Source organism: Euleptes europaea, chromosome 5 (assembly GCF_029931775.1).
Source record: "Euleptes europaea isolate rEulEur1 chromosome 5, rEulEur1.hap1, whole genome shotgun sequence".
NCBI classification, from domain to species: domain Eukaryota; kingdom Metazoa; phylum Chordata; class Lepidosauria; order Squamata; family Sphaerodactylidae; genus Euleptes; species Euleptes europaea.
The window spans coordinates 36,354,666-36,426,754 of record NC_079316.1 but is presented as its reverse complement, the minus strand read 5'-3'; the positions used below and the strand labels follow the sequence as shown (position 1 = coordinate 36,426,754).

Sequence of the window (72,089 nt, the reverse complement as noted above, 5' to 3'; positions counted from 1 at the left end):
GGAGGGGAGGGATTTCAATGCCATAGAGTCCTATTGCACAAGCAGCCATTTTCTCCAGGTGAACTGATCTCTATGTGGTTAAGAGCAGTGGACTCTAATCTGGAGAACCGGGTTTGATTCCCCACTCCTCCACATGAAGCCTGCTGGGTGACCTTGGGCTAGTCACAGTTCTCTCAGAACTCTCTCAGCCCCACTTTCCTTACAAGGTGCTTGTTGTGGGGAAAAGAAGGGATTGTGATTATAAACCACTTTGAGACTCCATAAGGTAGAGAAAAGCAGGGTATAAAAGCCAACTTTAAAAAAGGTACAGGTGAAGTGTAGAAGATGTGACCTTATGAAACTGTACTATCATCACATTTAAGTCTTCAAGAACAGAAAGCAGAATTTAATTTTAAGCCAGGAGACAAAAAACAAATGCCACAACAGGACATGAATCTTCGATTACTATTTGATCCAATATTTAAGATTAAATACATATCACTATTACTAAAAGTTTACACTTCTTTCCTCTAGCGGTAATTCAAATGTGACTTGAATCAATATGAAACAACTAACATCACAAGAGAAGCGGAATAAAACTTGGTAAGATACCATAGCAAGCCAAAAAGTAAACAATTTATATCAAAACAAAGCTTAAATCCTGTCAGTCTTTAGGAACTCTTAGAAAATATGGAACATCTCTGAGTACAGGTACAAGCCAGACAACCAGTCAGAGAACACTCTTCAGTACAGTATTACATTTTTAATATGTCAAATTAAAATTTAACCAGGGCTCATTCCTTGGCTCCAGAAAAAAAGAGAACTCAAAAGATTAGTAGTAGAGGTAGTAAGCAAGGGGAAAGGGAAGCTGAAAAGTAGACAGCAAGTCTCCTTTCTCTGCCTAGCCCCCTCTTCCCACAACAAATTGTCACAGATCCCCACACGCTACATACATTTTAGCAGACTGTAGTGGTGACACTCATATCAAACCTACTGCAAACACATTGCTCAGACCTTTCATGCCTTAGTGTTTGATAATGCTCCATTTTGCTTCCTGAAAATTTTCCTGAGTACTGCTTCCGCTGCCGTTCTCAGCTACTGCAGGATGCTAAACGGGGTGGGTGGCACAGGGTACAAGACAGATTAATATGACATGCAGCAGCCATCACCTACAAGCTACTCATAGGAGAGACCGCCACAGGTTGCTACCGCTGCCACCTGTGGCAGACTGCCTCATGTGACCATGATTGTACAACCTCCACTCTGAAAGTCTTTCCCCACACATGCAGAGGTAGACGGAAGCTGGATCGCCCCACCATAGCACAATTGGCGCATCTTTCTCATTCTTTCCTATATTATCACCAACCAACGAAACTCCTTTGAGGAGCTCATCCTTTCTTCCCCCTCCTGCAGTTTTGTGCTTGATGATAGCAAAGATTCCATCCAAGCTTTTCTTCAATAAAGATTTATATGAAACAGGCTTTGAATATACGATAACATTCCTCTTGTGAGTTTCAAGCCTCGAGGCGAAGAGTACCATCCAACCATTCATTCCTCCATCTTGAGAAACATTCCTTACCTAGTTCAAAGGCCTGAGATACCACAAGTCCCAGCTGCGTGCCGGCACACCTTTCCCCTTGTAGAAACGTGCAAGGTACAAACATTGGATGAAGAAAATATTTCTTGAAGTTTAACAACTGTTAATTATACCAAATGATACTCAGAAAATTTTATATAGGTAGGCAACTATGCTAATTTATTAAAGTATAACACTTAAACGTTCATGTATTTATCAACCTTATTACAGTATGTGTTGATCCAAGTCCAAAGCTGTGCAGGAGCTCCAGGGAGAATGTAGCCTTCCTTATTCACTGTACTGGAGGCATACATGCTGAGCTGTCCCTGAAAGTACACTGAATGGGAATTCCTAATACATAAGACTCCAGATTAGGCTGACTAAAATTTACATACCTGAAGTATCAACTTTCATCATTTTATCTGGCAAAAAAGAGGGCTTGCAATTGCAAGAGTAGAAGAGCAATACCTTATTAAATATCCATAATAGTAAGATCTTGACCTGGATAGCCCAGGCTAGCCTGACCTCATCAGATTTAAAAAGCTAAGCAGGGTCGACCCTGGGAAGAACTTGGATGGGAGACCTCCAAGAAATATTAGGATCTTGACGCGAAGGCAAGCTATGGCAAACCACCTCTGAACATTGAAAACTCCACCAGGGGTCGCCATAAGTCAGACATGACTCGATGGCAAAAAAAAATAGTACAGGTTGAGTATCCCTTATCAAGATATCCGATATCTGGACTGACCCGAAAACCAGACTGTTTGAGCCAGCATGCGCTCATTATTCACAGGCCATCAGCAGCACGTCGATTTGTTTTCTAAGGGTTCGATTTACACAAAATTATTAAAAATATTGTTTAAAATTACATTTAGGTGATATATATAAAGTGTATATAAAACATATAGAAAACATAAATGAATTTTGTGTTTAATCTTGGGTTCCATCCCCAAGGTATCTCATTATGTATAGGCAAATATTCCAAAATACGGAAAGATCCGAAATATGGACCACTTCTGGTCCCAAGCAGTCCAGATAAGGGACACTCAACCTGTAGTAAGAGTAGAAAGACTGAACCAGGAGGGAAATATGTTGACACTTTCCCCCATGTTCTAGCATTAACAAAAACGTCCATACTTTCAATGGTATCCCTATCTTCTTCTACTCTTCTAGCGCAGAACAATACTTGGATAAATCCTTTGTCATTTCGAGTGACGAAGCTTTTGCATCTACTGCCCCCCCCCCATTAAAGATGCAGGGGTGGCAGGGGAAGCCCTGCATTTCTTTCATGTCCTTTTCATAGTGATCAAACACACATGAACCTCAATGAGATAGGGTAAGTTCTCAAGCATTAGCCTATAGTTAACTGCCAGAACAGTAGGGTCATCTAACTCAACTGCTATGGTGTTAACAATTTATGTTCATGCTGACAGGAAATTAAGTTGTTAACATAATGCCTTGAATCCAAAATCCCATTGTCTGAGACGAAGCTCCCCCTCACCACGCTTGTGGCTCCATCCTGAAAAGGATCCTCTGACCTTCTGGAAAGAGTTTTTAGGAGGCGTAGGGGGGTACAAAGAAATGTCCCTTCCTGCATGAACAGGAGTGCCTTCTGCTAATACTGTGGCATATTTTGAAACTTTGCTTTATCCTTTGCCACTGGCAAGGGCTGCTTACCAAACAACACTAACCAATACTTTGTATCTGATGTCTACATACTCAATTCCTTTAATACCTGGCTATTAATAAACATGTCAAATACATTTAGTTGTGGCATTTAAAACACAAGATATTAAAATATTTGGTCATCTCCATTTTCCTGCACACACAAGTTGGATGAGAGTGAAATAAAATTGTGTGCGAGAGAAAAAAAGAGACAGAGAGGTGGAAATAAAGACATTATATTACCGTAATTGTTTTCCAATTTCTAAGCAAATAGGCATGGAAGTGTACATTACATGAGAACATGATTGAGTTCTCCATCATGAGATTTCATTTGTAAGCCTGCATTTAAGATTTCTTTTTTTTAATCCAAAATTGGTCTTTGCAAGCTCAGATGCAAATAGTCTTATACAGAAAGGGTAAGTAAAATAAATTGTTGCAAATTACACATAATTTTGCCAGCAATAAGTGAATGCAAGACCCTTAACAATCTGTGGTTTTATTCTTTGCTAAACTGAAAATCAAGGAAAGATAAATTCTGAAATTGCTTTCAGTTGGGGCAGGGGATGAGGATCTAGAAGAAAAATAAATTCAAATAAATAAATAGGAAAGTAAGGAACCTATCTGAGGGAGAGAGAAAAGGGCTGGGGAAATGAACATCTTAGGAAATTATGGGAGGTAAGATGGGAAAAGGGGCCCTTCATAAAGGGCCAAGGTGGGACCTTTACCAGGCCTCTGGATCTAAGAACTTGTGCCACGTGGCCAGTTGCGATACAGAAGGTAGGAAAGCTCTGGTGCTCGTGCAGCCCAACAACATCATTTGGGCTATAATCTTCACTCCAGCTGTAGGCATGGGACAATCAGGATACCTCAGGATCTCTCTTCTTCAGTCAAGACAACTTGACAGCCATGAGCACAGCCATGAGCACAGCCATGATCAGATCCAGACCAGACTGAGTTTAAGCTTGCCCTTCCTACTAGTACCTCCCAGTGACTTCATCTGCTGCCTCTGGTCCTCAAACTCTCATGTGGTTCTTCAGGAAACGAGACCACTACCTGTTTTTCACATCATCTCCATATATACATATATGTATATATATATGTGTGTGTGTGTGTGTGTGTGTATATATATATATATATATATATATATATACACACACACACACACACACACACACACACACACACACAACCACATACACAAGATTGATCCAAGGTACCATGTCATCCTTTTAATATCAAAATAAGGCCCTCCACCTACCCCACTATACAAGTAAATGGGGCTGATATGTCAACAACCAATTCAGCCACCCCAGTAATGTCTACCTTAGCCCCAAGGGAAACTCCAACTGTGAAGTCAGGGATAAAGAATAAAAGGGCTAATGCACCATTTTTCAACAGCAATTCACCAGTTTTTTTTTATTGAGGCCACAATTGTACATTTTATAGTACATAAGTGGCTGTAGACCAGAGAATAAAAGAATTTTCTAAAATGTAATAGATTTAACCAATATACTGAAAAAGTGTAATGAGAAATAACATGTCTATCTTTTCACTGTCTTTTCATTAGCGCTGTTAAGTTTTATAAACAAATCTGCAAACCTTTCAATTAAACAAGGTTAAATGTGACCTAGATATGTCAAATGTGATCAGAGAGAGAGATACTTCAAGCTATTTTAGTTTATTTTTAACAGTGCAAACTTATTTAAATGCCTTTTAACTTTTTATACTCAGCGCTGGTTAAAATCCGTCACATAGATGTGTGAATTGTTAATGATGTTTAATCAACTAAGGTTTCCCCAACAGAACTTGTACTACACATTCTTTGCACAACTGAATTTCACAGCATTGCTTATAATTCATATTTTATTCAAAATTATTGATTCCATATTGATTTAAGCAAAGGTATACACGATAAATAGTATATAGTCAAGAGACCAAGATTTCAACTTCAGCATTCTGGCAAACTGGGAATACAGCCATATTTGTAAACTACTGTGTTTCACTGTGTTCCATAAAACACACTACAAAAATGATTGAAACTGGTAATTGTTTAACAAGATGCTCCTTAACAAGATTTCCCATTTAAACAAACTTTTCAGCAGACTCTTTCATTTTTAGGTTTGTTTTCTACTAACATTTTCTTTTTAAAATCACAGACAAATTGAACACTCAAAATGCCAGATAAATCCAATAATTAATTTTTTACATTTTTCAACAAATGTCTCTTGCTGTCATTTGTTCCAGGGGAACAGAATTAGATTTAGAAATAATTTGAATGAATGAGAATGTAGTATGCCTTAGACCAGGAGAGAGGTCCATGTTCAAACAGATCCACACTTCGATACAAGGCCATCACTGTGGACTATATTTGCAAGAAGTATACAAGATGGCCAATAAAATCAGTTCCAAACAATAGAAACATATAAAATCACACACCTCAAATGAAATATCAGATCCAAATGCAGAATGTAATGAGAAATATGAGGTCGGGGGGGGGGGGGCGGAACTGAAGCATTTAGAGGACCCCTACACACACATACTTTTCTTCCCATCCCCCTGGCTTTCACGCCTCTTAATAAAATGTAGTAAATAATCTCTTAATGCCATCATATCCCTCTTCCTTCAAAGGCACAACTAAACAAAACTGTTTTCACTTCCTAGGTAATCGTACAATCCTAGGCAGAGTTACACCCTTCTAAACCCATTGATTTCAATGGTCTTAAAAGGGTTGTAACTGTTTAGGATTGCACTGCTACTGAACTTCTCATGACAGGAGGCACTTGGAACACAGTGTCAGCTGAAGAGCTCAGCACATGGACAGGCTCCTGTGAGACTAGACAAATCTTGAGTGGCTCTTGTGAGTCTTTTTTATTTTTACTCAAAGGTAGTATGAAAATGCCTTGACCTCTATAGCCCCAGGCTACCCTGATCTCATCAGATCTAAGAAGCTAAGTAGGGTCAACTCTGGCAAGTATTTGGATGGGAGACCTCCAAGGAATACCAGGGTTGTGATGTGGAGGCCAGCAATGGCAAACCACCTCTGAACATCTCTTGCCTTGAAAACCCTACAGGGTCGCCATAAATCAGATGTGACTTGATGGCAAAAACGTATTAAAATATTATTAATTTTAGGGGAGGGGCTGTGGCTCAATGATAGAGCATCTGCTTGGCATGCAGAAGGTCCCAGGTTCAATCCCCGGTATCTCCAGTTAAAGGTACAAGGCAAGTAGGTGATGTGAAAGACCTCTGCCTGAGACCCTGGAGAACTGCTGCCAGTCTGAGTAGACAAAACTGACTTTGATGGATCAAGGGTCTGATTCAGTATATGGCAGCTTCATGTGTTCATTAATACATAATAAATTAAGTTACCTAGGGCCCAGACAGTTTACAGCATTAAAAGTCAGTATCAGCACTTTGAATTGTATCCCAAAAGTAACTGTTTGAGCTAAAACATTCCTTCCCCGGGGAAAACGTACAGCAACTGCCCCAACCAAATCTGACAAAAAGGAGTCACAGACACCACCTGTCTCAGGATGTAAGTAATTATCTCAAAAGAGGGACAATATTTTCAGACCCTATGCACGTCAACTGCTTCTGTGTTTTTATAAAATTGGTCAGGAAGAATTGCAATAGTAGTCCAACCTAGATCAAAGTCTTTCATCAAAAACAAGGAAATGATCAGATTTAAGTTGCTTTTAAGGACATGCAAACACTAAGGTTGCCTGGCAACTGGCAGGAGGGTTTGGGGCGTGGGAGCATCCCGGGAGAAAAATTAAAGAGTAAGGCCTCGTCAACTTACAGGAAGTTCTTACCATAAACTTTCTGGTGATTGCTAGAGCTACCCAGAATTGACAAAGGGTTGCTCTATGGATCACCAGAAACTCTATGGTAGAAACCAGAAGTTCTTATCAGAGAGTTTCCAGCTATTCCTAGAGCTACCCTTTGCCACTTCCAGGCAGCTCTAAAAATCAGCAGAAAGTCTATGGTAAGAACTTCCTGTAAGTACAAAAGGCCTTATTTTCTTCTTAATTTTTCAGGCAACAGTACCTGGAGGCAGGGATCCCCTGCCCCCACCGGAGGCTTGCAGCCCTAGCAAACACAAGTGTAAGAAAACCGGTATGGGCATAATAAAAGCCACATGAGGAGCTATTCATTTTTGATTAATTTTACCTCATCCATTTTGGGACAGTTCCTGCAAATTATCCCATGTTGAATATTCCAAATGAAAATCTTTTAAATTCTAGCAACCTGGTATCTTACATCTTTGAAGTATCTCAATACTCAAAAAACCAGTCCGAGATCTTGTTCATCTAATCCGCCAAATCACACACTGCTGGAAGCAATACATGCATCTGTTTTAAAAAAGGTGTTCTTTCATAATTACAAGGTAATGTAATGATTGATAGTAAAAGGTATGGTAGAGAATTCTGCTGGTTTGAGAATATAAGTATTCAAGTTGACATGCAGCTGTTCATCAAGCACAACAGAACAGAAGTTACTTAGCTCCTAGTTTAGTAGCTAACTAGAGAGAGAGAGAGCGAACATGATTGTTGTTTACTAATGCAATTATTTTAGTCTTTTTAGGTGAACATTTTTAGCATATCAAAAACATAGCCTACAGCCAAGTAAGCAGTAGACTGGGCCTTCTCTATGAGCTTTAAAGTATTCATGCATGAGCAGTTGCACTAAAAAGTCAATGGGGACACAGATTTGAATGCTCATCCCAATGAAAGTATTCGGAGCAGACAAACCAACATTCAGATGTATCAGATTTATCCCAGATGCTTCCTGATCCAGCAAGTGTACCTGGAAAACTTTGATGGCTCAGGGTGTTAATGATGAAGAAAAATGCTGTTGCATTAAGTTTAATATAAAAACTACAAACAAATGCAGTGGAATCTTACATGTGTTTACTCAGAAGTGGCACTGCTTTAAATAGGGCTTGTTCCCAAGTAATTGTGAAAAGGACTTCAGCCTTAAACACACCGACTTAGAGTGTGAGGCTCTGCCTGCTCCAACATTAATGCCTTGCGCTCTGCCATCTTGAGTACTCTTTGGAGGAAGGTCTCCCTAGGCCTCACAATGGGAGGGGGTTGCACCACCTTGTTGTTCCTCCTCCCAGTTGGACTCTGCCCCACCGCAATATGAGGTGGCCAACAACATTTTCCTCCCTGGCCTGTTCCTGGAACCTTCTTTAGCCTCCCACTTGCTCCACCCGGGCCCTGATCCTACCAATCCCCAGCCCTTTTCCTCCCCTGTTGGGAAGCAAAGGCCAATCAAACATCACACAACTCACCCAGACTGCCCACCAATGAGTTTTTGGCTCTTGTGATAATAGAATCAAAGGATCATAGAGGTGGGAGGGTCCATACAAGCCATCTAGTCCAACCCCCTGCTTAATGCAGGATCAACCCTAGAGCATCCCTGACAAGTGTTTGTCCAGCCTCTGCCTAAAGTCTGCCAGTGAGGGGGAGCTCACCACCTCCCTAGGTAGCTGATTCCACTGTCAAACAACTCTTACTGTAACAATTTTTTTCCTAATATCCAGCTGGTATTTTTCCGCCTGTAATTTAAACCCATTATTGTGAGTCCTATCCTCTGCTGCCAACAGGAACAGCTCCCTGCCCTCCTCTGACAGCCCTTCAAATATTTAAAGAGAGCAACCTCCTCTTCTCCAGACTAAACATTCCCAACTCCCTCAGCCTTTCCTCATAGGGCTTGGTCTCCAGTGATCATGCCTTCTGCCCTTCCCTCCTGTCTCTCTAACCCATCCACAGCCGGGTCATGGTTGGGGGGGGGGCGGGGAGTTGCTGCCTGCTTCCATACTGGGGTCAGGCAGTCGATGGGCCAGCCATGTCTCTGGGGGTTTCTCCTGGCCAGTGCTGCTGCCGTGGAGCTGGCTGATGACGCCATTGTGACGATCAGCTGCAGCTGCTGAGCCCACTCCTGGGCCTGCCATTCCCACGCTGTTGACATTCTCACCTCGCACTTGCTCTTGCAGGTGAGTTACCACCAGCCTTTGAGCTGTCAGGGGCGGGGGGGGGGGGGGAAGGAAGCCGCCAGACTTGTTGCTGGGCTGTCCGGACTCGGCATGAAGGCCCCTAAAGGGCAGAGGCTCGGTACCTACTCTGGACACAGTGCAATCATTAACAGTTACGCCCTTCTAAGTCCACTGAATTCAATAAACTTAATTCATTCAGGATTGTACTGTAAATTAGGCACCTGATTAGCTAAGGAAGACCCAAACAAGTGCACACTGTTTGGACTTTCATCTTGTTGCAATGCATCGAAGTTGGGTATCTTACGGATCTTCAAGTTGCTGATGCCTACAGCTACAAATACTTTGGTAGCTTTCATCCTCAACAGTACATCAGTCTCTTGATGATATGTAAATCACAGTCTTAGTTGTTATTTTCTTTAATATACTACTCCACCTTAACCACAAAAGATTTTAACTGAGAGTTAGTTAACCTGGATTCAGAAGGAAAACTCTGGGCCATTTTACAGACAAGTTACGGTTATCACATGTCTCAATCGTCTGCAATAGGTTCCCTAAAACTGCACATAGATATATATAGGAAAACCTATAAGTTCATCTTCACATATGCATGCACACTCAGAGACAGATAGAGTAGCTAGCAGCTCCTCTAGATTCTGTGACATACTAACTCATACAAATATACAGGCCAGCAATAATCCCATGTCATGAAATGGGAGAAGACCTTGTTGCTGGAAGTGTGTACAGCTATGTGAAACCCAGATATATGTAGGACCAGTCCTGGAAGCAAGCTCTGCCCTTTCTGCCCAGAGATTTCATGTAAAAATGCATACTCAGCACCCAAGCCAATCAAAGCTGATTCAACAATGTTTAAAAGGAAGTGTAGGCAGGGAGGAATACAGCAGCCACGGTACGTGAACTCCCCCAGTTTGTGCCCCCATCAGAATCTTCCAACAGGCCTGGGCTTGTACAAATAAAGAGTGTAAAACGCACAACAAATATAAAAGGAATACTGTGTCTGTTTGCTAATGCTTCAGGTATAGATAGAAAATCCAACTCACAAATACTACAGTAAATAAATTATTACCCACCAAAACATAACAGCCTTACAGCAGTCATTCTCAGATGGAGAACTGGAGTTTCTCCAGCATAGCCATGGTTCACTAGTTTCCCAGAAACTGATGTTGTGGCTAAACTGTTTATTCCCAGGTCAATGGCTGGATCAACAAATATTGAATGACCCAGCAAAATTCCTCAGTCAAAACTGTGGCTAAGGTTTATTTTGTTAGTTCTCTGACTTCAAAAAAGTTCATGCATTCATGAGTGTAGAAATGAATATGCTGGAGTCAATGTATAAGGATGTCGGCTACCCCTGAATCCTGATCTCCATGTGTTCACTCAAACCTCTGAATAGAGCCAGCACCTAATAAGAGAAACTGCATCAGTCAAGAGAAAGGATCATTTGAAGCAATTTTCTCCACCATTCATATACTGGGTTGGATCCAAAAGGTTCTTCCACAAGGAGAAGGTCACTTCCAGTCACACAAGGGGTGGAATAATTTTATCTATTCCCCATCCCACTTCGGATCCCTATATTTACTTCATGCTATTCCTCAAAAACCCCTATCTCACAGGAGCAGTATTTCAGAGAGCTTAATGGACAGCACCAGATAGAGAGAGAGATCTGTTCTGCAAGCAGAGCCCTCCTCAGAGTGTTCTGGAGTCAACCCTTTCATTCTTTTAGGTCAACACCGAAATTGTTTTAAATTCTTTAAAAAAAAGAAATAAATTGTTTTAAATTCTTTTTATTTGGTAACATAATGAGCAGATATCACAAAAACTAGGTTCTCATTCTTTTGTCTCTACAAACAATGAATAAGAACCTCACTTTCACATGTACTTGTGTAGCACAAGGTAGTGTCATGCTTGCAAAAGTTAAGACACCTAGTTGGCCACTGTGTGAACAGACGGCTCGTCTTGATGTGCCTTGGTCTGATCCAGCATGGCTTTTCTTATGTTCTTAACCAGCTCTGTGAAAATCAGTTAATGAATGTGTGTACTTTCTGGATTATGCAGAAACGTTTTTTTGTGATGTGCAAGTACTTTAAAATGTCTCTCATGACATGTTCACAAATGTACTCTATGTTCTTAACACTCATTTCTGTCTTACACTGTTCATGCTGAGAGGCAAACTACGCAATACGTTTCTTCACTTGTTTACACTAGTTTGCCCGTGTTCCCCGCAGCCACACAGTAGCTGCAGGGAACTACTTCTGAGAAAAAAGGAGAATTCAAATGGGCTTGCAACAGCACAGCGGGCTGAGGAAGGCCTCCTGCCTCCCCCCCCCAAACATTTTTCTCATGTGAAAACTACGTGAAGTAGCAAAATAACTCCCCCTTCAGCACGGTTTTCGCACAAGAAAACTGCTTGGGGGGGGGGGAGTTAAAGCTGTGAAAGGAAAAAAGATACTCATCTTGTGCATATCTTTATTTCCCTTCCAAAACTAATAGTGTTGAGGAGGTAGGGGTGATTTCAATTAGAAAAACTGAAGGATAGGGTAACTGTTTCTCTGTCTACTGCAAAGAATCTGAAAGCAAAACCATAAGACCACTCTGGTACATTCACTGACCAAGATCTTCTATGGGGGAAAGCAAGAGACTTATGTAGCCTGTTTGTTAAAATGTGTGTGAACAACAATACAAGTAACGAACAGTCTCCTGACTAATCTCAGCAGAAGTACCTAATGCTGTTTGTTTCTGTTCCTATGAACATAGCTTTAACATCATCTTCTAAGTTCTACCTAAATAAAGGTGCAGGGTTCCAAAGCTTCTACACAGTTAACAATCTAAACTGGCCCACTGTTGCTTGTGACAGTGGACTTACGTTGGTAAGAGAATTACACTCCCAACCCAAACAGTACCGTCAATTCAAACACTGTAACTTGTCTGTGCCTATAACAAATTAAACAAAAACGGCAGCAGGTCTAAAATCTCCAGGAGCTCTCCTACAGACGTAACTGGACTCATGTCCCGAACAGAACTTACATAATGTTTAGTGCCAGTATCTACTGGTTTCCATGCAAACACACAAAGCATGGCAGCAAAATAACTTTCTCATAAAGCAGCAAAAGAGCAACATAAGAGGATTAGGTAATAAAAATACTCTTGACTTTAAGACGTCTTAAGAATTACATTTTTCAGTTTATGGAAGCTGAGCAGGATCGCAAAACGTGAAACCACTACTGAAAAACTCAGATATTACAACGTCTATATGGGAAAGGGCAGAACTAAAACCAACAATATTTTGCTTTTCTATCACCTCATACTGACAAACTTATTATATTGATAAGGACACATACTATGCAAGTGTGTACAGGATGTAAAATAATGGCTTATTGCTTGGGAAGAAGTTTAATAAATTGCAAATAATGAGATTAGTGTAAAATAATAATGGGTGCTGCATAAAATACAATGGGATTATGGATGCTGCTTATTGACAGTCCACTTTAGATGGTCAGAGTTTCTGACTTATCAGATTGGTTCTGTTTTGTGGATGAATGTCCTTCAGGGGTATAGATATAGACTAAACCTCTTCTGTACACTTTTAAAAAATTCCACTTACTTAACGTTACTACGTTTTTGAGTAAACAAACTGTCCTGAATGCAGACATGCCAGCACCAAAACAGGTTAAGGAAGGGCATGAACGGGGTTTCTTCTGCACATGAACAGAGATCCTATAAATGAAAACCTTACTTTGTTTTTTTTTAAAGACCCCTGGCTCGCTAGGACCAAATTCACAAAACTTGGGAAGAAGAAGAAGGGTTGGTTTTTATATGCCGACTTTCTCTACCACTTAAAGGAGACTCAAACCTGCTTACAATCACATTCCCCTCCCCACAAGACACCCTGTGAGGTAGGTGAGGCTGAAAGAGTGTGACTAGCCCACGGTCACCCAGGTGGCTTCATGTGTAGGAGTGGGGAAACAAATCCAGTTCACCAGATTAGCCTCCACTGCTCATGTGGAGGAGCGGGGAATCAAACCCGTTTCTCCAGATCAGACTCCACAGCTCCAAACCACTGTTCTTAACCACTACACCATGCTGGCTGTAGGTCTGTCATGTTGCCTTCAAAATTTGACAGAACAGAACAGTGGGGCTAAGAGGCTCAAGGGAGGCAAGTGACTTCATCCCATATGAGAAGAAACTGGACACTAAGATTTAACTTCCCATCTCCCCAAAATGCAGAAAAGTGTTTTCAAAAATCTTGGTTCTGTTAGCTAGGTACTAGAAAGGAAAAAAAATAGCAATGCTGTGCAGTAAAGTTGTACCATCTGCTTTAACTGGTCTTTTGCCTAGTCTTCTTATAATGCAAGAACCATAATCACTAGTTCACTGGACACCTCTTAGAAATGCATAACCATCCAATGCAACAACAATTTCAGACAGGACATCAAGGACTAGGGCAACATTTCAGCCTTAATATCTCCATACGCAGCCACTTTCACAATCACTGGTTCTGCAGTAATTATCGCTCTCCAGCTCTGATGATGGCACAATAAACAAGAGAGGCGAAAGGGCAGCAAAAGACTGTAAAAGCATTTGCTGTTTATGCAAACCGCCATGACAAAAAAAAAAAACTACAGCATTCTTACAACTGGCCACTAGGACAGGGGACAGTATATCTGATTAGGAAATGAAACAAAATGGGAGAAGCAATCCTCAGCAAGTTGGAATCTAGAGAACAGTGTCTTGAAGATTGTTTAGACTATATTTTGAACAGACAGCAAAAGAATGCAGCTGCATGGAACTATTCGTAGCTACACACAAGATAGTGTGACTGCAACAAACGTGACTCTAAAGACTGCCTTTGTGAAAACCATTATTTTCATTCAGGTAGCCACCTTTAAACAAGACCACACTCTCCATTATTTGCCCTTGCTTTCCTGAAATACTACAACTGAGGAGATGTTTACACATGACAATTTGTAGCTAGCTATCCAGTTGAAAATAGTAAAATTAAGGTGCTTTATATGTATGTTTTTTAAAAAAACAACAACACTAAAATCTACTTTTGGTTGGATTCTGGATACTCAAAAGTTTTCAATTTCACAGAAAAACCATCTCTACGCTTTCTAAGAACCTTTACTGTTCCAATCAGCGTTAATACTCGCACCCAGCAAACAAGCGATCAAAACACATCACAGACCAGAAGAAATGTGTGTTATGACATTTAAGATTTAAAAAAGTCCTGCAGAATTTGCCTCCATCTGTGCCAATATAAACATTTCCTACTTCTCTTCAATGATTACCATGGATCAAAGATAAAGGGTGATGGGAAGAGGTCAGCTTAGATCATGAGGTCCGTGATAATACAAAGCTTAGAGCAGAGTCATGGCTGGGCAGAACGTCAACATTTTGACAAGCATAATTGGTGGAAGAAACACTTTAGAAAAGCAGCAACCATATTCACACCAGTAGTATACACACTTTGGAAAATCCAGTGATGAGAAAACGCCTCATGATTACGTCAGGCTTTCTTGTACAGAGTCACCAGACCATACGCACAGGGCTGTCTTCTCTACCCCGCATCATCAAGACCCCAGGGCAACAAGCCCTGGGGTCTTGATGATATGGAAATTTGGCTTAAATCCATCAACTTTCTTTTGCTTGATACTATACAAAGGGGGGGGGCAAAGCAATGCACTGGGGCCCCTACCTACACAACCACTTACAGGAATAAAAATGTAAATGGTTGATAAAATTAAAGTTATACTTATTGATGCTTCCATAATGAACAAATCCAAACCCAAATTAACATTAATATTGTTCATTATCGTTAGTAAAACACATGCTAAATATTCATTTTCCAATAAAAAATATTTATAGTTTAGTATAGTATTTATTCATTGACAGCAAGTCATAGCATACATAGGTTAAGCATGGGGCCCCTATGCTCGTGGGGGCCCTGGGCAACTGCCCAGCATGCCCATGAATTAAGACGGCCAGCGGGGGGGGGGGAGAGCTTTCTTGATAACTATATTTGGCATTAAGCAGATCTGCATACATACTACCAGTCAGTATGTACTTTGTTTCCTGTTCACTATGCTTTGCAAACATTATCCAATTAATCCCCATAGCAACCCTTTGAGGGAAGTATTACTACACTTATTTTACACACAGGAAAACTCGCCCAGGGCCACAGAACTTGTCACTGGCTCATTCAGGATTAAACTGCAGAGGTTTCCAGTTCCTGCTCCTATGCGCTGTGTAAGACCACACCTCTTTCTCATATACACACAAGCTTGTGCGAGCACAGAATAAGAGACAGCAAGAAAGAGAGAGGAGGATTTCCCTCTTTAAGCTACAATTTTCTGAAGGTGAAGCAAGTAGGGCAGTGGAGCATCCAAAAGGACACTCCTCTAGGGGTTCAGCCAAAAGCAGATGAGGGGAAAAACCACCATCAATAATGATTAATAACAATAATGCTGCACAGTATTGATGTTCTTACATTTAAGAAATGACTTTGCTTTACAGGAGCTGTATTATTTCATTTTTGTTTCTGAAAGTAGTTACATTACAAAAACAAAGGAAAACAGAAAAGTTCTGCATCCCAGATGCATCATTTTACAAATCCCCCCCCGCTTTTGTACACAAATGTTGTACACAAATTTTCTTACGCAAAATTCAAATCAAATGCTACTCAAAGAAACAGTACATAGCAAAAACATGAAGCAAAACTCAGAGATCTGGTTTTGTTATGTATACATTTTCTTCACAATTGGCTTAAAGCTATTACTGTTTAATTATTTCTTATCACTTTTATTATCTGTTAATTATGATTTCCTTCCTCCCCTACTAACAACCCTTTAGTAAGACTGTCTTTTCTTACACAATGCTATCAAGTATTGGATCTGCCCACCCCTTGTAAAATGCAGTATTGCTCTAAACATAACCTATCAATATGCTAATACTCTATCAATAAATAGATAACGATGGGCAGAGGTGTGAGTGTAAAGGGGGATAAACAGAATGCAGTATTAGAAGTGGGTTATAGCAAGAATTAGTTACATAACATTTTGCCAGCTGGGATAAGTTATCTAATCATACCCAAACTGAGTGGCTGTCTTCTAAATGCTTACAGGGAAATCAATTTAAGGCACCTTTTGTGATTACCCAAAAAGCACTGCTTTATCTCCCCTTCCCCATGTGCATCGGAGTCCTGTCCCTCACACACAAACCAATCCGCCCCCAGGAAGCAACCATCAGCTGGCAGAATACTCACCTTGTCTCTGGCTCCCGATCAGCTACTGGATGTCCTCCCGCTTGTGGAAGCTGATGCTGGCATATGCACTTAATTCATCACTCAAGTGGCTACTCCCACAAGGCTGATTAGGAGATTTAGGTGGCTGATGCTGCTGCGTCGTCTGCTTGCCCCCTAGCAGAGAAGTGCTCTCTTGAGGGTGGGGGTGGTGATGTGGGCGCTGATTAAAATCCTTTACTAAGTCCAGGTCAATGTAATTGAGCCCATTCTCGACGCCGCCTCCAGCCCCGCCCGCAGCCAGCTCCCTCCTGAGGCTTGCGGTGAGGCCCGAGGAGGCCCCCAGCTCCCCAGGCACAGGCTTGAGCCAAACGTTTTCGAAGGAGGCAGAGCTGTGGCGTTTTGCCTCGTCAGGACCTCCTCCTGGTCCGTGAGGCAGGGCCGAGGCACCGAGGCCACCGCTAGGGGTGGTGGAGGAAGCAAACGTCTCAGAACTGTGACGCCGCCGGCCTCCCTGTGGGTCAGCGCGAATCACTTTGGCACTCTGGCGGCTGGGGCTGACGTGTGTGAAGGCGCTGCTCATCCCTGGGCCCCCCACCATGGACGAGGAGCAGGAGTGGGGCAAGGCTGCAGCCAGCTCGCCTGGCTGAGTCTGGGGATGTGGGGAAGGTAGCCCCGCAACAGGTAGGCTTTTCTCGGGCCTGCCCCGGCCCATCCTCATGTCGGCATAGCTGTGCAGAAGGGCCGGAGGGGAAGGTGAGGGGGTATGGGCACACACGACATATTGCCCCCCGCTGCCCAGCTGCATGCTCATATAGTCTCGGCCACCACTGGGGACTGCCCCGCCCCGACTTGACTGTATGGATGCCAAGCTGGATGGGCAGGCCGCTCCCCAATCCATATTCATGTACTCCTCTGAACTGGATCCAGCATCTCCATGGGATGAAGGCGACGGAAAGGCTGGCTGCTTGAATTCAATGTTCACATACTCACCAGGACTTTTGGGCTCTGGGAGCTGCTCCCGAGCACGTGGCAACGTGCTGGCCTTAGGGCCATCCAAAGACAGACGGGTAGGTCTGGCCAGGCGGCTCTTGGTCCGCACAGCCATGTCCACAGTACAAGACGGAGCAGGCTGCAAAGGCTGTGTCTGGGGAGGAACAGAAAACCCTCCACCCTCCGGACCCACAGGGCCACCGAGGCTATCACTACTAGTGGAGGAGGAAGAGTCCTCAGCGGCAGCATACAGTAAGCGGCCGGAGCTGAGAGACATGCGCATCTGGGTACCGCCCTCTTCACCAGTCCTGCGCTGCACATGTTTGAAGGAACGTGGCAGGGAGAAATAAGAGTAGGTGGGTTTATGGTGGGACTGAGCAGGGCCTTGCATGGATGGTTCTTCTGGGCCTGGATGTCCTGAGCTGGTGAAGTAGCAGTCTGGAGGGGTGCTGGTAGCAGAGCCACTGGCTGGAGACATATTGATATAATCACTGCCCCCACTTGGCAACTTCCCCTCATTACTCTCCACAGATAATTTGGGATGGTGTCTTGTCCCATTCATCCATAGCTTGCTGTAGCCAGTGGGACCACTGTCCGGAGAGCAACTCCCACTTGGAGACATCATCATGTAGCCATTGGAGTCCACTATGGCCTGGACGTGACGGCCTCCTCTCCCAGGGTTGATGATCTGCTGCGGAGCAGACACACTTTTGGGGCTCATGGGCATGTAATCACCGCCTTTGGGAGCACTACCACCATTGGGGACAGGGGCTACTCCTGGCAACATGGGCATGTAGCCATCATCAGTGTGTGGGGTAGAGCTGGTCTGGTGGTGGCTGCCCTCCACGTGGTGCATCTCTAGACACTCCTCAGGGTAAGTATGGGTTGGCACAAAGGCAGAATGTCGGTAGGAGGAGTGCCTACCACCACCGCAGGAATATGAGGGGAGCATCTCAGTATATTCCTCAATGGAAGCCACTGAGGACTGTGAGGGTGTCTTCTGGTGGGAGATGGTTGGGGAGGTACCAGCTGAATGAGTCCGTTTCCTGAAGCCTTTATCCAGATCACCTGCATCCTCACTACCAAGCCGGGGGCAGCTTGGGACACCAGGATAGCGAGTCTGCTGCTGAAGATGGCAGGTGCGGGGGGTAAAATGACCATTAGAGGCTGTGACACTGCAGCAGGAAGAAGCAGCCTTACCCCCCATACATATGTAGTTGCTAAGCTCCTCGTCCCCCCGGGCAGGTGGGGTGTGTCCCAGGGAGTCCGGGGTAACACTGCGAAAAGAGCTCCGGAAGTCACAGGGACTGGATCCATACTCATCAGAGGAGATGAAGCCCCCATCGCTGGGGGAACCAGAAACTGAAGCACTGGACCTACGCGGGAAGAGGCAGTCGGAAGTTGAGCCGTGGCCACTGGTACTGCTGGACGACAGGCTGACTGGACTCGTGGCAGAAGGGGAGCAACGGGAAGAAGGCATTGGGATGGAGCGGCTGTGGTTGAGAGGAGGGTGAAGCCTGGAGTTGCCACGGTGCCTGTGCGAGTGGGTCCGGTTGGCACTTGGACTCACAGGGCTTCCATCCACCGAAGCTGGCCTGGACATGGTGCCTTCTCCATCGCTAGAGGCTCTGACACGGAAAGAACTGGGCTTGCCCCCTGTCCCTCCTCCACCTCCCACACCACTGCCAGCAGGAGAGGTGGCAGTCACGCTCTCAGTCCTGGACCTACGGCTGAGCCCCACCTGGCTGGGCGGGGGGTTGTTGACATGATGCCTACTGCGGAGAGGCACGGAAATGGGATTGGAGCAATTGGAGGAAGACTGGCTTTTGCTACGGGGCCGGAACTCCTCGCTCATAGCCCGCATGGCCTCCAAGATGGTCTCGTGCATGTTCTGCGCTACTACTGAATCATCTACCTGCATCCAGAACTCACCTGGTCCGGTGACTGCAGAGCGCCCCACCTCAATGAAGAAAAAGTTCTCTGAGTGGCCACACCGCCGTATGTTGAGCAACTGCAGCACCACCGCCGCCGCATCCGAGTTCAGCTTCACAAAACTGATGGTCTTGTTCGTTAGGCACAGGCGGTAGATGCCGATCAAATTCTTAGTCTGTCCCAGACCTTTAGGTTTCAGGATCACTTGCCAAACTTCTTTGAATGCCGGGCCAGGGGCCATATCCCCGTAGTTCTCCTCCCCGGCCTCTCCCACCCCAACACTCCCACCTCCGACAGCGACGTCCCCGTGGTGGTGGTGGTGCTGATAGTGATGGCTCTTGGCCCGGTTGTGCAGTTGTAGCAGAGCCTGGTACCAACTCTCTTGCTCCGGCTCGCTGTCAGCAGCAATGGCAAAGTGCTCATCCTTGGTGTAGAGAGCCACCAGATGCTTATTTTTGGAGTCTGCCCTTTTGTTGATGTTGAAGCAGCTCTCCAGCGGGATCGAGCGCTTGGGGGCCCCCGACTTGTGCCTCCATTTCTTTTCATTCTCGTAGTACTCCAGCCGGGCGGGTCCCGACTCGCTGGCCGCCCTCAGCACGAAGAAGCGCTTGTGCATGCTCTTGGGTTTGCGCAAGTAACCCACCTTCCTGACATCTGAGAAGAAGCTCTCGTTATTATCCGTGGGGCTCGCCATGGTGGAAGGAGCGAGGCGCCGGTGCAGCTCCTATCGCAGCTGGCGGCTTCTGACACGCAGGGGGGGAGAGGCAGAAGGCGCAGCGGCCCGAAACACGAGTCATGCGGCAGCAAACCCAAACAGCAAAAACGTCTCGGGGATGGATCCCTGTTTTCCAAAAGGGAGGAGGAAAGGGAAGAGCGGCGAGCGAGGGGCAGCTGTTCAGCAGCAGAGCCTCCCTCCAGCTCCAGCAGCAAGAGTCACTTCGCGCTGCGGTTTTATTCCCAAACGACCCTCCGCGGGAGCAAACGTGTCTCTCCAAAGTCCCGTCCCGATGAAGCCCCGGGGGAGCCTCGTCCCGAGAGCGGCGGCCGAGAGAGGGGAGCAGCGCATCATTTCATCCGGGCAGGGGGCGGGGTCCTCCGGCGGCGGGAGCAGGACGGGGTGCCCCCCACCACCACCACCACCCCGCCCCGCCGGTCGCTCCTCTCTCCCAAACAAACAGCCCCCTCCCCTTCTTCTCAAGTGACCCTCCGCGAGGAGCAATTCCAGGCGCCGATTAAATATCCTCTCGGGAAGGAGGGAGGGAGGGAGGCAGGCGCGGGGAAGAGGGGCCCCGCTGGGCAGGAGTCTCGTGGGAAGCGGGCGAGCCCCTCTCCCCAATGGTGCCAGCAGCAGCAGCCCGCCAGCCCCCCGGAGTCCTCCCCGCCGAAACGTCCGCTGCGGGCTCCTTCTGCGGGCGAGGGGAGGGGAAAGAGGAGCCAGCCCCGCCAAATCCAAGCCAAGGCTCCCTCCTGGGCAGAGAGCGGGACCGGGGCCGGCGCTGGGCTCGCGGCCTCTTCGGCTCGGGCGAGGGGAGCCGGCGGGCGGGCCCGTTCAGTCGCACCAGACGTCCGCAGGCAGCTGCCGGAGCGGGAGCCGCGGGGAGGAGGCGCTGCCCAGGCGGAGGGGGAGAAGGGGCATCCTCGGGGGCTGCTGCCGCCGCCGCCGCTGCTTCTTCCTCCTCCTCCTCCTCTTCATTCCAGGCGGGGATGCCTCGGAGGGCAGCGGCGGCGGCGCCCCGTCCTCCTCGCGCGCCCCAGAGCGGAGGCGGCCGCGGACTCGGGCGCGTGCCTCCCCCCGGGCGGCCGCCGCTCCGCCGCCGGCTTTCCTTTCCTCCCCCTCCGCAGCCCCAAAACCAAAACAAGCGGCGGCGTCTGTGTTTAGCAGTCCGGCCCCCGCCAGCCGCCGCCGCCGCCGCCGACACTCCGTCTCACTCTGAGGAGAAAAGCACGTGACGGCGCCTCTGCGCGGACCAGCCCCATCTCCGGCAGGAGCAGCAATAGGAGGCGCCGGCAGCCTAACCTGCTGGCGCGCCCGTCTCGCCCGCCTTTCCCCGCGGCTTTCATTCAGCACCGCGGCGAGCGCGCTTACCTTTGGGCGCTCCGAGCCTCGGGGGGGGCGGGGGCCGCGTTCCGATTGGAGCGCCCGCCTGCCTGTCAAACCGTCGCAGGCTCGGGAAAGCCAGACGGCGAGGCACCCAGGCTTGGTTGAGAAGCACGGCGTAGTATTTTCTCTCCCCCCCCCCACCCTTCTACTGAAGAGCGGGGAGACGCCATTCAGCGGCGTGTTATTTATAAACGAGGGGGTTGCGGGTCTCGCCCTCGCGCTGACGGGGCTGGAAGCAGGGCCGGGGGTTGCGCGGCGGGCGCGAGGCACCCGGTCCCCCCCCCCCGCTCCTCTCCCCTTTTTATCGTCCGGAACCCGCTTTTAAAAATACACACATTTAGAGCTTGACGTGCCGTTTTTCTCCCGTCACCAATTCCTATTTTACCACCCCTCCTTTTCTTGCTCCCTTGCCTCCTTCAAGGTTGCGAGCCTCTGCAAGTCCTGGGAGGAGACTGGCTAAAAAGTCGGATCTGGGTGATTGTGAACGGATCCTCAAGAATCCGTGTGGTTTTTATTTTATTATATTTTTATTATTTATTTTTACACTGGAACAAAATAAAGCCACTGTCATGCTGGCGATTGCGTCTTGGTCTATAGGCAGCGCTAAAAATAATAAGTCATGCTAGGGAAAGTGGAGGGCAGCAGGAAAAGAGGGAGACCCAACAAGGGATGGACGGACTCAATCAAGGAAGCCACAGCCTTCAATTTGCAAGATCTGAGCAAGGCGGTCAAAGATAGGACATTTTGGAGGACTTTCATTCATAGGGTCGCCATGAGTCGGAAGCGACTTGACGGCACTTAGCACACACAAAAATGATAATCATGCATTCATTCGTGGCACTGCAAAAAGCGCAAAGATAACTCCAAAAGCACAGATCCTCCTGGATCCTCGGGATTTTTGCATTGGGTCACCCCAAACTCACCATCAAATCAGGTATCATGGCCATAGCCAAAGATTACAAGGGGGGGTTACGGATCCACTGCTTCATGGTGCCACCATGGCACAAACACATGGATCCAAAGCACGGATCCTCCTTATTTTAAAGTGAGGTCCCGCAAAACTCACCATCATATCACTTATAATTTCTATGGCCACAGATTGCACCACAAAATTCATGATCCAATGCTTCATGGCGCCACCATGGGGCAAAAACATGGATCTAAAGCACAGATCATCATGGATCCTCAGGATTTTTATATAGGGTCACCCCAAAGTCACCATCAAGTCACTTATATCTGTGGCCGCAAGTTGTACCACAGAAATCACGTTATCTACTGCACGTGGCACATAAATCTGGATCCAAAGCACAGGTCCTAATGGTTCCACAGGATTTTAAAGGTAGGTCATGCAAAACTCAGCATCAAATCACTTATCCATGGCCACAAATGGCACCACAAAATTCACAGATTCATAGCTTCATAGTGCCGCCATGGCGCAAAAGCATGGATCCTCAGGATTTTTATGTGGGGTCACCAACAAATTGCATATCACATCCATGGTGACAGATTGCACCACAAAAAGCATGGGTGTGGCAGCACCATGGTTCAGAAACATGGATCCAAAGCACTGAATCCTCATAGATCTTCAGGAATTTTATGTGGGCTCACCCAAAACTCATTAGGAAATCACACATCATGTCCATGTCCAAAGAATGAATCACAAAAGATGCATCCTCATCTTTGTAGCACTGTCATGGTGCAAACACTAAATTAGGTAAACTGCAATGGGCTGCAATGACAAAATAAAACACATTAGTGTTGGGGGGGTAAGATTTCCTCGTTTCCACCAATTACAGGGATGTTCATACTAGATGTCAGTTTTGTAATGTGGAAATGGCTTTAGTGTATGTATTTTTTTCCATCATGCTGGGCAGTGTATGCAGGGATTGGCTACTTTCCACATGGGGGGAAGAAATACACATAACTAAACATACACATTTCTTTATTTATGAATGTGGATGTGTTCAAAACATAACATTAAAACTGATCCTTAGCTTCCACACAGTAGCTCTATAGGTATTCAAACACGATTTACTTTTATTTGGAATCACTTCCTGGAGTGACTCAAGCAAGCGCGTATAAGAAGCACTTACATGATCTATTAACACACATTGTGGTTAACTGTGTCTAGAATAAAAAGGTGTGGTCTTTATACTCCCAGACAGTGGAGGCTCTAAGATAGTGATGAGACTTTAAATAAAAGTACCACTAAAGCCTTTAGAAATTATCTTCATTTGGAAACTACAGGTAAGGTGTTTATTCCTTCTCCTTACTATGATAATTGTTTGCAACCCTCCCAGTACTGAATAATGAGCATGAAACCAATTACATTTCTAGTACAAACAAAAATGTTTATGTTCCTATGCCTTGAGTCACAGGAACTCAACAGGCTGCTGACATAATGGTTTGGTGATGGGTATTATTATCGTTAAGTCTCCTGGTTGAATTCAAAAGTCTACTCAGCATTTTCTTTCTAGTAAATTGAAAATCTGGTCACAAAAGCTATTGTAGATAATCGTTTTGCTGAGTTGCTTTAATAATGATGGACATAGTAAGCATCCATATTTTCCCCACAACAACTTCACCGTATAGTAACTGTGATGATGCTAAGTCACATTATCAAGAAACATTGAAACATACTATATTTAAAGCTATGATTCTAAGTATACTTTCTTAGCAATAGGGTCTTAGAAATGGGATTTGCTGCCAGGTAAATGAGTTTTAAGATTTGGGCAACAATATAAAATTTTGTAACGAACCCCTTCTAAGACAACCCATTTAAACAGATATAGAATTTGCCATCCTACAAATGATGGCCATTTTTCTTTATGTCTCAGGTCATTATCATTTGACCATATATTCAGTCAGTCATTCTAATGTTCCCTTTTAACATTCCATGAAAGAAAGAAAGAAAGAAAGAAAGAAAGAAAGAAAGAAAGAAAGAAAGAAAGAAAGAAAGAAAGAAAGAAAGAAAGAAAGAAAGAAAGAAAGAAGTTTCATCTTCTATGGAATAATCACTTTACTGAAAGGGGGAGTATGTTTGATGAACAATATTTTTTCTACAATAATTAAACTAAGTAGAAGAGCCCCCAGTTAGAAACACTGTATATGAAAATCCCTTCTTATTTATGTATCCGAATTTATGATTTTGGGAGTCAACCAAAAGGCAGGGCATAAAAAATAATAATATTTCAGAGTAGGAGATAAAGCCCAGCACATATGCTGTATGATCTTTAAGCACATTTACTCAGAAGTCCTGCTGGGTTTAACTGCCGACTGAGATGCCTAACATTGCGCCTCTGCAGCCAATCATAAGACCATTACAGCTCAGTTTTTAAGTAGATCTTATTCATGGTTACCTGAAAGTACGTTTTATTGGTTTCATTGGGATCTATTCCACAAATAAGTGCACACTTAAATGGTAACAAGACCCACTGAAATAAATAAAATGTATTTCCAAGTAATCATAAATATGTTTGAGCTCCTCTATGTACATCTACAGATAATCACACAAAAATATTCAGACTTCTAAAATTGTTTATTTTGATGAAGGAAAGCATCTCCATCCCCTCCCCAAATTTTGAAATACTTTCAAAAAATTCACATCAGGGAATTTTGAATTTCACTGAATCTGCAAGAATATTCTATGTATCCCCAAAAACTCAGCATAATTCTCCCAGTCTTAGTGAATTTTGTTTATAGTGAATTTCCACCCAAATTTACAGGATAATCAGTGTAAAAGAAAATATTCAGTTTTCCGAAAACTGGATTGCTTTCCTCGTCTATATTCCAAACTTTAAATAAATCCAAATGAAGGTCTGACTATACTGCTAAATATAATACAAGTTCTGCTCTTTTGTATAAATTATGTCATATTTTTATACATCTGTTTTGAGAAATATAAAGATGAACAGCAGCAGAAAGAAGTGACAAATGGAATAAAATGTTCTTCGAGTAATATTGTGAAAGTGGCTAGTAGCCCCAGTCCTGCTAAAATTACATCCCAATTCAAAGCATGCTTCCTTGGATGCCGTCCTTTGTGAGTTTGGTTGGGTTTATTTCCAGTTAAGCATGCATAGAATTGCTATCTGAGTCATCATTGACTGTAATCCTATGCACATTAGTGGAAGCCATTCTCATCTTATTCAGAAGGAGTTACTTCTAAGTAAATAGGCACAGAATTGTGATGTACATCCCACGATGGAACTTCAGTTAGTTGCACTTAACTTGTTCCATTGGTTTCAATGGGAGCTAATCATAATTAACTTTAGCTAGACTGAAGTCCTTAAATAGAATTTCAATACAAATTGTGGTTACATAAATGAATTCAAATATTGATGTCCCTGTGGATGGATTGTCAGCCATTTATTCTGCTACAGGCTTGTTGGCTTCACTAATACAAGTACAGCAGGAACTGTCCATTGAGCACTTCTGTGATCTACATGTTTTAGATTTCGCCCTGATGATCTTACAACTTTTATTTCATAGTAATACCCTATGAGAAATAGCAGTTTACTATCTTCTCTGTTTACCACATGGTAATGGTTGAGTTATGAGTGAAGATTTCCTCAAGCGGAACTCTGTACAATGGTTCTATAGTGTGGTCCTGTGGGAGAATGGAGGCTCCTTCTATTATTTGTAGTCTGCATTAAAATATTAACCCACTTGAGGATTGTGCATTTGAGGAAAACCCGTCCCCTTTTAACCTTTTTTTTTGGGGGGGGGGACACACAGTACCTTGTTTCCCCATCCTGGAGTGATCCTAGACAATCAGAGACTATGTTACGTGAAGAGTGAAATCACTGAGAACAAAGGGTAGAGGAAACATTAGGGCAATGCTTCCTGCACTGGTCACATGGGTGATCATAACCAATTAGGAGCACATTGCCTCTCTAAGTGGGCAAAACATTTGCAAGTTGTCACTTTAAAGAAGACAGTTCGCAGCATGATGCACAGCATGAACCCTTCCCCCTCACTTGTCAACTTGCAAGTGCTTTTGCCAGGAGAAGGAGCTGGCTATGGTTTGCCGCCTTTAAACTGTCAATTTCCAGTCTCTGGGCCAGTTTAATGGAGTTAACTGCAACGTAATCCTCATCTCTAAAAAATTTACAAGCACTTTGGCAAGACAGGGGAGGGGTTTTCACTGTGGACCAAACTATCAATATTCAAATGCTTTGCCGATTTAAAGACAGTGATCTCCTGCACCATCCTCATCTTTTGACATGGTGGCCTTTTTTATTTTTTTGCAAATTGATAAGGGGGGGGGTTGCTCTGACTGAAGAATGGCTAGATGGAATGAAAGATTGCACTATGGACATTTGCCCCCTTTTTTGCATTTCCCCCTGAAAAATTGCCAAAAGGAAGAACATTTTCCACATGAGATGCAAATATTCACAAAACCCACAATAACCTTTTATCTCAGCCCTCACAACATCTCTAATTTAATACCAACTATCTTTCTCCTCCTGACCTGGATGGCCCAGGCTAGCCTGATCTCGTCAGATCTCAGAAGCTAAGCAGGGTCAGCCCTGATTAGTATTTGGATGGAAGACCACCAAGGAAGACCAGGGTTGCTGTGCAGAGGAAGGCACTGGCAAACCACCTCTGTTAGTCTCTTGCCATGAAAACTCCAAAAGGGGTCGCCATAAGTCGGCTGTGACTTGACGGCACTTTACACACAGGCACACACATCTTTCTCCTAAACAATTGTATGCAAAATTAAACTAAACATTCAACATACTTCACAGTTTACAGTACTGAGTGGACGGACTGAGTGTGTGTGTAAAGTACCTTCAAGTCGCAGCCGACTTATGGCGACCCCTTTTGGGGTTTTCATGGATGGAGACTAACAGAGGGAATGGACGGAATACATAACTTTTATTCCAGTGCAAATATTTTTAAATGAAACAGTGGCGTTAGAAACCTCCGTGGAAAATATATTGCTCAATGCTGCCATCTGTAGACCAGATATTCTTAAAACTACTATACTGTCTTTCCAACCCAAGATATGTTTATTCATAATAATACTAATAATGTCCTCCTCTGTTTAGTAGCACAGTATCATAAATACTGATTCACTCTGATTAAGAATTAATGGAATCAAAAAGGATTTCTGTCCTAAAATTAGGGTATTTCCCCCCTCTGACCAATAGGTCCAAGATTGAAGACCACTTAACAGTCCTGAAATCAGCTTCAGCTTCTTTTCAGGCAGTCTAAGAGAATGTGTATGAGGAGATCAGGGTTGCAGCAGAAAACTATGCCCCCAAATTATATGCACATGCATATGGATCTCACCATTAGATTGGAAACATACATGTTTCCAAAGAACATACATAGGTCAGAGGCAGAGCCTATCACCATGATTCCAGTTCCCCTACCTCTCCCCACAGAACATTTGGAAAGGGCTCTTGTCATTTGTGCAAATGGGTATCACCATATCTCAAGTCCCTGAGAATGTGGACTATGGTATTTTATTTTATTTTATATTTATGTTATTTATTGTTCGCCTTTCTCACTTGGATTTAAGGCGGATTACACAGTGAGAGTCAATACAATCAACAGGATGGGGAATTCAATAAACAGTGCAATAGGATTAGAGTTGTATGACATACCCAATTCCCAAGATTATTATTGACTTTATTTATATCCTGCCTTTCTCCCCAATGGTTACATGTAGGGTTGCCAGGAGATTTTGGGGGTCGAGTCTTTGCTCAGAGGCATGGCTCTGTGCTTTTCCCCCTTTTTCTTTTTTCTTTTTGACTGGTTTTGTTAGGGCCCCATAGTTGGGGCCCTTTTGAGATAGGGTTATTTAAAAGTGGGGCTCACCCAGTCTCATCCAGAGGGATATACCCTCCAACTAAAACAGCCAGCTTCAACAGCCACCCACCAGGCTTCAGAAGGAGATTTCTTCATCCACGTGGATAAGCAATCTCCTTCACACAGCCCCTGTGGTTGAGACTTTGGCTGGCTCCGATCTTACCACCTCTCCTGAAAACCTGCTCCAAAACTGAAGGTCGCCCTGATTAGAGGCTTCGTTTCCCTGCACCATGAACATCTCTTAGATTTTTCATGGGCACAGTAAAGGACTGTCCACAGGATGTCATTTGCCACAAAAAGGAATGTTTTCCATGCCTTATTTCTCTTGCATTTAAGCCTTTTCCCTCCATTTGGAAGCTAATTTGCATGGACATCATGCAAAGCGACCCAGAAACGAAGGCAGCCCCCAGACTTTGAGGTGCCAACCAGACAATTGGCTCTTTCCATCAGTCCTTGGCAACGCTGAACGTTTGAACCTGAAAACCAATGGACAGCTCAGTTCGCAAATGCCTGGAGGATGGGGGCGACCCCTTTGTGGTCCCATTAAATTGGACCCCCTGTCCCAAAGTTCACCAAACTTTGGTGACGGTCTAAGGAGAGTCCCTTGCAACCATGCTGCAAATTTGGGACTCTACCTCCAACAATGCCCACCCAGGAGCTTTGAAAAAATCCCCATAACTATAATGGGCCCAAATTTTCAGTAAACCTGAAAATAAGTCGAATACTGGAATTTATCGGTATGGATATTCGGCTTATTTCGGGTTTAACAAAAAAATTGGGGCCAATAAACCCGAACCTGAAATTTACCCAACAATTTTTTTGCACAACTCTACCCCTGAAATTCTGCAGCAATTATCTTTATCACTTTCTGCTACAACCAGCTCATGAAACAATCACCTTTCTGATAAAATGCCAAATTACATGTATTTCTTTGCAGACTCATCTGTCCAATTTATTAAGAAGCACTAATTTGCAGCTGCAAAAACTGATAGCTACCAGCAATCCTTTAATAAGGAGGGGCCGGTGTACATAATTGATGTTTTCCTAACAAAAACATACGAGTGTACAGACAGCAATGAAAATGAATGCACCGCAGGAGCCTGGCCCAAGGGCTGGATCATGCTAGGAAGGGATTCGTTTCATATACCAGGCATCTGCAATAATGCAAAGGCGAGGGGGCTTTTTACGTTTGTTGAAAGAACATTAGCTAGAAACCAAGTTATACAACTGAGAAAAGGATAATTTGATAGGAATATCACAGCTATTTATACAGTTGTGAATATTTTCAAAACCATTCTATGGATGTGATTGCACAGTGAATGGCTTTAGAAATGGACAATAAGTTTGAAAACTAGACTGTGAAAGGCTAAGAATATGAATGCTGTGAGACACTGAAGTATCGAAAAAGGTGCCTTTACTGTTAGGCTGTCATTTTAAGGTTGCTGCACTGGTAAACATTAAGAAGCCAATGAAATACTAGGCATCAAGCAGTGTGATGAATACTACAAACAAGTACTATGCACAGGGCAACTTTCTGATTGCTTGTGTCTGGCTATCCCAGGGGTCGGCAAACTCATTAGTCAAAAGAGCCAAATATCAACAGTACAACGATTGAGATTTCTTTTGAGAGCCAAATTTCTTAAACTTAAACTATATAGGTAGGTACACTGTTTATTAACTTAATAAACTTTAATTAAAGTTTTAAGTCTTAATTAAACTATAGGTACACTGAATAAAACTTGATATCATACTTAATAGTGATCTTATTGATAAAAATTAAATTGTAAGTCCCTGCCATTTCCCCCTCCCCGTACGGAGTCCTCGTCTGGAGGCCTGGTCTACCGCCATAAAAGCCTATTGGTAGACCTGGCCTCCGGCTGAGTCCCATTGGGAGGCCAGGTCTACCTATTGGCTTTCTTGGCAGTAGACCTGGCCTCCAGAGGCCCATAGAAGCCAATTGGTAGACCTGGCCTCTGAAGGGGGACTTTTTCCCCTCCTCGGAGTCCAGGTCTACCGCCAATAAAGCCAGTGGGTAGACATGGCCTCCCAATGGGACTCAGCCGGAGGCCAGGTCTACCAAAGGAAGCCCGCCCCGCCCAACAGCTGATAGGCAGGCGGGGGGGGAGGAACCGCCGAGCCGCCCGCCCAGCAATCGCGCTGCTAGAGGGGAGGGGAGGCTTTAGCAGGGGCTCCGAACCAAGTTCGGAGAGCCGCACTCAATGGGCCAAAGAGCCGCATGCGGCTCGGGAGCCGGAGTTTGCAGACCCCTGGGCTTTCCTCTTGTTCCTGCCCATGTTAGTTTCTTGTACATACTGGAGTATAGCAACAGACAAGGATTATCAAACACAATTTCCAAGCACAATCTCCAAGCCCCTGAGCATGACAAAGTATAAAAGTAAGGCTGATAAGGACAGTTCTCTCAATCTCACAGCAGATGTCAGTTCGACATACATCTCGCACAGCAAAGCAGGCAGCAGAGCAGACAGCAGAAGAACAGTTGCCTAAATTTGAGATACTTATGGTCTTATTTTATATTACAAGGCTAAATAACCAGGCAAGATAAAATCAATACTTTTCCTTGGCATCATTACGCATGATGATTTTTTGCATCTAGTTACCTCTGAATAAATTATCTTACTTTCAGTGGAGAAAAGCGTCTCTAAAATTATGCAGCAAACTCCAGAAGTTATTTTTTTCCTGTAAATATTTCTTATTCTGGGATAAATCTATATATTTGATTTAGGAGTAAGGCAAAGGTTCAGTTTTGGAACGAATTATTTTGTTTAAAAGGTTCTGTCAATGACCAAGTGGCCTTTACAATCAGCAAAAGACCATGGCTCACTTGCATATGGGCAGAGATCCCCAACCTGACCATTGATGCCTTTGATTCAAGGTTCTGAACAATTCCTGAAACGGTGTTGATACTATCTGACCTCACCACACCCTGTCCTTGGTTCTTAGGTTCAGAGTATTATACCAGAGCTAGCGTGGTGTAGTGGTTAAGAGCGGTGGTTTGAAGCAGTGGACTCTGATCTGGAAAACCAGGTTTGCTTCCCCACTCCTCCACATGAGTGGCAGAGGCTAATCTGGTGAACTGGATTTGTTTCCCCACTCCTACACACGAAGCCAGCTGGGTGACCTTGGGCTAGTCACACTCTCTCAGCTCCACCTACCTAACAGGGTGTTTGTTGTGGGGAGGGGAAGGGAAGGTGATTGTAAGCCGGTTTGATTCTTCCTTAAGTGGTAGAGAAAGTCAGCATATAAAAACCAACTCTTCTTCTTCTGCTGCTTCTCCTCCTCCTCCTCCTCCTCTCCTGGTTGCATATTAATCACAGAATTCCAGTCTCTGTTGGCTATAGGATGTCAGCCAGTATGGTACAGTTGTTAAGGTGTTGGACTAGGATCTGGGAAACCCAGGTTCAAACCCCCACTTTGCCATGAAAGTGACATTGAGCCAGCCACACAAACACAACCTCTCTCTCACTTTCTCCCTAGCCTGCCTCACAGGGTTGTTTTTAGGGTAAAATGGAAGACAGAAGAATGATGTAAACTCCCCTGAACTTCTTGGAGGAAAGGCAGATAAAAATGCACTAAATAAATAAAGATATGCATCATCATCAACTTATTATAAACATTTATCACATAAACAACAACAACAAAAGTAATATCCCAGACACAAGGAGCTTATGGTGTGAAGCTAAAGACTCAAGAGACAACAGAAAGAAGGGATCCAGGTAATAAGTTAAAAAAAAAAAAAAGGATGGAGCAACTTAATTGTTGCTTTCTACTGTAAAGCAGCTCAACTGCCTGAGCTAAGACTCCCATGTACTGTAGTGTAACAAGACAGATTACTAGACGGGGACTAGAAGGGAGCAGATAGTAACATACTTCTCAAGGTTCCTTTGGGAGGGATGCTCCATTTCTATTTTTCAAGGCTATGGTCTTTTTTCAGTTTGGCTGGTTGAGGTGCTTAGACCAAAAGTTTGGCTGATCAGAGAGTTTACAGCAAAAGACGAAAACAAACTTCGAATTGGAGATTGCCATAAAACTACTCATCTCAGGGAAGATTTACAAGTTCACTTTATTCATGTGCTGCATGCGCAGCACAGGTTCACGTACACCTCTCCACACTATGCAGTATAATGGGTTAATTGCAGTTGTTTCAAATAATTGTGGCAATACTTTATTGCTTTTCATTTTTATTATTTATTTCATTATTATTGCAATAAATAACTAGGCAGATTTTTAGGCCAGTGAAAAGCAGCCACAAGAATGTTTTGATTGGTCTGGTATACAAAGATATATTGCCAGAAACAATTTCAATCAGCTCATTTGCACATGAGCTTATGTATGCAACTGGGAGTATAATGCACACAAAGAAGAAGACGAGAAAACTATGGACTTTGGCACATCAAGGAACAAGCAAATGTACCCTAATTCTCAAGTTAATTTTACACGGGGTGAAAGCTAGAATTAAATGAACTGCTGAACTGAACCTGAGGTATAAATCTCTGTGGTTACTAATGCACCGTAGAAGAAAACACACAAGAGAAATGGAGTCTGGTGTCTGACTTGTTCAATGGCCAGAAACAAGGCAGGGACCTGATTCCTGTGAAAATGTTCTACAGGATGAGCCAGCTCCCACAACGCTGATCTAAAATATTACCACTCCATTTGTTACTGGACTGGAACATGCTTAACTGGGTCAATCCCTTTTTTGGAAGCATCTCCCATGAAAGTGATTTGCCCTTATGAACAGAAAGGCTAATAGCTGGAGCTCTAGAGTGAAAAGAGTCCTAAACTTCTACGTCCTGATTTAATACAATGTTTGTATTGTTATTTTATTGGGTTTTTTTGTTTTGTTTTATACTTTCCAATTATTGTTGTAAAACTGCCTTGGGCGACACAATCTGAAAGGCAATCTACAAATGTTAAAATAAATAAGACTTTGCCCTGAAAACGGTATCATTCATTTATATCAAGTTGTTAAAGGACAGTTTTCCCACTGTATCATAATCTGTATTGCAAATAGGGTTGCCAACTCCAGGTTGGGAAATACCTGGAGATTTTGGGGGCAGAGCCTGAGGAGGGCAGGGTTTGGGGAGGAGAGGAACTTCAATGCCATAGAGTCCAATTGCCAAAGCGGCCATTTTCTCCAGGGGAACTGATCTCAATCAGCTGGAGATTGGTTGTAATAGCAGGAGATAGTACCTGGAGGTTGGCAATCCTAATTGCAAACCTTGGGTGAAATGGAAAGATACTGGTACACCCCTCTGCATGCTGTTCTCTCTATATAAATCGAAGCTAGTTCCAGGCACCTGTGTGTCCTTTTCCTGCTTGTGAGCCTTTTCACTACCTTTCCTTTTATCCCTTAGAAGCTCCTTGATCAATTGATCTTGAGCAGCATATATCTAGTGTTGGAGGGATATAAGGACTGAAACAAATCTTGCCTCTGACAATGTAGCCTTGGGGTCCCTATCGCTTAGTAAAAAAGGCCTTATGTCAGTCACAGAGGCATTGGATTTGTATGTTAAAAGGGGGGAAATATAGTGCGATCGAAGTTCCTCGTAAAAGTGGCATTCCAAAAGGGCATGGGCTAATGTGTCAATAGAGCCAGAAGAGCAAGGGCAGATCCTGTCTGAGTATGGTATATTCAGAATTCTGCCCTGCATTACCATAGAAGGGTTAGGATTCAATCTAGCCAAGCAAAAAGCTCTACAAAGACCTTTTCACTACCAGCACTCACAGCTGCCCACACTGCCTGCATGCTCTTTGCCTGAGAGCACTAGGTATTGCATATGGCTAGAGGTGCTGCCACTATGGTTGCCAGGAGCACTTGCGGTTGCCAACCTCCAGGTAGTAGCAGGAAATCTCCTGCTATTACAACTGATCTCCAGCCGATAGAGATCAGTTCACCTGGAGAAAATGGCTGCTTTGGAAATTGGATTCTATGGCATTGAAGTCCCTCCCCTCCCCAAACCCTGCCCTCCTCAGGCTCCGCCCCAAAAACCTCCTGCCAGTGGCGAAGAGGGACCTGGCAACCCTAGGAGCACTGCTGCCATGTACCACCTGCATATTCTTCACCTACGATGCTTAGCATCACATTTAGCTAGAAGCAGGGGTGGTGCAGCATTCCCAAGCAGGCGGTGGAAGGGTGGGCAGCAGGAGAAGCCTGTGGATGGGGTGCAGGTGGCAGTGCGGCCCACTGGGAGCCCTGGCCCCTGGCCCACCTCAGGGTATACAGATGCCATCCCTGATGTAAATGCTTCACTATCACAATCATCAAATGTTTTTGTGAAATGTTTTCCTATTCAAAACTACAATGCAATACAAAATTAATTCCAACAATCCAAATGTGACAAGAAACGTTGCAATTTAGCAGCAGCAGTAATACAAAAATAAAACCAGATAACCAAACCTAGAAAAAAACCAAAGGGACTAAAGCTTTAATTAGATGATGAAAATATTATAAACATACGGTAAGGTTGGATTCCCTAAATACGGAATTTTAAAGAGTTAACACAACTACCAGGAATGTCCTGCTCTACATCCGTACTATGTCCAGTTCTTTGAAACTGTCTCCCTAAGGAGGTCCAAAATGCTCTATGACTAGATTCCAGGAATTAGTGTTGTTATGGGGAGTGGAATTTCTTTTTCCAAAAATCACTTGTTATAGATATAGCCATTAATTCCTCATATTCTCTTTTGCACTTTCAAATGAAGAATTTCTCTTTAGTTTTCTTTATACTTTTCTGTTATACTTCTACTCATCCTTCTGTAACTTCAGTCCTTTTTTGATGTTACACCCCACAAGTATGCTGGCAACTGGCAGGAGTTCAGGGGGGTGGAGACACGGGGGGGGTGATATCACACAATGGCATTGTATCAGTTCCAAGGAAAACCTGGAAGTAACATCATACCTCTCTAAGAATCACTGGAAACTCTATGGTAAAATCAGGTTTTCCTCAGTGACATGATGACATTGCCTGACTTTGATTTTTATTCCCCCCCCCTCCTGCCAGCTGCTTAAGTGCAAGCAGACAATGGCAGCTGGGGGTGAGAAATCGCTTGCTCCCAGCAGCACATTAAGGTTGCCAACCTCCAGGTACTTTTATGTTATATTATTCACTTCATATATAACACGTGGTATGAAAGAAAACACTAACAAAAATACTAGTAAGTGTACATTATTAAACGCATAATGTAACTCATAGGTACAAAACAAGTAATATGCAAAAAAAATTTTAAGGGAGCAAAAAAGCAAAGTTTCCAGGTCATATAGTAAGACCCTGTCATGACATCTTTTGATGTTGGATGCTGGCAGTGTCACAGTTTCTAGCTTGATTGCTGTAGGTGTTGGATGATAGTCTAGGAAGAAGAAACAAACAATGGAGGGTCATCCCATTTGCAAAAAAACAAAGCCCTGCAATGTCCAAAGCTGCTTACAATTTATTAACTGACTAACATTCAATTGCAGACAAACATGAGTTGGTTATGTTACGAGTTATTTTCAATACAAAGCTGGATGCAGACCCTCGAGCAGTCACACAGTTACAAAGTTACAGGTTGTGTGATGTGTAATCTGCACATCTCACATTGTTAATGTTCCTTCCACCGATTTTCACTCCACCTTCGTCTAAATCTAATCCATGATGAATTTCTCCCACCCAAGGTCAGGGCGGCATACATGGCTCTCCTCTTTTTCCTCACATCTCTGGCTCACGGTCATCTCGTATGCTTCATGCCTGAGATTAATTATAGCTAGACCTACTAAAAGCAAGACTATTCTATATTTGAAAGAGCCAAAAGAATGTGAACGGGGAGAAGCTTACATGCTAGCAATTGTTCTTTCTTAGGGCAAAAGGGGCAGGCTAAAACACATATTTGTGCTCCCTGTGAGGCAAGCACCACACCCCTTCCTCATGTTCTGGGGCTCTTGGAGGTATACATGCTGTACTTTTTAAATGGCAACATTAATTAATGTGGATTGCCTAAAGCTGTTGTCCTGTTGTACGGGTGTATTTCAACACTTCCATAAAGTAGCTCTGACTGCTACCTTAATCGAAGTGTACAGAACACTTTCACCTTACTTCAGTCTTCCTTGTACTAATCTAAGGCATGTCCATTTTCACCAGGAGAGAGATCAAAACCAGTCCAGCAGCTATGTACTAGGTCCCCAAGCTGGCAGAGGAGGATTATACAAATGACCACATCTGCCTTCTATTCAATATTGTTTTGAGTTCTTTCTTCCTTACTATCTCCATGAACGAAAATACAATATACTTTTTGGAGTGTTTCTAATTTTATTGTACCCCACTGATCAATATTTGATGCTCTGAGGTGTATGTAACTTGCACTGAGCCGTTGAGTTGGCAGATTATAAATAAAAATTATTGACGGATTATGTTATATGAAGCCATCGTATTATTAGGTGATAACATGGTAAGGATGGAAAGTATGTAAAGGCAGTCTAGTCCAACTATTTTAACAGTGGAATAAATCTAGTACTATCCTATATAATTGTTAAGCTGGCTGTGATCCTGAATCCACTCTAGAGAAACCTGTCTACCCTAAGACGCTACTTTGAAGCAGGCAAATATATGTCCACATCTTAAATTCTGTTCAACTGCTTCAAAATCAGCTTGTTCACTAAAGATATTATAACACTTCTGAAGGTGCTTGGGATGAAACTATAACGTGTCTAAAGGAGAAGAGGTGGGGCACTAATTGAGAAGGAGTGGGATGTGTTAGCACTTTGCCTTCTGGCACAATGAAAACTTCCCACTGAGAAGGGTTAGGAAGGAATGTGTGTCTCTTGCTGGCAACTAGTTATGTTCCCCTTAGGGGACCTCACCGTTTGAAAAGCACTGAATGGCAACAGGAGACTCGCTTGTGTTCAGCAGAAATGTTTTCTGTCATTCTACATACTACTGTCGTAGTAACGGAACAGAGCACTAATTTATCGTCTTCCCCTTTATGCTACAGAAGTATTATTCACGTTTTGAACAAAAGCAGATTCAGACACAGAGATTAGGTCATTTGGCCAGATGCATGCAAGGAGTTTTTGGTGGATCCAAAACAAGAACCCAGTTCTCTGAGTCAGTGCCTGAACCGCAAGTTTTCTTTTTTCCCCAAGTGCAACTTGAACATCAAAGAACAAGGTTATGATTTGAGCATGTTGATCTACAGTTTAAAATGTAAAGTCAGGAGTAACTGGATTGTGGTGAAGAGAACTTCCCATTCACTGTAGGATAGCAAGAAGATGAATGATGTAATTATATGAAAGAGTTGCAAACGTTATAATCATATAGGAAATGCTCTCTGTCTAGCCATCTCTGTGTACTTTCCTCATACTTTTATTTCTGGAACTGATATAATTTCCATTAATTGATGCAGCAGCTAGGAAATGGATGGAATGAAACATTTTAAAGATAATGTGCTTACCTAAAGCTATTCTCAGCCTTTGGCAAGCACTTGTTTTTCAATGAGTACAGTATGCCAAAGTTGCTTGCTTTGGCAAATTCACCCCTTTTCATTCTCTCCCCACCCCATTTCTAGTAATAAAGTCCCTTGTATTCTGAGTTGTACAATATTTGTGGAAAGGCAGAATACATTTTCATAAAAATTCTATTACATGCTTTTATGTAATTAATCAGATTCATGTAATTAAGTTGTTTCTTTGATGTTGATATTCTGACATTGACACACACTAATTTTGTATTTATCACACACACACACACACACACACACACACACACATATATATATATATTTGTTGAGGTCTTGACTTTGTAGTTTTTTTGTTTTTGTTTTCAGTAGCCATACTTCACACGTGAAATGCCCACCCTCCTTGAGAACTCACCTGGCATCTACCCTACTCTTTTTTAGGCACCTGACCAAAACATTTCTGTTTTATCTGGATTTTAATGAGGCATTTGATCTTTTAAATTATTTTAACAATCTGTTTCTAGCGGCGGACACTAAACTGGTGAACCGGGTTGGTTTGCCCACTTCTCCCCATGAAGCTAGCTGGTGACCTTGGGTCAATCACAGCTCTCTCAGCCCCACCTACCTCACAGGATATCTGTTGTGGGGAGGGGAAAGGAAGGTGATTGTAAGCCAGTTCAATTCTCCCTTAAATGGTAGAGAAAGTCGGCATATAAAAACCAACTCTTCCAGCTGTTTTATGGGTTTTTGTGTGCTTTTCTTTTTCTGGGTTTTATTGGTTGAGTTTTAATGGCTGTTAATTTTAATGATTTTATGTTTTTATTATCTTATATTTTGTGAGCTGCCTCAAGCAAATCTCTAAAGAAGCAAATAAATATTTTAAATAAATAAAATGAATTTTAACCCCCTGCTGTTCTCAATGCTGCTCTGAGCAGCAGATCCCATGTGCTTTTTCCTTGAATTCTGACCTGGATGCCATGCTGACCCCAGCACCTCTCTTGGATCTCGAACTCCTGGTTTGTGCAGGTCTGAGGTCTGCTTGGATTACTAACAGCCCAGATAGTTTGCAATATTTGTATTTACTGTGGGCATTCTAGAATTCAGAGATATTTATGTGCCTGTTATTATTCTTACAGCGCATTCCTGAGCTCTTTCGCCAAAAGAGCTCAGGTGAAAAAGGGGCTGCACAGGGGTAAGTGGGACGGCTGCTGGCGGGGAAGCCCAGACGCCGTCCTCCCCGAGCTGCTCCAGCAGCGTGGCCCAGGGACGCCGGCACAGCCTTGCACCGGCGTCCAGACGGCGCACTTCTGTGCAGCTCCCCTGGGAGGGTGTTCCTGGGGTGTTCCAGTGCTGGGCTGGGGGAGGAGCCACCTTTAGGCAGCCTCCAGAACCCGTTTGGGCCGGGAATGCCCCTTTTTAATTTTGGCGAGATACGCCACCTTTTAGGTGGCATATCTCCCGTGCAACCCTATGAAGGTTTGCACGGATTTTTCATGCAGCGAAGAAGTTTTGGCCCCGGGGGGTGGGGTGAACCTCCTTTGGAGGCAGCACAGCCACCCTACCTCCTATGACCAGCGCAGCCATTCCGCTCAGGAATGCAGTGTTACTGTGTTAGCGTATTCCATACTCTGCTCAATAAAACTCTCCCTTTTTCAGTGTTCTGGATCCATTACTCTCTTCCATCTTGCCTAGTTTTGTTCCTTTGTTAAACAATGACTTAGAATTCTATCCGTGCAATCCTGAAGGGGGGGCAGAGCTGCATAGGAGTAGGTGTGACCTCTGTGCCAGCGTCCGTGCCACTTGTGCCATCTAAAGTGGCCTGGACGCCAGCGCAGGGCAACTTATGGTGGCTCCGTGGAGCGACTCAGCAGCACGAGCCTCCTGCACTGGCACTGCCTCCCTGGCAGTGTTTTTCTGATGCAGTGGGGTTTTAAATTTTGTTTACAGCAGAAGCCTTTAAGGAGGTGGCACGGCGGTGCTGTCCTCAGCCATCAACCTATACCCCCCTTTAGGACTGGGCTGCCTGTATGTCATCCCCATATAAGCCAGCTGTTAAAACGTAATCCTGCACTCCTTTAGAATAGAAGGCAGTAGGAGTAAAGTTTTACATTTGGTTTACTGGGGGTGAATCAGGACCAATCTGGTAATGGGTCTCAATCACACAGTTTGTCTAGTACATACATATTTACCTGAATTCACATAATGGGGGCAAAGCCTTACAATGGAGCCGATTATCCAGCTGGCCAAAACAATTAATGTGTTTCACAGCTTCTCAAATTTGTAAGAAAACACAGTATTGCAGAAGTATTAATCTTAATTTTGCTACATTTCCTAGAACCACCACAGCCAAGATTTCAATTAAAAGCAGGGAAGCAGGACAATCTTTTGCCCGGTGGTTTGGCATTGCCCCACCGGCTCTTTTTTAATAGAGCAAAATGTAAATCACAATTACTTGATGAAATGTAAATCACATTTTCATACCTACAGAAAGGGGAACCCTCTTTTGAAAAATGTCTAATATGAAAATATGACAAAAGAAGAAGTAAAGGTATCATAGATTATATATACACCTATACAATAATATAAATACAATGGCCTAGAGTGAAAGCAAGTGTTGTACAGTGGTTAGAGTGTCTGACAAGGATCGGGAGACCCAGGTTCGAATCCCCACTCTGACATGTAAGCTTGCTGGATGTCCTTGAGCCAGTCACATTCTTAGCCTGACCTACCTCACAGGGCTGTTAAGAGGATAAAATGGAGGAGAATGATGTAATCCACTTTGTGTCTCCATTTTGGGGAGAGAAGTGGGGTATAAATAAAAAGAATAGTTTACAGCATCCAATAATTTCTTGTGCAGCTGCCAATGCGAAGAATTTTGCAAATAACTATTATGGTGTGTAGCATGAACTCTTATCAGTTACATGAATATACATGAATATACTGTTGAAGTCTGTAATTATTTGTTACATGTAAGTAGGAAGTCACAAACACAGCTGCATATGTTCAAAATTAGCAATGTTGCATTCCTTGAAAGCATTATTTCAATACTTGCATTTATTTTACTCTTTAGATTTCTGGGTGAATTACAACAATCCTATTGTCAAGATTTCCACTTTAATGGCAAACAGTTCTATTTAAAGCAACAGGATCATAATTGGCGTTGACCTACTGGATCATTTAATGCAATCTCCTTTCCCAAACCTGTATCATAGGAATTCCTAAATGTACTGGTCCAACCTTTTAGAAAACTGTACAGCTTCCACAACCAAGTTGTTCTATTACTAGACTACTGTTTTAACCAGGAAATGTTTTTTTAATTTGCTGAAATCTGTTTTTCATGTTCTTAGCAGGCAGCTTGAACTACTGTACTTTCTGGCACTTTTTAAGATATTGTTGAAAATTGTCATCATGGTGTCAGTTTAACACCCTCCTTCCATACTTCCCCTTAATATGTCAATTGCAGTTAAAAGCTCAAGGAAGCCTCTGTGAAGTTCAGACAGCATTACCACATGACCCAGAAAGTTTGCCCAGCCAGCCACTTTTTTCAAAAATATCATTTCATAGGTGTGCAAGAGTGCATTCACCAAGGAAAAAGTCAGTTTTACTCTTTCAAGAGAGAGAACATTCCTCTTTAGCAGTAAAGAAGTATACTTTCATGGATAATGCTGCCAGGCTACCTTTTTCTTTTTGAACATCTCCTCAAAAGGAGACAAGAGTTTGTAAATTTCTAAGCACCAGCCTTGGGATAAGGATGCTGGGCTAAATGTACTTAGTGAGATCCAGCAGGTCTCTTCTTGTGCTCTTGTAAGTGGAGAGAAAAACGTCACCTGTTAAACGTCTGTAGGCCAAGCTGCTGTTAAGGGCAGAAAGGTTAATGAAAAATCAACGACACTGGACACTGCTCTATCTTGGGGTTATTTATTTATTCATTTAATTAAGCATAAATTTGTAGAAAGAATTGGACTGTGAACATACCACTATGTATAGTATATATGATCTGCTTGCTGTATGATCATACTCCCACTGCATAATCTTATGCAACACCATTTTTCTGCATTGTTTAACCTATCCATGTCTAATACTCTAGGCTTTGTTTCAGATTGCTGTACTCCTAGTGCTATTACATTGCTTACTAGGTGCCTTATCCTATTGACTGCGTTGATTTACACTATGCAATTCACCTTGATTCTAAGTGACAAATGCAGACTATAAACAAAAGAGGCATTTAAATAAATTGAACAAAAGGCATTTGTATGCCTCTTCTCAAGACTGCCAAAACGATGTTACTGAATCAACATGAAGACTTTGTTATTTTAATTCACAGTGAGTGGCCGTGTTAGTCTGTCTGCAGTAGTAGAAAAGAGCAAGGGTCCAGGAGCACCTTCAAGACTAACAAAAATATTTTCTGGCAGGGTGTGAGCTTTCGTGAGCCACAGCTCACTTCTTCAGATACCTTTCTTGAGCTTTCGTGAGCCACAGCTCACTTCTTCAGGTATCTGAAGAAGTGAGCTGTGGCTCACGAAAGCTCATACCCTGACAGAAAATATTTTTTGTTAGTCTTTAAGGTGCTACTGGACTCTTGTTGTTTTAAATTAGCCATCCACCTGCCCTAACGGCTTTCCTATTGCATCCTTTGTCCTCTCAGGCGCGCCGCACCTTCTGCACGTTGCGCCCTTGCGTAAGTCCCACTGAATGCTCCGGCGCTTCCTTCCGTGTGAGCACGCCCACAACCCTCCCTTTCGGATTATTTCCTCTCACACCCGAGAAGACCGGGGAGGGGACAGAAACGGGGGCGAACGGATCGAACCGCGACCAAGCGGGGCTGCGCGTGCGCCGTGCCGGCGAGCTGCGGGCCACGGCCGCCTTGGCTTCGGCGCGACGAACGGGGCGAAAAGCGGCTCGGCCGGCGGCGTGTCGCGCCCTCTGTGGCGTCACAGCGCCGAGGAGGCGTCATCCTCTCCCCTTCCTGCCGTCTTTCCATGCCCGTGGTTGCGTCACGCGGGGGTGTTGTTTGGCCCGTCCTGGCGCCGCGTACGTCGCGCGCTGGCGAACGTAAGTTTGAGGAGGGAGAGCGGAGCGGCGGTTTTTCAGGGCTTTGGACGGTTTGCTGCGTGGGAGGGGTGTGTGTGTGTGTGAGAGTGAGTGTGTCGCTCAAACCGTCACCCGCTTTCTGCTCTCGGGAGCGTGAAGGCGGCGGATGAGGAGCTGCGCGGCGCGCTTTCGCCTCGCTAGAATGGCTCCCTGCAGCAGGGCGGGCAAGTCTCGCTTGAGGGAAGAGTTGGGGTCATAAAGCTCCGGCTGAGCTCTTACAGGGGGAGGAGTCTCTGCTGCTCTGCCATTGCCCTCGGTTTACTCGCTCTGCTCAGGACTGCGCGGTTTACAAATAATCTGCACTTTTGTGTTTTTTTTAATTTTTTAAATTATTTTCTTCATTTAAAGTGTCAACATATAAATCATCTATTACTTACAATTAATACAAATAATATCAAACTATTAATCATAGTGACTGAACTTAAAATGGCTTCCCCCTCACTCCCTTCTATCTAAAAATAAATTGTGTATAAAAATATTGTCGAAGGCTTTCACGGTCAGAATTCATTGGTTCTTGTGGGTTATCCGGGCTGTGTGACCGTGGTCTTGGTGTTTTCTTTCCTGACGTTTCGCCCGCAGCTGTGGCAGGCATCTTCAGAGGAGCAACACTGAAGGACAGGGTCTCTCAGTGTCAAGTGTGTAGGAAGAGTAATATGTAGTCAGAAAGGGGTTGGGCTTGAGCTGAATCATTGTCCTGCAAAAATACTTACAGGACAATGATTAGCACATTATTGTTGATACTTTTTGCAGGACAATGATTCAGCTCAAACCCAACCCCTTTCTGACTACATATTACTCTTCCTACACACTTGACACTGAGAGACCCTGTCCTTCAGTGTTGCTCCTCTGAAGATGCCGGCCACAGCTGCTGGCGAAACGTCAGGAAAGAAAATACCAAGACGACGGTCACACAGCCCGGATAACCTACAAGAACCAAATTGTGTATACTTTTGCTAACAGAATTAATCCGCATATTATTTAATTAATATATATGTATCTTATCTTGGTAAAAATGTGTTAATTAAATACCTTAATATAACCATAGTACAAAGTATATATAAGAGATTAAATCAAAGAATATCCTTTAAATGAACCCTAATCTGCACTTTGTTTTGCTTGCTTGGTTAGAGCCGCTTCTCCCCTTGTCCAGCCCAAAGCGGCTTGTAAGAGCAGGTATAAAAACTATCTATCTCACGGTGCTCTCCAGCAGGAGGGCTCAAGGCTGCTGAAATCAAACAGGCCATTTATGCATGGGAGGTTTTGCCTGGGGTTTGCTGCTCTCTAGATGCACATTTCCCCCATCCGAATTCTCAAAACTCTGGGGGCTTATTGTTGAGTTTTGAGAATTTGGATGGGGAAAATGTGCATCTAGAGAGCTGCAAAACCTCCCATGCATAAATAGCCATAGCATACTCAGTTAAAATCCAGATAGTAACTAAAGGCGCAGCAATCCTAAACAAGTTAGTCCGAAGTAAATCCCGTTTTATTCAATGGGGTTTATTCTCAGGAAAGTGTTTTTAGGATTACAGGGATAAAAACCTTAACCTCTGGCTTTTACAGCCAAAATTCTTTTTCTCTAAAACTAGTTTGGAGAGGCTTTGGGCACAATCCTAAACCCTTTCCCTAAGTTAATTGAAATTCATTGAAAGGCTTTTAAAGGTGTAACTGCTTACACTACGACTTCCACTTGTGAGACATGTTCAGCTTTGGGCTTAGCAACGGTTTTGACACAGTAGAAAAGAACAAGGGTCCAGTAGAGGACCCAGCTTGCTGGGGGTAAAGTGTAGATGACTGGGGAAGGCAATGGCAAACCACCCTGTAAACATAGTCTGCCTAATAAACGTCGGGATGTGATGTCACCCCATGGGTCAGGAATGACCTGGTGCTTGCACAGGGGACTACCTTTACCTTTTGCCAGTAGCAGCTTAAAATTTCTTACAGGGTATGAGCTTTCGTGAGCCATAGCTCACTTCTTCAGATGAAGCTAGAATGTTATTCCATCTGTCCTTAAGTAGAGGCAAGTGAAGTTTTGACGCAGTAAACACGGAATTTGTTTGGCTTGGGGAACAGGGCTCAGAAGAGCCACATGTGGCTGTATTATAGTATATAACATTGGCATCTGTTCCCCTCTGAATGTTTATTACAGTTGTTATATTTGCATATAGCCTCTTCAGTAGTATTTAATGCAAATATCTCGGAACACTAGGAGTAAAGTCATCCAATGATTGATAGTACAATCATGTGTATGCTAAGACTTGCATACACATTTACATACAGATCTGCTCAATGGCTCACATTGGCTCTGCTAGTGTTTTTCACCCAATGTTCTCCTTTCTGAGAGCCAGTTCACACTTTCCAAAGTCCTCTTGTCATCCTGCCTGGGAATTAACTGCCCAGCATACAACTCCCAATGCACATCTGTGGACCAGACAAGTGGGGGACACCAGGGCTTTGTAACACATGAAATTCCCCTGATACTCTTCTCATTGTTTCTGGAATATGAACTGCAATTACACCTGCAGAGGTGGATTTGCAAGTATTTCTTGAGTGGTGTGTAATTTATGTGAAAAACAGCTAGTCTCGAAATGTGAAGTTAGTAATGGTTAGGACATTAACTAGGTTCCTAAAATAACGGGCTGCTCAGTTCTGTATAAAAGAAAATTTAGTAGCATTCTACACTACCAGTTTTATGTTTTGTTGTTGGTCTTGATACTATGATTGCAAGCATATGACTATTTTTCAGTTTTGTAAATCTGTCTGTTTCCAGATTTCGGCACTATTCCAGGATTTGCAGTTTCGTTAACTAAAAGAAATCGTTATGCACAGGAGAAACAAATCAAATGTCGGATTGCTTCTGCTGCTTTCTCAGATCTATCAAGTTGGATTTACCAGAATTCCACCTGTCACACTTGTGACTTTGGCAGTAAACATTTTTCTCTTTTTACAACCCCTGAAAAGGCTCGAGCTAACATGCATTAGTGTTGAAAAATGTCTTTATATGAAAGATTGGCATCGTTTGTATCTATCACCGTTTCATCATGCAGATGACTGGCATTTATATTTTAATATGGTCTCTCTGCTTTGGAAGGGAATAAAGTTGGAAAAAAGGCTTGGAAGTACATTGTTTGGATATATAATTGCATTATTTTCTGTGCTGGTTGGAGTCATATATATGGTTTTGGAAATTGTGTTTGCAGAACTTCTAGATGATCCTATGTACAAGCTAAGTTGTGCTGTAGGTTTTTCAGGTAAGAGACCCCTGTTTTGTTATAACATTTCTATTTCCTTTTACTGGGCCACTAACTTTTGTTAAAAGAGGAGTAACTGTGTAGTTTGGGGTGTGGGTATATAAAATATTTTGTGGCAGTGCATTTGGTGTCTGACTGCTGCATTTGTCTTCAGAAGTCTTTAATGAGGGAGGCTTTGAAAAATGGAATGTTGTGCAAATACATCTTAGAAAATTCCAATTTATAAAGCTATTGTGTATCTTGCAGCTGGATACCTATAACAAGTATTTCATGAAAGAAATACCAGGTTGCATTTTGAAAGCATTCAGCTCACCTCCTATTTTTTCAAACAGTATAGTGAGACTAGGGATCACAGAAATGTCCTGCCATGGAACAACGTCTTTCCAGACTGAAAGATAGTCTTGTGTCTACAAAGATTGTCACATAAAGGGTCACTATAAACTAAAGAGTTCAGTCTCACTCCCACCAAATATCTATATTGCAAATTATGTAAGTAAAGGAATGTTGTAAAATCAATTAATTCATATAGAATGGTGATTACAGAAGAACAACACTCTGGCAGTCCCTTTCTCATAGGACAGTCCTATTTCTTCTGTTAAGAAGTAGTCTGAAGCTACCATTTATTAGTTGCACTAGAAATCTCAGCTGATTTGAAATTGTTCCAACGTATGCTCTCTTAGCATTTATACATGTGAGACTACTATTGTAACTGGTTTGTTGAAATTTTCTTACATCAAATGCCATCTACTGTTTTATTTACTGTATTGAACTGTAGTTCAGTATATAGGTATTGAAAGATAGGTAACATCTGACGGCCTTCCTTAAATCAGGAGATGCTGAATGCACACAATTCTTCACTGGCAACAAAAAGGGTATCTGAAGAAGTGAGCTGTGGCTCACGAAAGCTCATACATACCCTCCCAGAAATTTCGTTAGTCTTTAAGGTGCTACTGGACTCTTGCTCTTTTCTACTGCAACAAAAAAGGCGTTCACTTAATTAATGCCTCTCCCCATTCACTGACTGTGAGTGATGGAAATAACCCCTAAATAATGGAGGATACTATCACCAGTAGACCAAGTACAACAAAAGAAAAGGAAAGTCCAGTATGGTGCAGTCCAATATTTATTTGAACATGCAGGTACATTTTTAGCACTAGATTTTTTGTGGATGGTGGAGGGGGGTAATTTTTATTGAATAACAAGCCCTTGCCTCTAGATGTGTAAATGCTGGTAACATTCAGAGACACTGTCCTTCAGTGTTACTCCTCTGAAGATGCCCGCCACAGCTGCTGGCGAAACGTCAGGAAAGAAAATACCAAGACCACGGTCACACAACCCGGATAACCTACAAGAACCAATGCTGGGAACATTGCTTCTTCCCACAGTTAAATAAATGGGAAAACCTCAGTTTAGTGGGTACTGAATATCCTTTTTTCAAAACGAACCACCAGATTTTGAAAATTCTCTACCCTTAAAAATCTCCAAATCTCTGGTTTGTGGTAAGAATTAATTGAGACACATTGGGCTTACTTATTCTGCTTAGAGGAAGAACAAAGATGGATGATAAAGCAGAGTAGCATACTGATTAAAACTTCTGCTTGTGGCTCGTCATTGTTCTTGATTTTATCTACAAATTTGTCTCTTGGTGTGATTTTTACTCCTTTATTTTGATTTAGGAGTGCTATTTGCTTTGAAAGTTCTTAACAACTTTTATCACCCTGGAGGGACCAGCAACATCATGGGAATGCACGTGTCAAACAAATATGCATGTTGGTTGGAACTTCTAGCCATTCATTTATTTAACCCAGGGTAAGTGTGCTTCCCGACGGAAATTGGTTTCAGGTAGCCAGTTCAAGGTTGACTCAGCCTTCCATCCTTCCGAGGTTGGTAAAATGAGTACCCAGCTTGCTGGGGGTAAAGGGAAGATGACTGGGGAAGGCACTGGCAAACCACCTCGTAAACAAAGTCTGCCTAGTAAACGTCGGGATGTGACATCACCCCATGGGTCAGGAATGACCCGGTGCTTGCACAGGGGACCTTTACCTTTAAGTGTGCTGAATCATGTGCAGCTGATGTTAAATCATTGTGCTTCTGTGTCTGGATGTGATTATTTATAGAGAGAAAGTGTGTGAACCATCATTTCCCAATGCATTTTTTAATGTTAAAAAAAACCCACAGGTTCTCCTTGTTATGGTCCGTGGTGTGGGACAGGGAAGGAGGATTTTAAATTGGTATAAGTACCATGTGTGTTGATGATTAAAAAAAGAAGATTAAATAAGATTCATGTTTAAAAAATACCAGACCATTATTTGACCATCATCTTTGACCAGTCAGATGGCAAACTCTTATTGTATATAGCCTCTGAAATATCCCCTCCTACATTTTAGAGACCTACACTGATCATTCTATTCTGAAGGGGGGAGGGGAAGAGAAACTGCTGAGGAGGTGGCGTGACCCTTACACCAGCGTAAGGGCCACTTGTGCCATATGTGACTCACCCAGGATCACCCAACAAGCTTCCACGGCAGAGTGGGGAGTCAAACCTCGGTTTCTCTGTTTCTAGTTTTGACGCTCGAACCACTGCACCATTATAAGGATGCTTGCTAGGATTTTAATATGATCTGGTTGGTTTATTGAATGGAATTACCTTAACTTGTTTCAGAATTGTTGTAACCTGCTCCAAGCCTTTACCATGTGGTAGGATAGAAATTGTAGAAAAGAAGAATGCCTGTCATTGTTGGGTTATAGCCTGATAGGATAAGAAGCAGAAATCTATGATGGCTGATCACATAGCAACTGCTGATAAGTCTCACATATTTAGGATATCAAGTGGTAATTGTAGTTGCCACTTGAATAAATTAAGGAATGCAGCTAGTATTTTTCTATAGCATAGCAATGCTTTTGAGAAAGAGTTGTTCTGAAAATAGTTTAATGTTACATGGATGTTGAAGGACTGGAATGTTTTAATTTTAGAGATATGATCCGCCAAATGGCTATTTTCTTGGTGGCTTGAACGTTCCTCCCCTTCGAAGCTCCCAACTGTAAATGAAGAAAAGGTCGTACTCATCTAGAATGGTGCTTTATAGACAGCCAAGTTCTTAATATCGACTTGTAGCTCTACTTGGCAAATTCTTATTCAGTGCTTGAGATTTATTACAAAATAGCTAGCAGTAGCACAGCTTTTTATAAAGATACAACAGGAGTTTAATATACATTACAGCGTTAAATCAACAGTTATTTCTTGCGTGATTCTAATTTTTACTGAAATACTGTCTCCTCCCTATTTTTACACAGCCAACTTTCTAAATTTTTAATTTATCAATACAGAATAGACATTTCTCTACTTGTGAAATCCAGTTTGTGCAACAAATTATACTGGTTTATTTCATTGTTCTTTAATTTGTATAATCCAGTTCTGTTGCATTGTTCCTTATATGTAGTATACTTTTTTTGCATTATATTTTATAGCTCTAATCTGCCTCAAGTCTCTACAAGAAAGGCAAACAAGAAAAGAAATGAATGAAGGGAATGTAGTAGTGATAGGAAATATGGCACTTGGAGATTGTAAACATATATATTTGCAACAGGCCCTTCCTAAAAGCTCTGTAGAAGGTAGGGCTCCATGACTTGCCTGAGACCTGAATTGCTGGTGGAAGACCCACTGGTCTGGATGTTTTTAAACAGAAGCAAATGATCGGTCGGCCTTTCTGATTTTTCTGTATCAGTAGTGGGAGAATTGATTTATTTTTCAGATATGACTGTGCAAGTTAATAAGCCAGAGGAGACCTGTTGGATTATAAATAATCCATATACATGGTGCTTTTAAAAGTCATTGTTATTTCCCAAATGGTTTTTGGGCTTTGGAGTACTTGTTGTTCCTTTGGTTATAGTAAACTCTTCACAGTCTAATGCATCCAGTGAAAAAGAGGCTGCAAAACTGTGACTAATTGGTGTGCATTGGAATAATGAGGGTACAGAATGTATCTAATCAAATGCAGTACATCTCACAAAAGATTTATTTCCTTTTAGGAGCTCTTTTGCAGGACATCTGGCAGGTATTCTTGTTGGGCTGATGTATATCAAAGGTCCTCTGAAGACAGTCCTGGAAGCATGTGCAGGTATAGAATGATTATCCTGGTAGTAAGGAAGAATTCACAATACAGTTTAATTTTGAATTTAATGCTATTTCTTAATTTGTACTCCAACTTTCCAGTGTTTATATGATGTGCCACCCAATAAGTGTCTTCTCATTTTCTTCTACCGTTGTTTCCCCATGAAACCCTTATAAACTCTTTAAAGATAGGGAAACAGGAATCCTTCAAAACTGCATACATACTTCAGTTCTTGAACTCTTTCTTTGTAAAGGCATTGCCTGTAGAACAGAGCGTTGTCTGTGTTCCTGTGTCCATCACAAAATAAATGACTGCTTTGTCTTTAGAAAACAGAGGTAAGTAGAATTCTGGGTTTTTATTACACGGTTTCACTTAATGTGATCTTTGTGCATTTGGAATCTGTGAACTATACAGAAGAAAACCAAACACCCCCTGCACAACCAGCATGTGAATCAGCTGTGCTATTGTGACCAAGTTTGAATTATAAGCTTTGTTGCAGTTTATGGATAAAACAAAAGTGAACTGTGTTATAAGCACAGCCCTTCATGAGCGCTATTGTTTTTCATATTTCAGTCCAAAAGCTGTATCAACATACATTTGGAAGCCTGGCTTCCCATATACCAACGTGGCAGGTGTTGATCAAAGGAATGGGCATCTTATCATCGGTTTTGGTGGCTTACCCTTGCTCTTGCCCTTCTCATATAGCCACTGCTGCTTCTTTTGGCTTCTTTTTGTGTGTGGAAGGATTCCTGTGCTGGTCCTCTTTTCACTGCACAAAGGGAGTGATTACAGGAACAGCTCCTTCTGGACCAAGGAGCCTGGTGAAAGAGAGAGCCACGCTACTGCCAATAATTCTGAAGCCAAAACGGACATTGAGCATGCAAATTCATGAGGCAGTGGTCACTCCCAGCTCCTTTCTGGCTATCTTGTTTTCAGCTACACTTTTGTAGAGGCTACAAGACAGAGGGAATGCCCATTACCAAAAGCTCACTCCCCACCCAGTTCCAGAGGAGTTTCCTTGGTGCAAGAGGATATTGTCCATCATCCAAGAAGAGGTTCCATCTGAGGGATTGTGCCTCACCTCCTCAGACTGATACCCTCCACCCTCAAGATCTTCAGTCTCCATAACAGCAGAGAAGCTATCTGCACAGGAGTGGGACTGTTCTAGTAGGTTCCTAAAGGTCTCATCCGTATAACTCCCTCACCCTCACCTTCTATGGGATGTATATCTGCTGCTAAAAAGAAATGGTAGTCTGTGGTTACTCTTTTGTGTTGATTGCTGAAACATACACATTGCAATTCCAATGTTAACTTCCCTTGGTGTCAAATAATTACTTTGAAGAAGAAGAAGAGTTGGTTTTTATATGCTGGCTTTCTCTTCCTATTAAGGAGAATCAAACCAGTTTACAATCCCCTTCCTCTCCCCACAACAGACACCTTGTAAGGTAGGTGGGGCTGAGAGACTTCAAAGAGAACTGACTAGCTCAAGGTCACCCAGCTTGCCTTTATGTGTAGGAGTGGAGAAACCAACCCAGTTCACCAGATTAGAGTCCGCTCCTCGTGTGGAGTAGTGGGGAATCAAACCCGGTTCACCAGACAGAGCCCACCGCTCTTAATCAGTACACCATGCTGGCTCTTTGGTTGATGTAAAATATTTTCCCTCATACTGAAGAAAATCTGAGACATTTTTGTTTTATCTGTTGGAATATTGTGCTTTATTACTCTGCTATAACTGATAAAGAACAGTGGAGAGGAAAGGAGAAAATAGATGTGTAAAAGAATAAATGGAGGCAGTGAGAAGTTCCTGAAATAAGGATTCTGTCAAACTTTGCAGGTTTGAATTTGAATATCCCCATTTCAGCTTTGCTTCTTTCTTCTGCAAAAAGAGTCCTGTGAATCTTTATTTGTATGCAAATTTTGTTTTTCTCATGCAGAAATTCTTGTATAAAATGTACACGTATCTATTCATTAGCGAAACAACCTTTGCTATATACAGAAAAGCAGGGAGAAATTCTTGCAGAAATTCTGCTGCCCACCCCCATTTCTATGGCTTTTGACTCCCACCCCCCATTACTGCTTTGGTTGTTAAAGAAGAGCAAAGGGGTTTGGGATTCTTTCTTTTGCACTGGCAGATTTCTGTCCTTTTGGGAATATGAATCCCCCCACCCCTGTAGGTTGAATGAGCTTGGCTGCATGATGAGGTCAAGAAGAGTCCTGCCTCAGCCCCGAAGAACTGCATCCCTGGCTTGAAAATGTCTGGAAGAAATACAATGTATTTGAAAGGCTGGGTTGTCATCAACATGGGGGCGATAGGCAACCTTCCATTGTTCCTAGACCCCTTGGCTTCCTGATGACCCCACTGCCCAAGCATCAGTTTGTACTTCATTTTAATTTGTATTTGATTTTAAGTGGCCAGGTGTGTTGAAAGCCAGTTTGAGGAATGAAAACATATAGTAAACAATACAGTAATATTTAAAGGATGCTAATGAATATTAATTACATTATCTTTTTCAGGTGGTCTTAGCTCTACCTTTTCAGGACGAAGACACAGCTACAATTCAGGTACATAACTTTTATTATTCTGTTGTAAAACCTTCTTCTAATTTTGTGTTCTTAATAGGAAAGAGGAATTTTAAATAAATTCCAGTCTGCCTGCTCTGGAACTTTTCTAATCCTAGATGTATTATGCGTGTTGTAGATGTGCATTCCTGTTCATGCCTGTCTTTATAGCTGTTACCCCATTTCCCAAGCAGTTCACCTTAAGATGAACAGATGTAGACCTTGATCAAGGAGATTGCACGAGCCTGGTAAAAAGTGGGAATTTTGTTAAGAACAAGAAAAGAGTCCTGCTGGATCAGACCAGTGGTCCGTCTTTCCAGCATCCCCAGCTGCTGTCTGCTGGTCATCTGTTTGGTCCCTTGCTACAGCTGCCTTTATGATTGGCCCTGTTGGAAATTCAGGCTTTTCTGGTGTCATCCTTACTTTTGTAGGAGTTTCGCTGGACCCTTTTCTGTGTGTGTATGTGTGTGTTCACACTGAGATCCCTTTGGGAAAGGCCCCTCCCCCACTCGCTTTATTCTGAGGTTACCCTGTCCTTAGTCCCAACAACTGCCCTGGCCTCCAGGCCCTTTAGCTCCCCTCCTGCTGCTTCCTGTCTGCCTATCCCTGTATGTCCTCTGAGGATAGGGTCTGGTCTGCCCACTCTCAGGTTCTTCCTCCTTCCACAGTGACCCCATCTCCTTGCTGGAGCTGCTTATTTTGGCAGTGGCTGCCACAACATCACTTCCAGTTGGCCAGAAAGTAGCACTTTTGGATCCACTTGGCTGTTGGCTGTGCTTTCTCATACCTCCTCATGTTTGGTTTTGCATTAAGTGCAAATAGGGTATTTAAAAAGAAAAAGGGTATTTGCATGAGTATTTCTCCGTTACAAATTTTAGCCTGCACTTGTACAAAAATTAATGCTTTCATCTAAAAACGAGACAGTAAAAGGTGAAAATCGTGTTCTGTAACATGCAGGCCTTGGCACTGTAACCCATAGATTATTATAACGTATGACAAATTCAGTTTATGATTTAATATTTATATGTAATTATTATTTGCGTAAAACACTCATTTCCTTCTAATGTGATTTTAAAGATTGCGGGTTGAATATATTATTCAGTACCAGAATCATAGATTAATGTTTATTTTCTTTTATCTGTATAGGAGGTTTTAGTTACTCTGGTTATCCGTCCAACGCACCAAGGGACTATAATATGTACACTGATGGACTGAGTGAAGAGGAACAGTTTGAAAGGGCAATGAGAAACAGTCTGAATGGTGGAGGTAAGAATTTTCCCATTTTGGCCATATTGAGAATACATGAATAATTTTTCATGTTTCCTTAGGGAAGGTTTCAAGCCTTAAAAACAATATGAATCAGAGCCTCCCAAGTTTGCATTTTATTTCCCCTCAGTTCTTTCTATGTTATGTAGCTTTAAAATTTCTTCTTGGTTGAGACTAGGATGTTCCTGGCCTGGTACTTTCCACGATTTGAGTTCATATGAACTTCCTATTATAAGGAACAAAAATTTCTAAAAAAACCCCTCAAGATATGCATGAAATTTCTTACCACCACAGTGGGAAGTCACACACCCTTAGCAGCATCTGGGGGTGGGGGTGTCTGTGTCTTTTAGTCCCAGCTTTTTTATTTCTGTGCAGCATTTCCTGTGCTCATTGGCAGCCACAGGAATGGTCTCATCAAGCACTTCAGGACAGTACGAAATAGGTGCCATCTGAAGAGGGCTTGAATCCTATATCAATTCAAATTGTTCCTTTGTGTCCATGTTAATAAAGAATTTGCATGGCACAATTATTAGAGGAAAGTTGTTTCCTGTTTTTAAGTCCAACTGGTATATTTTAATGAAAACCCTGTTTGCTTTGTGCAAAAGAATTTTAAAACCTTGGACAGTTTTGAAATCTTTATCCTAAAACACAGTGGAACCACATACATGAAAACGTCTTGAGATCTTCAAGTAAAGTGAACAGTTAGGGTCTGGAAATAAGAACTGGATTTTTGGGGGGAGTGAGTAAATGATTTTTTTAAATATACATTTATAGAAAGTAAAAGAATAAATGGTTATGCACTAAAATTATCATTGAGTTCCATTTTGGGCATATTAGTTTCAGGATAGAAGGAAGCATTTAGGAAGGATGTTATTTTTATTTAGGTGTCTCTGGTGACTTTGGTCTAATTTGGAGGCCCCAGAGGTCATTACCATGACACTGCTGTGGTCTTGATCTGGTTCTTCTATGGTTATTCTTGTCACCTTTCTTCTGAAAGGATTGTGTGGCAGACACAAGCAGGTATTGCTCTGCCTTGATGGAGGTTAAAAATGTTAGAAGACAGTGGGGGGCAGAATCTGCAAAACACCTCTTGTGGGTAGTAACACCTCAGATGAAGCCTCAGATGGCAGTAATAAAGTATATTGCATAACATATAGTAATTTGGTCTTACCGTATATACTCGCGTATAAGCAGAGTTTTTCAGCCCAAAAAAAGGGCTGAAAAAGCCGAACTCGGCTTATACGCGGCCGCCATTTTAGAGCGCAGCATTGCCGGTAAAGGGAATTTCTTATTGACCCTTGGCCTATATGCGGGTCAATAAGAAATTCCCTTTTCTGGCCTCAAATTTGGGGGGTCGGCTTATACTCGGGTCGGCTTATACCCGAGTATGTACGGTATTCTGTAGTACTGGGTATATATACTGCAATTATGTTGAAAACAACTAACACATTTATTCTTTTAAATTTCATAAATATACCAAACAGTACATTTTCACTAAGCTACAAAGGATGCATTTTATGTTCACAAGGCAGTACAATAAGTTTGGGTTTGATAAGAAATTAAATACTGCAGATGTTTCAATTTTTCTCTGAAATTCTAGGGAGTTTTTTCTGCAGGAAAATTATGCCCCCCCCCCGCTTCAAAATGTGTATAAAATGTGCATTTCTATCTGTGGAGCAAATCTCTTGAAGCAAGGAATGAAATCTCATCTCTTCATGCCATGATCGGCTGCATGATATTTCACTATAATGTTCTTATTAGAATGTGGCTAACTTTAGACTTTCTGAAATGATAACTTACAAAATACCTTCAAATGGCATGTCTGGATCTAAAATGTATAACCTTGGTAATAAGCTCAGACAATTACTTTTGACAGCTTCTTAACATCTAGAATCAGTATAGGAATTAGGTTTCTCTCTAACTCCTTTCCCCTATTGAATGTATTTTACATGAAGCTGTTTAAAATGACTATTTTTATTTAGTCATTTCCTGTTTCTAATGGCTAGATGCACTTGCATTCTCATTTGTAAATTCACTTTCAGCCAGTTCCAAGGGCAAGTAAATCATCTGTATTATCATTAAAAGGATTGTGGGTATGAGTGAGTTGATTTTTATGTATTTATTCAAAAGATTGTTATGCTGCCTTTCCACCCACTTCAGGGTCCCCAAGGCGGCAACATGCAAATACATAAATGGGAAGGAGGGCCAGTTTTGAAACATCAAGCAAAACAAAAACATATTCAGCTGCTAATGGAAGACACTGATAGATAGACAAACTGATCTCCATAGTATTTCACAAATTTGGTGCTGTGGCTGAGAAAAACCATTCTTGGGTTGCCACCCATCCAACCTCAGATGGCAGAAGCACTCAATGCAGGGCCTCCAAAGGTGACTGTAGTAGTTGGGTAGGTTGAGATGGGAGTAGGCGATCCTCACAGTATGCTGGCCTCAAGCCGTACAGGCTTTAAGGTCAATACCAGCCCCTTGAATTGTGTCTGGAAGCGAATTGGCAGCCACTGTAGGTGAACCAAGACTAGAGTGATATGGTCCCTACAACTCACTCCAGTCAACATTCTGGTCACATCATTCTGTACCAACTTTAGTTTCTGGATACTTTTCAAGGGCAGCCCCATGTATAGCAAGTTACAGATGTTACCAGGGCATGCACCTCAGCGGCAAGATCTTATTTTCATAGGAAAAGCTGCAGCTGGCTCACCAGCCAAAGCTGGAGAAAGGGAGATCCTGGCCACTGCAGCCACCTGCTTATCCAGCAGGAGCCTGGGGTCCAGCAGCATCCCAAGCTACGGACCTGCTCTTTTGGGGGAGTGCAACCCCATCCAGAACAGGAGATACCTCGATTCCTGGGGGAATCATTCTATCAGTAGCACCTCTATTTTGCACAAATTAAAGTTCATCTTGTTAGCCCTCACTCGTCCCTAAACTGCCTCCAGGCACGGGTTCATGGTTTCCCAGCCTCCGTAGGATCCACTGGAAGCACAAGATAGAGTGTCATCTGCATACTGATGGCAAACCAGCCCAATCTTCAGGTGACCTCTCCCAGTGGCTTCATTTTATTAGATACATTCTCGGGCATGAGAAAAACTCATACTATAAGGCCCTAATTTTTTTTTTTTTTTTGAAAACTAAATTATTATCGACTTTGTTTGAAATGTTCAAAATAGTTAAGTATTGCAGTCATTTCCTTTTGGATGTTTAAAGAGTTCTGGGGAGTGTAGCTCTGCAATCCTAAGCAGAGTTACAACTTTCTAAGCCCATTGACTTCAGTGGATCTAGAAAGATGTAACTTGGCTTAGGATAGCACTGTTACACTTCAGGATCAGTATGAAAACCGAGAATTGCATCACACACATAAACATAAAAGTGTACTTGTAGGAAGGACTCCTGTGACTCTGGTCTTCAGATTGGTGTTCCAGTATGGGGAGGCTAGCTTGTGCTTATGCTGTGTACAGTCCAACAGGAACTAGGAAGTGGTCAGACAAAAAGTGCTATGCAGTAGTTATATAACAAAATGATTACATTAAAAATCCCCCAAACAAATAAAAAGTTAGTTACATAACAAAAGCAAGTTAAAAATAAATGAAGCAGAGTGAGAAATTTACTAAGTTGGTTAAGCAATTAGAATTCCAAAGGCTGAGTCTATTACCAGAAATGCTTTTTAAAAATTCAAGTATTGTGGCAAGTTCGACCACGAAAATAGTCTTTGCTTGTTTTTTGTTTCTTAGTTTTGTTTTCTTGGTGCTAGCTGCTGTTTTAAAAGAACTTCAAACACTTTTTACGATAGCAGAATCACCGTTTAATTATTTACAGTGTATGGAGTACTAACTCCTCATTTATTTTTTAAAAAGTTGCTAATTGGCAAAAATAAAGCCCTAAATGTTCTCTTTAGAATACATCATGCACAATAAGTGTAACTAAATTATTTATGTTTATTATCCATTTTTTAGTAAGTTCGTTCTTTGTCATCCACAAACATAGTATATTCTTCTGAGACATTTTATGTTTTCCAGCCAATAACACAGCCCAAGGTAGGGGTGAATTGCTGATCTTGAAACATTTATGTACAAAAGACAACAATTTTGGTAGTTTGCAAAAAAATTCACCTCTATGCCTCTGTCTTTATCCCATCCTGTCGTGCATTAGGTTCTTGTTGTTGATTGTGTAATAAAAATATCTGAGGGCGCACAACAGCACTGCTCAGAGGGGTTGCCATGGCTGAGGAGAAGGGCCTGCCATGGCACCCCTTAGGCACTCCTTTCTACCCCCCCAATCTCCAGGGAGCATAGTCAGTACAAACAAGTATCTAGAAATAGCGGGACATCATAGAAATGTGAGTGCACAGGTTGTGTGACATTGTGAGACACTGTAAATTTCATTCCTTGAATAGGTGTATCCTCATGGCTTCCTCTAACACTGCTTTGAAATAAATAATTGTGAAATACAAAAACTAATGTGTTACAAACACATAATGTGCAGCCCGGATACAGAATCTAAGGATGAGCTAGGCCTGAAGCTGTGAATTTGGAGCTCTACTCTGTTGATGGGGGGAATCACAGGAACTGTGTGGGGTGTAGTGCAGGAATATATAGCCGTAGGGTGAATTCTACAGAAATTGTAGACAGACTCTCCTCCCCCCAAACTGGATCCAAACCAACATGTACTCTTTTTTTTAATTCTCACAAAGCTTGTTAGACTTTCCCAACCTGTTCACTCACAAAAACTGGGTAAACCATAGTGCACATTAAAAACACAAATAAAAAACCTCAGAAGATTCACACAATTAAAAACTTAAAACGGTTAAATTATGAAATAATATTACATGTTAAAATATCATATATATCATTGATTAAAATTAAAACCACACTCCACAAAATCCACTTTGTCAAAATGGCTTCCTTACTTTGTCAAGAAGTTTTAGTGGCAATGAAATAACATTTTCTATTCTTTAGTCCTTTTGTCAGTCCCTGAAAGAAGAAGGTACATAAAAGGTGCAAGCAAAGTCGTATTTGCTCATGTTTTGACTGCTGGACTTGTTTTTCTAAGATAGCCCAACCACAGCCATAGGAAGCTGACTGGTAACTTGTTATTAAAGTATGTTTAAAAGTAAAATAAGCTAACCAGCTAACTATGTCTGTGGCTCAGGTATCTTAGGAAAACAATGACATATAGCAAAATGAGATTTGACTATTTTGACCAGATAATATGAAATGTCTAAAAGAACTGAGTAATGTCTGACTAATTTGGAAAGCCCTTATACAATACAGGGTGTGTACTAGTTATCTCGTTTTGATTTAATTTTATTAAAAAATAATAATGCTGTTCCAGAATAACCCGGCTCTAGCAGAGTAGTTTGTAAGTAACATCATGCCAGCGTGGTGTAGTGGTTAAGAGCGGTAGTTTGGAGCAGTGGACTCTTATCTGGAGAACCGGGATTGATTCCCCACTCCTCCACAAGAGCGGTGGAGGCTAATCTGGTGAACTGGATTTGTTTCCCCATTCCTACACCTGCAGCCAGCTGGGTGACCTTAGGCTAGTCACACTCTCTCACTCCACCTGCCTCACAGGGTGTCTGTTGTGGGGAGGGAAAGGAAGGTGATTGTAAGTGTGTGATTCTTCCTTAAGTGGTAGACAAAGTCGGCATGTAAAAACCAGCTCTTTGTCTTCTGTTGGATCAACCCAGTAATGTAGTCACAGAAGGGTTATTTGTGGCATAGCAAGCTACTGCTTTGGAATGGGGGCTATGTTACAGGCAGTACCACTGGTGCTTTATCTGAAGTTTGGAGAGGGTAGATCTTTGGTACCATCAAAAGAAGGGAAATGTAACTCTCCTGGGCATTGTAGTGCTTTTTAATTTTTTTTCTTATAAAGCTGCATTTTATGCTGTGATTTACTTCCTTATGCTTGCAAATCTGGAGAGGAAGAAATGTCAGCCTTCTCTGCTGGTTTATTCCCAGACTTTGTGTATGTCACCAGGGAATTTTATCCACCATTATGTTGGCAAGTTTCTTAGTTCTGCAAGCACTTTCTGTAAGTTTACAGAGACTGTTCTCTGTTCATACACTTCCCCAGTCATTAGTGACCTGGTCAGCCCAGATTTCTGGCCTTGAGTTTATTGTACAGTTGTAAGACTTGTAATCTGGAATGTAATATTTTGTGCATGCTTACCTTGCACTTTGAACCAAGCCCAGCATGATCCTAGCACTAAAGAATCAAGGAACATATGTGGAAAAATTCTGCTAGCTAGAGAATAGTTGGAGAACTATTTAAAAAAAAAAACTGGTAAATATAACACAATTTTATGTATTTGGATAAAAGCTTCTAAGAGTAGTAGTGTGGCATTGCCATTGCTCATGATATGTTTCTGGCCCACCATGGTGAAACCAGGCTTTTCTTGTGCTTTGAGCTGGAAAAGTTGAAATTAGATACCAAAATGTAGCCACTAATGCTGCAATAGCTTCATACTTTTTTTGATTTGATTGTGGGTGAAAACGCATGGTCGCTTTAGCCTCCTTTATTCCCTGTTTCAGCCAGGATCGAACACATGTGTTTCGCCGAACGTGCATTCGATCCTGGCTGAATCCTGTCTCAAACAGGGAATAAAGGAGGCTAAAGTGACCACGTGTTTTCACCCTGTATCTACCTAATGCCTAGATCACTTCTGGAAGTTGTTGTTTTTGTTGCATTGATCTTTTTATATACATGAATCTCCACATGCGCTGTCATGTATCCTTTTCAAAAGAAGAGGGAGTGGACACCAAATGGCTTCCACATTCACGGTTCCATGGCAGTCTTCTTCATACCACAGGCTGTTCATGAACTGTGGCTCACCATGCCATCCCAAACCTTTTTATTTATGTAAAACATTTATATGATGCCTCTTCAGAAAGCTTTCTTTCTGGAAATTGTAGCTGTGTAAAAAAAACAAAAAAACCCGCACACTCCTGATCTTTATTTTTGTGCGGAGATGTCCCCAGGAGGAGTGAGAGTCATAAGAAAAAGAGAACATAAGAAGAATCCTGGTGGATCAGAACAGTGGTACATCTAGTCCAGCATCCTGTCTCACCCAGTGGCCAACCGGTTAGTCTGGATGGCCAACATCAGGGCCAAAGCCTTCCTCTGATGTTGCCTCCTGGTGCTGGTATACAGACGTTTACTGCCCCTGAACATGGAGGTTCGTTTTCATGGCCTCTGTGCAGGCACACATGGGACTGCGCAGGCGCAGGCCAGCCACGGAGATTAGAAAGCTTCTAGAAGAGTCTGCTCCCTAGGAGTGCTCCCCTTCCCCCATCTGTGACCAAGCCTTAACGGCTTTTCCTGCCCAGGGATCACATGACCGGGGGTGGGGAGCACTCTTCCCTCAGTTCTCATTCTGCTGCCGCGGAGAGAACAGTGATTTTCAGCGATTTCCTAGCGGTTGTTCTGAGGTAAATTTTTTCCCCGGTTTTTTCCTCCAACTGCTTTTTGGAAGAGTTATCATTCATGGACATGGCACTGTTTAAGAAATGCCGCACGTGCAGTACGAAAATGGCCTTGTCCGACGAGCACCACGAGTGCCTCCTTTGCTTAGGTGAGAGTCATATTGTAGCTTCATGTAGAGCCTGCGCCTTATTCACTCAAAAGTGCCGCCAGTACAGATCCCAGAAACTTAAGGCGGCCTTGTGTGAGAAGTCCCTCTGTCCTGATCTGGGGGAGAGGTCTAAATCTCTGGACTCCCCTACCACTTCCACTGCAAAGAGGGGGACGAAGGAGGTCTCTGAGGACTCCAGGGCTCTGTCCGAGCCACCAGCTAAGAAACATAAGGAAAAGAAGAAGCATCTTTCTTCCCCGAAATCTAAGCTTTCGGGTTCCAAAGGAGACAGCGTCGACGTCGGCAGCTCCATCATCGACTCTGACCCCGGCGTCAACGGAGGTATGGAAGACTTCTCACTCTTCAGTACACCCTGTACTGGCATCAACAGCTTCGTTACTGAGACATCGTGCGCCGTCCAGGAGGGGCTCCAGATCCCCTAGGAGAAGGTCTAGGTCACCTCGACTCCAGGCACCTTCTAGGAGAGAGTCCGTATCTCCGGGTGAGCGGGGCCATAGCCCTCACAAACGCCTGCAGAGTGCAGTAGCACCTGCCTCAAGGTGTCCTCGCACCACTTCGCCCATGGGGTTGGAGGTCCAACTTTCGTCTTTGGAGGAAGATGTCATGGAGTTGCCGGAGGTCGTTATTTCGGACCCGGAGGATCAGCCGGCCAGGGAGGTCCGCTGCATGGAGCATCTCCCCTACTACTAAGATTGGGCCCCCTGGGGTTTTGCCCTCTGCCTTGGTACCCTCCGTTTGCCTATGGAGGCCATCGACGTCAGGTCGACATCGACTGCTTCCAGCCTGGGGAGACGATCAGGCAGCCTGGCGCCAAGACACAGGCTTCAGCGGCGCCGATCGACGTCGACCCCCGATGGCGCCGAAGGGAGTGCATGCTGTCCACTTCATATGCGGACCGGAAGGAAGCGATTCCTTTGACGTTGACAGCGGCCGGTTCCGGAGATGTCCCAGCCTCAATGTCGACGACCAGGCAAGTCATTGACGACGATGACCACGACGATGACGTGGTGGATCGGGGTTCGGAAGAGTGTTCGGAGGACACTTCCCTTCCCTCTCCAAATGACTCCTGGGTCTTGAATATTATACAATTTGAATACTTCCTAGAATTTTCTTCTGCCCCAGTGTGTACCGCCCAACCTCAGGGGGCAGAAATGGTCCCACAAGAATTAGCTGAGGAGGTATGCAGTCTATTGATGAAGGGTGTGATTCAGGTTGTCCCGCCCACTGAATCTCACGCTAGGTTTTACTCCAGGTACTTCTTGATCAACAAGAAGGGAGGAGGAAAGAGGTCCATTATGGACCTGAGAGCTCTGAACAAGTTCATCTATGTTAGGAAGTTCAGGATGTTGTCTCTACAAGAGATTTTACCCCTTCTTTCAGGAGAGATGTGGTTTGCTGTGCTAGACCTGAAAGATGCATATTTTCACATAGCGATCCATAGGGACTGTAGGAGGTTCTTTAGGTTCAGGTGTGCAGGGGTCACCTATGAGTATAGGGTTTTGCCCTTTGGATTGTCTACTGCCTCAAGCGTTTTCACCAAGGTCATGGCTGAAGTTGTGGGTTACCTTGCACTGCAGTTCTGTTGTATATTCCCATACCTGGATGACTGGCTCACTGTGGGCCGGTCTCACCAAGAGTTAACTCAATCAGTGATCAAGGTTAAGATTACCCTAGCAGACCTGGGATTAGTTATCAACTTTGAGAAGTCACACCTCACCCCCTCTAGGGTGGCAGACTTTATAGGAGCAGTGTTACAAGCGAATAGACATGCTGCCTTTCTGCTCTTGCCCAGGGTTAGGGCCATCCAGGAACTGGTGAAGTTCTTCATTCTACAGAGGTTTCAGAAAGCAGTTATAATCCAGAAACTGTTAGGACTCATGGCTTCGACCACAGCCGTAGTTCCCTACGCAAGGCTGCGCATGAGACCCTTACAAAATTGGTTTTTAAGGGCCTTCAGAATGAATGTAGACCCGCAGGGGAAGAAGTTATCCATCCCCAGGGTAATTGTTAGATCCCTTGGATGGTGGGCACAGGAGGTTAATCTGCTCAAAGGGCTTCAATTCGGGGTCATCTCTCAGGATGTCCAGATCTTTACTGATGCCTCCCTAGGAGGTTGGGGAGCACATTGTGGGACCCTTATAGCTAAGGGACGATGGACCCCTCGAGAGTCTACCTTGCACATTTACATATTAGAGATTAAGGCGATCAGATACGGCCTTCTTTCTTTTTCAGAGTTCCTAGCAGGCAAGGCTGTCCTCATCGCCACAGACAATACCATGGCAAAGTTCTACGTGAACAAACAGGGGGGCACCAATTCACTAGCTCTGTACCGAGAGGCTACCCTCATATGGGAATGGGCAATAGAACATCAGGTGTCCCACTCAGCCATTCATGTAGCAGGGTGTTTCAATATCACGGCAGATGCCCTAAGCAGGGACATATCTGAGGACCACGAGTGGTCTATCCCTCTCCTATCTGTGGAAGATGGAGCCCATCTTCCACAGATGGGGCTGGCCAGACATAGATCTCTTCGCCTCAAAAGAGAACACAAGATGTCTGCTTTTTTGCTCAAGGGCAGCAACAGAGATCACGTCCCTAGGGGACGCTTTCCAAGTTCCGTGGTCAGGAAGACTGTTGTACGCATTCCCACCAATCCCTCTTATCCACAGGGTATTGGGGAAGGCCCTTCAGGTCAGGGCAAACATGATTCTGGTGACTCCCTTTTGGCCAAAGAGGCCATGGTTTTCGACCCTCTGGAGCATAACCCATCAGAGATACATCAGGTTTCCCAACTGTTGACCAGGGGCCAAGTACTATACCACAACCCCGCCTCGCTGCACCTGACAGCCTGGAGGATCACTTGGTAACGATGTGGTCGGATAGGGTAACTCATATCCTCCTTTCCTCACATAAACCCTCTACTAAGAGACCATACGCTCTTAAGTGGGCACGGTTCTTGACCTGGACCAGGGCAAAGGGGATTGAGCCTCAAAGTTGCAAATTACCTTTTGTGTTTGACTACCTCTTGTCCTTAAAGGACAAAAGTCTACCTCTTGTCCTTAAAGGACGAAGGTCTAACTCCTCGATTAAATGACACCTGGCGGCTATCTCGGCCTTCCACGATGGTGTGAATTCCGCCTCTTTATTTTCCAATAAATTATATAAAAAGTTATTAAAGGGACTAGAGAATTTATTTCCTCAGGTACAGGCTACGATCCAACAGCGGAGTCTTTTCTTAGTCCTGTCCCACCTTACATCAAAGCCCTTTGAGCCTATGACTTCATGTGAGCTACCACTATTGTCCTATAAGACGGTGTTCCTGGTAGCTGTCACGTCGGCTGGGAGAGTTAGTGATCTGAGGGCCCTGAGATCGGATCCTCCACTCACCAAGTTTTTCCCCAATAGGGTTGTTCTTCAGCCAAGTTTGTCATACCTCCCTAAGGTGGTGTCTAGATTTCACCTCTCGCAGGACATTACCTTACCTGTATTTTTTCCAAACCCCAGAGTCTCCACCTGAGAGACAACTCCATTCCCTAGATGTACGCAGGGCACTACTGTTTTATTTACAAAGAACAAAACCATTTAGACGGGATAACAACCTGTTTATTTTTTTTAGTGGTCCAAATAAGGGGAAGGTGGTATCCACACAGACCCTGTCTAGATGGGTAGTGTCTGCCATCAGGTTAGCGTACCAATCAGCAGGGGTAGAATGCTCTCTCCACCTGCATGCACATTCCACAAGGGCTCAGGCAGCATCTGCAGCATTCTCCTCGTCAGGCAACATCTTGTTGCAGCTTTGCAGATCTCCATGATCCACACCGATGACCATCCAACATTATGCCTTTGATGTGGATTCAAGAGCTGACGCAGCTGTGGGGAAAGCAGTGTTGAATACGTTATTCCGTTGACCATCGCACACCCGCCTCCACAGTAAGTGAGCTTGCTATTCTCCCATGTGGGACTGCACAGAGGCCACGAAAATGAAAAACTGTTGCTTACCTGTAACTGTTGTTCGTTGAGTGGTCTTCTGTGCAGGCACACATCCCTCCCTCCTTCCCAGCTGTGGGCTGTCACCGTAAAAGAGTGTACTCCCCGCGGCGGCGATTGGAGAACTGAGGGAAGAGTGCTCCCCACCCCCCAGTCATGTGACCCTTGGGCGGGAAAAGCCGTTAAGGCTTGGTCACAGACGGGGGGGGGGGAGCGCTCCTAGGGAGCCGACTCTTCCAGAAGCTTTCTAATCTTCTCTGTGGCTGGCCTGCGCCTGTGCATTCCCATGTGTGCCTGCACAGAAGATCACTCAACGAACAACAGTTACAGGTAAGCAATACTGTTTTTCCTTCTAGTCAACATGGCTGGTAGCCTGATAGACCTATCCTCCATGAATCTGCATGAGCCCTCCTTTATTATCACGGAGAAGAGGTGTCAGAGTTCAGAAGCCTGTTAAGGTTTTTTGTTCTATCTGTTGGGTTCTGAGAACAAAGATGACAAAGAACTATCTGTTAGCAAAGAGCTATCTGTTTACAAAACTACCCAGAAGATCGAGAAGAAAGCACAGACTGTGCAAACAGATTACAAAAACAGCCAAGCTCCTCCTGTGCCCCTTCTATGAAAACAGCTGCCTTTTGCTGACTCACAGGGCTGCACGATTGCTATAAAGGTGCTGGAACATGCAATAAAACATAATGCTCGTTCCCTGTTGCTGAGGAAAGAGGCTTGTGTAGGACTTGACATAAACATGTCTCTTAGCTTGCATCTAGTGGATAGTGTTCATTTACATGACTACTTAGTTTTTCATTCTTTGGAACTAAAATAGCAGCTGCTGCAGCCTATGAAGGAAATGTTCGATACAGCCATACAAACGTCAAAGACCTCGCATTGAGCTTGTATACCTCATTTTTATTTCAGCCTTTATTTTGTATGTGTTTGAAATGCTTGCCTTCTTTTTGTGAAAAAAAGCATTTTTAACAGTTCTATGTAACAACTGTGGGTTTATTGTAGGTTTGCCAATGAAGCATTGCAACTTCGTGCTGGAAAAGCAAAACAAACTGAACTATCAGCTAAAAAAGAGCACTGGGTAATACATTATGTATTCTTTACACAGTACCCAGCAGCGCTTTGTGAACTTTGGACACATATGAAATGATGTCCTGGCATTACAACATAATTAGCAAGACCAATCAGTGGTGTTTGGTGGTGGTGGGGGGGAACAGTCTACTACTGGAAGTGATTTGAAGCCAAACATGAGTCTGATGTTGGGTGCCAGCTGTTGTTGAAATGTTACTAAAAGTGCTCCTTGATCCACTTGATAAACCAGAACCCCCCCCAAGCCCATCTTCTACAGATTATGAAATGATACGAATTATGAAATCTTCATGCCCCAGCCTTGTGTTTTAAAAAAACAACACACACACACCAACTTTCGACCTATTTATTTGTTCACTGCAGTGGAAATCTCTAAACAAGTCGTTAGATTCCATTTGTAGATTTGCAGACAAATATTAATTAATCCTGCAGTTCTGCAAATATATTAACCTTTAAAGTTTACTTTTGTTTGAACTGAAACAGGCTTGGTTTGCCGTTTCCAGGGTAAACAGAGATTTTAAAGTCAGCATTAAAAGTTGCAGGCAACTAGGAGCAAAATATCCTAGCTAGCAGGCAGTCTACTTATCGATCATATGTTTTTTACCTTGTTCAGTCCTTTGCTGTCCAAACCCCTTATCTATATCTGTATCTATCTGTATTGTTTTTTGTGCTTGTTCCCTGCTTGAGGTCATAAACTAACCTCCTTGATGTTGTAAACGTTCTGCTAAAACTTGATATGTCATAATTATATTTGGGGCTCTATAAATGAGACATGAAAATAATTATTTTGGATTATGTGTTCAGTGGAAGAATTTATACAAAAAAGAAAAACAATGAAGCTTTCTGTTGCCTTATTGGGATTATTAACATTTTCCTGGCCATGTAATTGGGGTGGGGGAGATATTGACGTTCAGTTCTTCATTACGTAAGGTAAGATTTTCACTTAGGCCTGGGAGCAAGGATCACTGTGTTCTTGGTAGTGTCTCAGGGCCTGCTAGGAAGTAATATATTCTACTGGTTTGCTGAAGACCCAAGATGAAATGTCTTAACTGACAAACAGTGTTAAGAGAATTAGCATGTGTGGGAAAATCAAATTCCATTTGCTCTAAGTTGAAGCATGGTGACTGTTCTATGCTGCCATAGTATTGCCAGATAGAGCTGTTGAGTGGGTAAAAAAACAGCTCAGCAGGACCCAAAACAGCTCAACAGAAGCTGCCTCTGCTTGTAGGAATAGTTGTATTCATCATGCTGGGATAAATTTGTCTCCTGGTATCAAGGCATTTGATTCGATGATGGGGAGTTTGATTGCAGATCTTGAGCTGAGGTTACTGGAGGCTTAGAGAGCAATCTTAAGCAGAGATATGGCCTTCTAAGACCGTTGTCGTTAATGGGCTTAGAAGGGTGTAACTATTTAGCATTGCATTGTCATTCTTGTACAGCGTTATCTTGGAACCTTCATTGTAGCTGTTATTTTTTTTCACTGATTGTCGAGGAAATTGAATAGGCACTGGCATATCCGAACAGATGTGCATGCTAAGCAAGACCATTATAAGGAATCAGAAGTCTGCATGTGCTCCTTATATCCTTGTTATTATTTTATGTCGTTTACTTTATACATTTATCCCCAGTGGAAGACATCCCTTCTCTTCCATTTTATCTTCACAACCACCCTTTGAGATAGTTTAGGCTGAAGGTATGTGACTAGCCTAAGGTCACCCAGTGAGTTTCCATTGCAGAGTGAATCTGGGTCTCCCAGAACCCAGTCCAGCACTCTAACTGCTGCGCTACAATGGCATGTGATCAAGAAACACGATTAAAAAAAACTATGAACTTGCTCATGTATGCTTTGGGACATGGCAGAATATTGGAACAGAAATACCCATCCTGAACAGAGTTCAGCCTCCTTGAGTTTTATTTCAGCCCTTGACAGCCTCTCTCACTAGACCAGTGTGTAGTATTATGCATGGGTTTGGGGTTATACAGTGGTAAATTTATCAGTGCAGATTTATATAAAACTCTTGGTTACAAGCACCTCACTTCAATATTCCCACTTCTGCTGCAGTGATTGATCAGAAGGATTGTTTGGATTCTTTCCAGTTTAATGAAGCATTCCAGAACCCATTTCTGATCACTTACATTCTCCAATTCTTTGCCGTTTTTTGAGTTATTGTAGCTTTATTGTAAAATAGAGGTCACTATGAATGTTACAATGGAGCCTGGACATTTTATTCTGTTTGGAAATCTTAATTGTTTATACTGATTCTTGTTTGCAAATGCTATTCATCTTTGCTTTGTGGTCTACTTCAGTGGTGCGCAATAACTGTATGTGTTGAGCTTCTGAACTGCACAGTCCCTTATTTTCTATTCCTATTCATAATGTAGACGAATGCTAACTACTTTACAGGTTTAACTCATCTTTTGAGAATATTCCAACACCATGAAGCTCTTGATATTTTCAAGGACATCTGCTCTTGGACATAACTATGTTTTGAATTTTTAAAAGGACCAATATTTGAAAGCATATTTCATTTCAAAATACAAAGCCAGTAATAAGTACTTCTGCCCAGTGGAGTAAATCTGTTAACTAGCTGTTCTGCATCAGGGTTAGGATGTTGGTTATGCTGCTGATCTTTCCAGAAAAAAAAAACACCATTCCCGCGCTGAATAGACCGCATAATAGCAAGTTTAAATGGATTAGTACAAAAAAAATGCATATCTATATATCCCAAAGAGCTTTCACTGTATTCTGCTTTAGATGAAACCTGATGTGACACAGAATGTGCTAGATGCTGGCAAATAATCCCTGGGTTTCAAACCAGCCAGACAATGAACAACTCTGTAATATTCAGTGCTGCAGCTTCTGTAGAGCCCATCTGTTTCAAAATAACCCTAATTCTGCTTACTATGCAGAATGCTTTGTTGACTGGGGTTTGTCCTAGATTTCTCCAGTGTGTTGCCTGTGAGCCTCTGGTGCCATCTGCTGGAAGACTTCAAACACAACCTAAAGCCGTTCATAAAGCTCACAGGAGCCATTACTCATGCCAGGTGCTTAGCTGAGAGGTGATTGAAAGTTCTCAGACCAAAGCATTGCTAGCTTCTTCCTTCATATCGGACACAGAAATGTCCTGTTGTGAAGACTTCCAAATACAGCAGGCAGATTTGATTTTTCCCCCTTTTACATTTACACTGGAGATCAGTGTTAAAACAATTATTTTGTTATAAAGAAAGTCTCCTTACGTTCTTGTTCCCTCCCCTCTCTGCCATTGTCCGTCTAAGTGATAAGGAAATGAAAGGATTTTATCATTATAATTCCCTATTGCATGAGCTTTTGTGAGTCAGAGCTCACTTCTTCAGATGCTGTGGGAAGGAAATCATATTGGAGATTTTTATAAGAAAAAATCACAGAGCAGGGAGTTAGAGCACAAAGAGGTTTGGTGTGAGTCCTATTCTAAATCTTTTAGATGTGATTTCCTTCACAAGGGACTGGAACAGATTTGCTTGTTACATATAATGGATGGTGAAAGAGGGGGGTTCCAGCTTCTTATGGGGTATAAACAAAGCTTAAGGAAGTAAGATAAATATGACTGCTCAAGGAAGTAGCAGTCTGAAGCATAAGAAGAATTAACGAACTGTACAGGATTACAGTGTGATAAAACATGTTAATAAATTAAGATGAGCCAATTAAAGCCTCTAAAAATGGACATTATAGTCAGTAAGGAATTCCAACTCACTGATAGGCACTTTACTGTAAAAGAAATTATGAGTGATCTTACGTATATCTGTGTAACTTAATTTAAAGTAATTGAAGGGAGTGGCTATCACCCCATTGTGTGCTAATGAATTCAAAGATCCTCGCCCTTGCTTTAGGACCCATTCCGAATGAAGGCATCGTGCTTTGCCCACTGAGTCACACTTCTGTATATGGTTCCCTCCCCCCAGCTGATAGAAACATGGGAAGAAATAGGTGAGGTGTCCTCACCTTCCTTGTACGCTGTTCACACTTCTCGACTGCATTGCACTCAAGTAATTTTGCTGGAGTTTATCTAGTTCATAAACTTTTTTTTGTAGGAACCAAGGAAATTTATGCTGAGTGAAGCCAGGCTTATAAACTGAGCTTCCTACCTCTGCTCGCAACAGAGCAGATTTGATGCCCAGATGCTGGAAACGGAAAGAGAGCATTAACTGAATGGATGAAAATGCTGCTAGGGTCCTAGGTTCGACGCCTGTCACCTTCAGTTAAAAGGATTCTCATCGCGGGTGTTGGCTTTGTGCCTGAGATCCTGAAGAGGAACTGCTAGTCAGGGCAGGCAGTATTTAGGTAGATGGACAAATGGTGTAAAAGCAGCTTCATATGTTTGTATGAAACCTAGAGCACAGGTTCACCCCTTTGGATAGCAGCAAGGGGCTTAGAAGCTTGAAGCTGAGGTAGTTCATCAGTGGACAATCTAAGAAACTAAGGATGGGTAGTCAAAGCTACGGGAAGGTGTTAGATAACCCATTCTCAGCCCTTTGCCTTGACTCAAACTGGCTAAATTGACTGTCAGCTTTTAATGTATTAAAAATAGTCTTGGGGTCTGATATGATGTTAGAAGAATGTATGTTAACTTGATTTAAAAGTCCTTGGAAATGCATCTTGTAGGCATTTAGGGGATAACAGTGCTTTTTATTTCTCGTTTCAGGTGGCGGTTCAAGAAATTACAATAATGAAAGGAGACCCAATGACTTCTGGTTTCCCCCAGGAGAGCTATCAGCAGAAGAACTCCGAAGGCACAGGCTTACCAGATACGAAAGGCAGTAACATTCTCAGGTGTCTAGCGACAATATATAAAGGTGTCTATGTGGTAGCTACCGAATGCTGGCTGATTCTTCTCTTGCCTCATTTAAGCAATTCTTTCAGAAAAGAATGTTTCCTGCCAGGTATGTTCTTAAGAAGTTGGGTCAAAATTGTACTTCCTTGGTTATGAGGATTTTAGAGATTAAAGCTTAAATTGAAAAGGTACCTAAGAGCCAGGCGCAAGTTAAAGAATTCAGTTCACCAGGAACAGTTTTGATGCTCTCTTGTTCAGCTCCTATTCATCTCAGCGGGTGGAAGAAGCTGCAGGAGACGTTGATTGTCGAACCTTTGGATGTCAGTGGAACCCATAGACGTATTCAAATATGGATTTTGGCAGTGTGGTCCATGATTATAAACATGCACAAACTTTTTAAAATGTAAAAGTACTTATTAAACTCCAAAGCCGTTCCTTTGGGTTTTGGCAAACATTTGTATATTGAAGTTATATTATTATGCACTAACAGCAGCAGAGGTAGTTATTGCAACGCATTTATGCAGTGTAAATTATGCCAGCAGTGAAGGAAGC

At 43.0% G+C, this 72,089-nt stretch overlaps 2 protein-coding genes across 2 annotated transcripts in view; one reads left to right on the top strand and one right to left on the bottom strand.

Annotated features, from left to right (window-relative positions):
• IRS1 (insulin receptor substrate 1) overlaps positions 1 to 20,145 on the bottom strand; it is a 58,668-nt gene extending 38,523 nt beyond the window's left edge. The window contains exon 1 of the mRNA XM_056849387.1: positions 16,501 to 20,145. Coding sequence (XP_056705365.1) covers positions 16,523 to 20,095 — 3,573 coding nt within the window. The 5' untranslated portion in view covers positions 20,096 to 20,145 and the 3' untranslated portion in view covers positions 16,501 to 16,522. The remainder of the gene's footprint in view (positions 1 to 16,500) is intronic.
• Positions 20,146 to 45,674: 25,529 nt separating this feature from the next.
• On the top strand, positions 45,675 to 71,527 carry RHBDD1 (rhomboid domain containing 1). Its single transcript, XM_056850020.1, has 7 exons — positions 45,675 to 46,104; positions 47,781 to 47,913; positions 50,134 to 50,224; positions 51,509 to 51,522; positions 52,741 to 52,778; positions 53,925 to 54,041; positions 71,409 to 71,527. Exons 1-7 carry the CDS (start codon positions 45,675 to 45,677, stop codon positions 71,525 to 71,527), a joined length of 942 nt encoding a protein of 313 aa, XP_056705998.1.
• Positions 71,528 to 72,089: the final 562 nt, after the last annotated feature.

Coding starts and splice junctions, on each gene's coding strand:
- RHBDD1 (XM_056850020.1), top strand. CDS start 45,675: ATGCACAGGAGAAACAAATCAAATGTCGGATTGCTTCTGCTGCTTTCT. Junction 46,105..47,780: donor TTGTGCTGTAGGTTTTTCAG/GTAAGAGACCCC, acceptor ATTTTGATTTAG/GAGTGCTATTTGCTTTGAAA. Junction 47,914..50,133: donor ATTCATTTATTTAACCCAGG/GTAAGTGTGCTT, acceptor ATTTCCTTTTAG/GAGCTCTTTTGCAGGACATC.